At 47.3% G+C, this 72,089-nt stretch overlaps 1 protein-coding gene and 1 long non-coding RNA gene across 2 annotated transcripts; both read left to right on the forward strand.

Moving 5' to 3' along the window:
• Positions 1-8,584: 8,584 nt before the first annotated feature.
• LOC122934831 lies at positions 8,585-21,174 on the forward strand. Its single transcript, XR_006388684.1, has 3 exons — positions 8,585-8,619; positions 20,784-20,917; positions 21,030-21,174. It is a non-coding gene; the product is annotated as an uncharacterized LOC122934831 (long non-coding RNA).
• Positions 21,175-21,286: 112 nt separating this feature from the next.
• LOC122934764 (gastrula zinc finger protein XlCGF57.1-like) lies at positions 21,287-36,421 on the forward strand. The gene is made up of 4 exons (XM_044290456.1): positions 21,287-21,404; positions 21,513-21,610; positions 28,864-28,921; positions 33,947-36,421. The coding sequence occupies exons 1-4, from the start codon at positions 21,320-21,322 to the stop codon at positions 35,560-35,562; spliced, it is 1,857 nt and encodes a 618-aa protein (XP_044146391.1). The 5' UTR covers positions 21,287-21,319; the 3' UTR covers positions 35,563-36,421.
• Positions 36,422-72,089: the final 35,668 nt, after the last annotated feature.

Consider the following 72,089-nt stretch of genomic DNA (forward strand, 5'->3'; position numbering starts at 1 on the left):
TGTTGGTTTCATCAAACCAGACAATTTAGTTTTTCACAGTCTGAGACTCCTTTAGTTTTTTTTTTTTGCAAACTCCAGGCGGGTATTCATGTGTCTTTTACTGCGGAGAGGCTGCTTTGTGGCCACTCTGCCATAAAGCCCAGATTGGTGCAGGCTGCAGTGATGGTTGACATTCTGGATGTTTCTCCCATCTGCCCACAGGATTATTATTTTTTATAGCAGATATGGATAAATGTTTCAACTCACCACATTCCTGGTTATACATGTGCATCTCAATAAATTAGAATATCATTAAAAAGTTAGGCTACTTTCACACTTGCGTTCAGAGCGGATCCGTCTGCATTATAGTTTAGAAAAAATTTTAAGTGTGAAAGTTGCTCAGACGGATCCGTCCAGACTTTACATTGAAAGTCAATGGGGGACGGATCCGTTTAAAATTGAGCCATATTGTGTCAACTTCAAACGGATGCAACCCCATTGACTTACATTGTAAGTCTGGACGGTTCCGTTTGCCTCCGCACGGCCAGGCGGACACCCAAACGCTGCAAGCTGCGTTTGGGTGTCGGCCTGCTGAGCGGAGCGGAAGCCAAACGGTGCCAGACTGATGCATTCTGAGCGGATCCGCATCCACTCAGAATGCATTAGGGCAGTACGGATGCGTTCGGGGCCGCTTGTGAGAGCCTTCAAACGGAACTCACAAGAGAAGCCCCGAACGCTAGTGTGAAAGTAGCCCTAATGTTTAAGTTATTTCACTAATTTACTTCTAAAAGTGATATATCCTATAGGTTCATTACACACACAGTGATCTATTTCAAGCATTTAGTTATTTTCATGTTGATGGCTATGGCTTACAGCTAATAAAACCCCCAAAATTAGCATCTCAGAAAATTTGAATTTGAATATTATATAAAACCAAATACAAAATATATATATTTTAATACAGAAATGTTGACCTACTGAAAGGTATGTACAGTATATGCACTCTGTACTTGGTCGGGGCTCCTTTTGCATGAATTACTACATCACTGCGGCATGGCATGGAGGAGATCAGCCTGTGGCACAGCTGAGATGTTATGGAAGTGCAGGTTACTTTGATAGTGGCTTTCAGCTCATCTGCATTGTTGGGTCTGGTGTCTCTAATCTTCCTCTTGACAATACTCCATAGATTCTCTATGAGGTTTAGGTCAGGTGAGTTTACTGGCCAATCAAGCACAGTGATACCATGGCTACACTGACTTTGGACTTAATATAACATAGCCGACCTACACCAGCAGATGACATGGCTGCCCAAACCATCACTGACTGTGGAGACTTCACACTGGGCCTCTAGCAACTTTGATTGTGGCCTCTCCACACTTCTTCCAGACTCTGGGACCTTGATTTCCAACTGAAATGCAAAATGTACTTGCATCTGAAAACAGGACTTTGGACCATTGAGCAGCAGTCCAGTCCTTTTTCTCCTTAGCTAAGGTAAGACGCTTCTGACGTCGTCTCTGGTTCATGAGTGGTTTGACCCAAGGAATGTGACAGTTGTAGCCCATGTCCTAGACATGTGTGTGTGTGATGGCTCTTGAAGCACTGACTCTAGCCGCAGTCCACTCCTTGTGAATCTCCCCCAAATTCTTGAATGGCCTTTTCTTGACATTTCTTTCAAGGCTGTAGTTATTGCTGTTGCTTGTGCACCTTTTTCTACCCCACTTTTCCTTCCACTCAATTTTCCATTAATATGCTTGGATACAGCACTCTGTGAACAGACAGCTTCTTAAGCAATGGCCTTTTGTGGATTGTCCTCCTTGGGGAGGGTGACAATGACTCTAGAAGTCAGCAGTCTTCCCCAAGAACGTGTTGTCTACTGAACCAGACCGAGGTACCAAGCTTGGGAAACCTTTGAAGGTGTTTTGTATTGATTAGATAATTAGAGTGTGACTCCATTAATCTACAATATTTAACTTTTTCACAATATTCTAATTTTCTGAGACACTGACTTTTGGGTTTTCATTAGCTGTAAGCCTTAATCATCAGCATTAAAAGAAATAAACGCTTGAAAAAGATCACAGTGTGTAATAAATCTATAATATGAGTTTCACTTTTCCAATTGAATTACTGAAATAAATTAACTTTTCCACAATCTTCCCTTTCCATCAGAGCGATCCTTCAGACCTCACTGTCAGCCCCAGTTCATACACTTGTGCATATTAAAATTACCATCCACAGCAACAAAAGTGGTGAATAAAACAGACCAATAGAGCATCTGTTTTTATGGAGATGAGTGTTGGAAGTATGTTGTGCACCAGAAGGAGCTCAGCCAGAGTAACCATTGGATTCTTGGTCACCTCTGTTACCAATGCCCTCCTTCCCTATTACTTAGTTTTGTGGGGCGACCAGATCTAGGAAGAGTCCTGCTTGTTCCAAACTCTTTCCATTTCAGAATTATTGAGGCCACTGTGTTCTTAGGAGGTTTCAGATCTGTTTCCACACACAATCCTCTCCCTGAACTCTACAGGCAGTTCTTTCCTCCTCATGGCTTGGTATTTGTTCTGATATGCATTGTCAGCTGTGAGACCTTATACAGACAGGACGGTGTCTTTCAAAATAATTTCCAGTCCGCTGCATTTACCACAAAAGCTTGGCCTAATTTACATGATAATTAAAATAAACTCTTTGGACAATGTAGGACCCATTGATTTGGACTTGATGCTATAGTAGAACCTGAGATGAGCTGCCTATGCGTAAAGTCTCCTAATATGTCTGTTTTGTTGCAATTATCACCACTGAGGTCACAATACTTTGTGCTGGAAGTGATTTGTCTGTGGCTTCTTGAAATGTAGATACAATAAAAGAAACAGAATGGCTCCAAGTTTTCAGTTTTTGCAAGAGTTCTCTTTGATTCATAGAGCGGAAGATGAGTTGACCCTACTGTCAGTGCATTATTTTGTAATATGGGATCTAAGAGTGTTTTCTCATATAGTTACATAGAAAAAAGTCAGATGTCCAAGTTCTGCAAAGGATACAAGAAAGGGAAGTGGGAATCGAAATTCTGCACATTTACAGGAGCATTAATATTATTTTGTTCTGAGAATTAATCTAAAGGCAGATTTACACATGTCGCCCGACCAGGCAATTATCGTGCTGTGACTGTTCCATCCTGATAACTGCCTACTTGATTACATGCAGCAATATCCTCCACTGTTTGGGGATGAGTGGTGGCTACTGCTATCGCTCATCCTCGTACAGATTCATCGTTTCTGGGGAGCAGATCACTGTTTACAGCGTACTATCATTTTCCATGATAAAAATGTATTTTGTGCGTTCATCAGGTGATCTGCAGAACTTTTACACGGGCCAATTATTGGGCATGAGCATTCGTTCTAACATTCATTGTCATGCCCTAAAAGGTCTCTAGGTCCTCCACAGGTAATTATAGACCAGTAAGCTTAACTTCTGTTGTGGGAAAAAAGTTTGAAGGACTCTGAAGGGACTATATACATGACTGTTTATAATATCATAAGTGATAACCAGCATGGGTTTACCAAGGACGGAAGCTCTCAGACTAAGCTGGTTTGTTTTTATGAGGAGGTGAGTAGAAGCCTGGAAAGAGGGGCGGCTGCGGATGAAGTGTTTCTGGATTTTGCAAACGCATTTTATAGATGTTTAATGGGTAAAATAAGTTCTATAGCAGGGGTAGGCATCCTCCGGCACTCCAGCTGTTGTGAAACTACAACTCCCAGCATGCATACTTGCTCTGATCTTCTAATAACCCTCATGAAAATGAATGGAGCCTGTTAGGAACTGTAGTTTCACAATAACTGGAGTGCCGGAGGTTACTGATCCCTGGTCTATAGGCTTGGAAAGTATAGTTTGTAATTGGATTGAAAACTGGCTGAAGGACCAAGTCCAGAGAGTTGTGGTGAATGGTTCCTATTCTCAATGGTCTGGGGTTATAAGTGGTGACCCCAAGGTTCAGTGCTGGGTCCTCTGTTTTTTAATTTATTTATTAATGATATCGAGGACAGGATTAATAGCACCATTTCTATTTTTGCAGATGACACTAAGCTATGTAGAACTGTGCAGTCTATGGAAGATGTCCATAAAATACAAGCTGACTGGGACACTTTGAGTGATTGGGCATCAACTGGCAAATGAGGGTCAATGTGGATAAATGTAAAGTTCTGCATCTAGATAGTAATAATCTCCGTGCTTCATGTCCTAAGGGAGGTAACACTGGGGGAGTCACTAGTAGAGAATTTGTACCGGTCATCTAACAACCTACTAAGACGTCATAAACACTTAAAGCCACATTCTTATCAGTAAGATAAGAACTGACCTATAAAGTGTTTATAAGGTCAGAGAGCAGAGATAAGGAGCTCCTCAGCTCCCTCCCTGATGGAGAAGAGAGAAAATTCTGATTCTGCTAATAGAGCATCTCAGCTCTCCACAGAGAAAATTACTCCATATTTTTAATAAAGACTAAGGCCCCTTTCACACAGGCGAGTTTTCTGCGCGGGTGCAATGCGTGAGGTGAACGCATTGCACCCGAACTGAATCCGCACCCATTCACTTCAAAGGGGCTGTGCAGATGAGCGGTAATTTTCACACATCACTCGTGTGTTGCGTGAAAAATCACAGCATGTTCTATATTCTGCGTTTTTCACGCAATACAGGCCCCATAGAAATAAATGGGGTTGTGTGAAAATCGCAAGCAAGTGCGGCTACGGTGCGATTTTCACGCATGGTTGCTAGGAGATGATAGGGATGAGCAACCCCGGACCCTATTAAAGTAAATTTAATGTATTATTTTCCCTTATAACATGGTTAAAAGGGAAAATAATAGCATTCTTTATACAGAATGCTTACTAAAATGTCGATTGAGGAGTTAAAAAAGAAAAAAAATTAACTCACCTTATCCATTTGATCGCGCAGCCGGCATCCTCTTCTTTCTTCTTCTTTCAGGACCTGCAAATGGACCTTTTGATGACGTAATCACGCTCACCACGTGGTAAGCGTAGTGACGTCAGCGCAGGTCCTGCTGAATGAAGAATGAAGGAAAACTCAGTGAAGAAGTCCGGTTTCGGGTCCGAGTACCACATTCAGTTTTTCATCACCCGCGTGCAAAAAGCAATGCACCCGAGTGATAAAAACGGAACAACGCAATCGCAGTCAAAACTGACTGTAATTGCATGCACACTTGTGCGGGTTTCCCGCAATGCACCCGGGACGCATCTGGAGCAAATCCGGGACGCCCATCTGAAAGAAGCCTAATTAAAAAAATTATTTTTAGCTCATAATGAGTACAATGCACTAATGAAATTGCCCCCAAAGCTTTAAGAATAAGACCCCTTATTAGAGTGGAATATTGGTGGTGGAGCAGTTTATTTTACACCTGTGATACTGAACACCAAAGAATTCTTAAGCGGTCTGTGTGAGAGAGGGGGAACCATGGGGCGCAGTCTGTGTGAGAGAGGGAAACCATGGGGAGCGGTCTGTGTGAGGGGGAAACCATAGGGTGAGGTCTGTGTGAGAGAGGGAGAACAGCGGGGAGCGGTCTGTGTGAGGGGGGAACCATGTGTTGAGGTCTATGTGAGAGAGGGGGAACCATGGGGAGCGGTCTGTGTGAGAGAGGGGGAACCATGGGGAGAGGACTCTGTAAAAAAGAGGGGGAACCATGGGGACAGATCTGTGTGAGAGGAGGAACCATGGGGCGCAGTCTGTGTGAGAGAGGGAAACCATGGGGAGCGGTCTGTGTGAGGGGGAAACCATAGGGTGAGGTCTGTGTGAGAGAGGGAGAACAGCGGGGAGCGGTCTGTGTGAGGGGGGAACCATGTGTTGAGGTCTATGTGAGAGAGGGGGAACCATGGGGAGCGGTCTGTGTGAGAGAGGGGGAACCATGGGGAGAGGACTCTGTAAAAAAGAGGGGGAACCATGGGGACAGATCTGTGTGAGAGGAGGAACCATGGGGAGCAGTCTGTGTGAGAGAGAGGGAACTATGGGGAGCGGTCTGTGTGAGAGAGGGGAACCATGGCGAGCGGTCTGTGTGAGAGAGGGGGAACCATGGGGAGCAGTCTGTGTGAGAGAGGGGGAACCATGGGGAGCAGTCTGTGTGAGAGAGGGGGAACCATGGGGAGCAGTCTGTGTGAGAGAGGGAGAACCGTGGGGAGCAGTCTGTGTGAGAGAGGGGGAACCGTGGGGAGCTGTCTGTGTGAGAGAGGGGGAACCGTGGGGAGCTGTCTGTGTGAGAGAGGGGGAACCGTGGGGAGCGGTCTGTGTGAGAGAGAGGGGGGAACCATGGGGACTGGTCTGTGAGAGAGAGGGGGGAACCATGAGGAACGGTCTGTGTGAGAGAGAGGAACCATGGGGAGCGGTCTGTGTGAGAGAGGGGGAACCATGGGGAGAGGACTCTGTAAAAAAGAGGGGGAACCATGGGGACAGATCTGTGTGAGAGGAGGAACCATGGGGAGCAGTCTGTGTGAGAGAGAGGGAACTATGGGGAGCGGTCTGTGTGAGAGAGGGGAACCATGGGGAGCGGTCTGTGTGAGAGAGGGGGAACCATGGGGAGCAGTCTGTGTGAGAGAGGGGGAACCATGGGGAGCAGTCTGTGTGAGAGAGGGGGAACCATGGGGAGCAGTCTGTGTGAGAGAGGGGGAACCATGGGGAGCAGTCTGTGTGAGAGAGGGAGAACCGTGGGGAGCAGTCTGTGTGAGAGAGGGGGAACCGTGGGGAGCAGTCTGTGTGAGAGAGGGGGAACCGTGGGGAGCTGTCTGTGTGAGAGAGGGGGAACCGTGGGGAGCTGTCTGTGTGAGAGAGAGGGGGGAACCGTGGGGAGCGGTCTGTGAGAGAGAGAGGGGGGAACCATGGGGACTGGTCTGTGAGAGAGAGGGGGGAACCATGAGGAACGGTCTGTGTGAGAGAGAGGAACCATGGGGAGCGGTCTGTGTGAGAGAGGAGGAACCATGGGGAGCGGTCTGTGTGAGAGAGAGGAACCATGGGGAGCGGTGTGTGTGTGAGAGAGGAGGAACCATGGGGAGCGGTCTGTGTGAGAGAGAGGAACCATGGGGAGCGGTGTGTGTGTGAGAGAGGAGGAACCATGGGGAGCGGTCTGTGTGAGAGAGAGGAGGAACCATGGGGAGCGGTCTGTGTGAGAGAGAGGAGGAACCATGGGGAGCGGTCTGTGTGAGAGAGGGGGAAGCATGGGGAGCGGTGTGTGTGTGAGAGAGGAGGAACCATGGGGAGCGGTCTGTGTGAGGGGTGGGGGGACCATGGGGAGCGGTCTGTGTGAGAGAGAGAGAGAGGGGAACCATGGGGAGCGGTCTGTGTGAGAGAGGGTGGAACCATGTGGAGCGGTCTGTGTGAGAGAGGGGGAACCATGGGGAGCGGTCTGTGTGGGAGAGGGGGAACCATGGGGAGCGGTCTGTGTGGGAGAGGGGGAACCATGGGGAGCAGTCTGTGTGAGAGAGGGGGAACCATGGGGAGCGGTCTGTGTGAGAGAGGGGGAACCATGGGGAGCGGTCTGTGTGAGAGAGGGGGAACCATGGGGAGCGGTCTGTGTGAGAAAGGGTGGAACCATGTGGAGCGGTCTGTGTAAGAGAGGGTGGAACCATGGGGAGCGGTCTGTGTGGGAGAGGGGGAACCATGGGGAGCGGTCTGTGTGGGAGAGGGGGAACCATGGGGAGCGGTCTGTGTGAGGGGTGGGGGGACCATGGGGAGCGGTCTGTGTGAGAGAGAGGGAACCATGGGGAGCGGTCTGTGTGAGAGAGAGAGGGGAACCATGGGGAGCGGTCTGTGTGAGAGAGGGTGGAACCATGTGGAGCGGTCTGTGTGAGAGAGGGGGAACCATGGGGAGCGGTCTGTGTGGGAGAGGGGGAACCATGGGGAGCAGTCTGTGTGAGAGAGGGGGAACCATGGGGAGCGGTCTGTGTGAGAGAGGGGGAACCATGTGGAGCCGTCTGTGTGAGAGAGGATGAACCATGGGGAGCGGTCTGTGTGAGAGAGAGAGGGGAACCATGGGGAGCGGTCTGTGTGAGAGAGAGAGGGGAACCATGGGGAGCGGTCTGTGTGAGAGAGGGTGGAACCATGTGGAGCGGTCTGTGTGAGAGAGGGGGAACCATGGGGAGCGGTCTGTGTGAGAGAGGGGGTACCATGGGGAGCGGTCTGTGTGAGAGAGAGGGGGAACCATGGGGAGCGGTCTGTGTGAGGGGTGGGGGGACCAATGGTAGTAGTTTTACCCATTTCCTTCTGGTCTCTGCTGTATGATAGAAGATACTAGACTAATTTACACCCCCCCCAGAAAAAAAAATTTTTAAAAAAAATTCACCACCACTAATCTCAGATTCACACGTGACCTAAACCTCTCATGAACCCATGCATTCTAGGCATTACCTATCTGCAGACATTATACTTTAATGACTACAGGACCTTTGATGATGTCATGGTCATGTGATCAGTCACAAAAGGGGAGGAGTAAAGCAGTAAAGGCTTTTCACTCTTTATCAATTCCTGTCATGTGACCAGTATGACATCATCCAAGGTCCTACAGCCACTAAACATTACCTCCATCTCATGTTCCTGATCACATGACTGTGACGTCATTGCAGGTCCTGCAGCCCCAGGAGGTGAGATCTGCAGGTCAGTTATTGGTCTTGGTTCTGGGTTTATTAGAATGGAGCGGTTCTACAGGTGATATATAGTGTTGACCGAGCACCCGAGTATAATGGAAGCCGATGGGAGAACCCGAGCATTAAACCAGGCGCCTGCTGCTCTGAAGAGGGGAGGGTGTCTGGGTAATAGGAAAAGGTCAGAAATTGATGGAAACACCACTGAAATGGTTCGGGAACAGCATGGGGAGGATGTCTGGATGCATCTTTGACTCCCAGGTCGCTGCTGGGAACGATGTTGTCCGAGTAGTACGCCACTTTTACAGACTGACAATAATACGCAGAAAACCGAAGAAAAAAAATCGATTTTAAAGGAAAAATTGTTAGGAAACATTCCTTACTGTATATTTACTTGTATATAAAGTGCAAGTGCTGCAAAAAATTACAAGGAAGAGGCACTCTGATACAACCTGTATATCACATAAAGGAGGGCCTCATTCACATTGTGGTACAGTTGTTCAGGTAGTGGGACTCCTACACTCATAAAGCCTATGCACTAAGGGAAAGGGCTGCCAAAAATTACAAGGAACCGACACTCCAATACACCCTTTATTACACATAAAGGAGGGCATCATACACAGCCTTGAAAAATTATTATTGATGGCCTGCTGGTGACCCTCAAAAACATTAGGAGCAAGGGCCTGCTGATCTGACCATCTGAAACATGGGCGAGGGCCTGCTGATCTGACCATCTGAAACATGGGCGAGGGCCTGCTGATCTGACCATCTGAAACATGGGCGAGGGCCTGCTGATCTGACCATCTAAAACCTTAGGGGCGAGGACCTGCTGCCGCTTTGGTGACTCTAGATAACTTGGGGACGATCGCACATTCCCGTGACGGCGACGATCCATTCGGATGTCTGCCCTATCAACTTTTGATGTTGTTTTTGTACCAAACAATGTAGACCATGGGTAACGGGAGAATCCTGGTTCGATTTCGGAGAGGGAGCCTGAGAAACAGCTACGGCTACCACATCCAAGCAAGGCAGAATGCGTATAAATTACCTATTAGGTATAATTAGGTGCGGGCCTGCAGATGAGCTGACCCTGTAAAAGATTTACGGTGCAGTCCTGTAGGTGAGCTGACCCTGTAAAAGATTTTAGGTGCGGGCCTGCAGGTGAGCTGACCCTGTAAAAGATTGCAGGTGAAAGCTTGCTGGTCAGTTGACCCTGTAAAAATTACAGTATTTTTCGCCCCATAAGAGGGGGACAATAAGAAAAAAAAAATGTTTCATGACACCTCAGGCCAATCCACCAATCAGACCCCCAATGTTAATAAGACCCAAATAAGACCTCAGATCAGACCCCCAATCAGACCTCAGCTCATACCCCAATGTAAATGAACCCCAATCAGACCTCAGATAAGAGCCCCGTGCCTCATATCAGGTCCCATTAGGCTCTGTTCAGCCCCCCGTAGCCTCATATATGCCCCCAGTAGTCTCTCTCAAGCCGCCAGTAGCTTCATATATGCCCCCAGTAGTCTGCATTCAGCCCCCAGTAGCCTCATATATGCCCCCAGTAGCCTCATATATGACCCCAGCAGCCTCATATATGACCCCAGCAGCGTCCATCAGCCTCATATGAAATAAAATTAAAAAAAGCTCCCCTTTCCTGCTCCGGACGCCGCCGCTCCTCACCCCCCGCGCTCACGTTGTGCGCAGCCCTGCACAGCTGACAGCTGAGGACCATGAAGCGGTGAGTACAGAGCCTTCACCAATTCCCGGTCCTCCTGTATTAATAAAGCTCTTCCAAAATGGTAGTGCTTTATTAGTATTCGCCCCATAAGACGCAGGGGCATTTTCCCTCCACCTTTGGGGGAAATAAAAATGCATCTTATGGGGCGAAACATACGGTATATGCGAGTGCCTTTTAGGTGAGCTGACCCTGTAAAACATTATATGCGGAGGCATGCAGGTGAGCTGACCCTCTAAAATTTTTAATGTAGGGGGCTTCAGGTGAGCTGACCCTGTAAAAGATTTGAGGTGCGGGCCTGCTGGTGAGCTGACCCTGTAAAAGATTTTATGTGTAAGCCTGTAGGTGAGCTGACCCTCTAAAAAATTAAATGTGAGGGCCTTCAGGTGAGCTGACCCTGTAAAAGATTTTATGTGTGGGCCTGCAGGTGAGCTGACCCTATACATTTTTTTATGTGAGGGCCTTCAGGTGAGCTAACCCTGTAAAAGATTTGAGGTGTGGGCCTGCATGTGAGCTGACCCTGTAAAAGATTTTATGTGCAGGCCTGCAGGTGAGCTGACCCTGTAAAAGATTGTACGTGAAGGCCTGCTGGTGAGCTGACCCTCTAAAAAATTATATGCGAGGGCATTATATGTGACGAATAAGCATGTTGATATGATGGAAGAGGAGGAGGATGAGAAAAGCTAGATTTAACCATATACCCTTGTTTGTGGTTGAAGGGGTGCATGGGAATACAGTGTATTCAGTACATTATAAACAACACATGTAAAGTGCCTTTATGTTCAGCCGCTTTTCTCTGGTGGAGTAGAGAAGTCATGGTCAATCCAGGCCTTGTTCATTTTTTATAATAGTCAACCTGTCAGCATTTTCAGTTGACAGGCGGATACGCTTATCTGTTATAATGCCACCAGCAGCACTAAATACCCGCTCAGACAAAACGCTGGCGGAAGGGCAGGCCAGCACCTCCACCCAGTAGTTGTAAGGCACTGAGGGATAATTGAGGACGCTGACACAGTCTGCTACGTACACCTTCACCATCTTTCAAAAATTTTCTCTCCTTGTGACACTAGGCCGCGCATCAGGGTTAGGGTGCTGGCGGGGTGTCATTAAACTGTCCCAGGCTTTGGAGAGTGTTGCCCTGCCTCTGTTGGAACTGCTGTGTGTTCCCCTCGTCTCCCCTCCTCGGTTGGCCAAGGAACTACGGACTCTGCCACCCGCGTTGTCAGATGGGAATTTTTGGAGCAATTTTTCCACAAGGACCTTCTGGTATTGCACCATTTTGCTTGTCCTCCCCACTAGAAGAATGAGAGATGAGAAGTTCTCTTTGTAGCGGGGGTCGAGAAGGGTGAGCAACCAGTAATCCTTGTTGTCTAAAATGCGTATAATACGCGGGTTGTGGGAAAGGCAGCCTAACATGAAGTCAGCCATGTGTGCCAGAGTACCAACAGGCATCAGGAGGATCACTCTCAATCTCCTCATCCTCTTCCTCCTCTTCTGCCCACCCACGCTGAACAGATGGAATTATTCTTCTATGGGTACTATTCTCTGTAGCGGAGGCAAACGTCTCCTGCTCCTCCTCCTCTTCATCGTCCAATTTGCGCTGAGAAGACGAACTGAGGGGAGGTCTGGCTATCAGCCTGTGTAATGTCTTCCTCCATTTCCACATCTTCCACATGCAAAGTGTCATCCTTAATTGTGAGCAGCGACCGTTTGAGTAGACACAGAAGTGGGATGGTGACGCTGATGATAGCGTTATCGACGCTCACTATCTCTGTTGATTCCTCAAAGTTTCCTAAAACCTCTCAGAGGTCAGACATTCATGCCCACTCCTCGCTTGTGAATAGCGAAAGCTGACTGGAAAGGCCGATGACCATGTTGCAGCTGGTAAACCACTACCGCCCTTTGCTGCTCACAAAGCCTGGCCAACATGTGGAACGTGGAGTTCCAGCTCGTGCTCACGTCGCACAACAGCTGGTAAACTGGCAATTTCAAGCACTGCTGCAGCATTGACAGAACGACGGAAGCTGTTGATGACTTGCGGAAATGTGCACACACGTTGCGCACCTTCACTAGTAGCTCAGGCAGATTGGGGTAGGTTTTGAGAAACCGCTGAACCACAAGGTTGAACACGTGGGCTAGGCATGGTATGTGTGTGAGCTTGCTGAGCTCCAAAGCCAACACTAAGTTACGGCCATTATCAGACACAACCATGCGTGGTTCTAGGTTGAGTGGCGAGAGCCACAGCTCAGTTTGGTCTCTTATCCCCTGTCACAGCTCTGTGGTTGTGTGCTGTTTGTCCCCTAAGCATATCAGCTTCAGCACGGCCTGTTGCCGCTTCCCCACTGCAGTGCTACACTGCTTTCAGCTACCAACTGATGACTGACTGGTGCTGCACGCGGATATGGAAGTGGAAGTGAAGGAAGTGGGGGTGGAGCCACTAACGTAGGTGCTGGCGGAAACCCTGATCGACGTAGGGCCCGCAATATTTAGCGTCGGTAGCACCTGTGCCATCCCAGGGTACGACTCGCTCCGGGCCTTTACAATGTTCACCCAGTGTGCCATCAGGGAAATGTAGCGGCCCTGGCCGAATGCACTTGTGTCCGTGGTTAAGTGGACCTTCCCAGTAACTGCATTGGTCAGGGCATGTGTGATATTACGGGACATATGTTGGTGTAAGGCGGGCACGGCATACCGTGAAAATTTTGTGGCGGCTGGGGACTGCATAACGAGGGACGGCCACCTACATCAGACCACGGAAGGCCTCAGTGTCCACAAGCCTAAATGGCAACACTTCCAGGGCCAGTAATTTGGAAAGTTGCGCATTTAGTGCTATGGCCTGTGGGTGGATGGCTGGGTATTTGCACTTGCGTTCAAATGTCTGGGGTAAGGACATTTGTACGCTGCGCTGGGATACGGAAGTAGATGTGGTCACTGATGGTGCTTGCGAAGGTCCAGGTGCAGGGGGGATGCATCCGGGCCTGCGCCTTCGACAGGGGATTGGCCAGCACGTAACACAGGGGAAGAAGAGGCAGTGGTGTGACCCTCAGACACAGATTGTGGACCCAGGCGTTCATCCCACTTATTACGGTGCTTGGATGCCATGTGGCGGATCATGTGGGTGGTGGTGAGGTTGCTAGTGTTCAAACCCGGCTTATTTTCAGTATGGCACAGGTTGCAAACTACTATTCTTTTGTCATCCGCACTTTCCTCAAAAAAGCGCCATATTGCGGAACATCTACCCCTTGGTAAGGGAGATTTCCGCAAGGGGTTGCTCCGTGGAACAGTTGCAGGCCTGTGTGGTGTGGCCCGCCTTCTCCCTTTTGACACCCCACTGCCTCTTCCAGCCTGTTGCGGTGCAGCAGATCCCTCCCCCTCTATACTGCTGTCCTCGCTCGGCTTTCCACCTTCCCAGGTTGGATCAGTGACCTCATCGTCCACCACCTCCTCTTCCACTTCCTCACTCTGATCATCCTCCTGATTTGTTGACCTAACCACAACCTCAGTGATTGACAACTGTGTCTCATCCTCTTCCTCAACCTCTTGAGACAGTAATTGCGGTTGACTGATTGGCAACTGTGTCTCATCATCATCCACCTCATTAAACACTAATTGCCATTCCCCACCATCATGTTCTTGTGACTGTGGATGTTCAAGAGGTTGGGAATCAGGGCACAAGAGCTCATGTCCCTCTTCAAGCGTGCTTGGCGATAGGGCCAAATCAAGTAATGGCGATGAAAAGAGGTCCTCAGAATATCCAAGTGTGGGATCACTTGTTTGGCCAGACTGTAAATGGTGGGAGGAAGGAGGATCAGGGTGAGAATTGTGTTGACCAGACTCATGGCTACTGAGACTGGACTTGGTGGAAGACAGGAGGTGCTTAACCGACTGGAAGCATTATCTGCTGCAATCCAACCGACCACCTGGTCGCACTGGTCTGACTTCAAGAGTGGGGTCCTGCGCCGCCCTGCAAACTGGGACATGAAGCTAGGTATCTTGGATGATTGTTTATCTTGTGCTCTGGCAGCAGGCACTGTTTCTCCGCGCCCAGGGCCACGGCCTCTGCGTGCACCATCAGCATCACGGCCACTTCCCCATCCCTTACTGCTTCTTCATTTTAAATGGTATATATGCTTGAAAGTATGTCACATGTATAGTAGCGTAGGATTTGGAAGTGTATGCGCAAAAAAATTTACAAAGGTATTTGTGATTAGGAAATGTCACAGTTCGCAGTGTCTACAAAAAAGTGTACTGGATGTGACTGATATTTTAGGGATGCACACACTTTAAACAGGAGATGTGGCGCAAATAATTTAACTGTCCGCAGCGAACACAGTCTACGGAAAAAGTGCACTGGATGTCACAGATATTTTAGGGATGTGCACGATTTACACAGGAGATGTGGCGCGGATAATTTAACTGTCCGCAGCGGCCTATTACACTGTATTTTGCACAGGATGCGCTAAAAATATATATTGCTGCTGTCACACACAGTAGTCCTTAAAAGACTTTTGGGTCTCTGAAAAGTTTTTAGTATTACACTCCCTACACTGTCCCTTCCTATGCACAGCTCTCCCTAACACTGAGCAATTTAGCGCAGGTTGCGCTACAAACATATATTGCTGCTGTCACACACAATAGTCCTTGCAAGGAATTTTGGGTCTCTGAAACGTTTTAGTAGAAACATTTTATTCAATTACACTACCTACACTGTCTGTCCCTTCCTATGCTCAGCTCTCCCTGACTTAGAATGAGCCGAACACGCGTCATCGGGTGCTATATAGCACCCGATGACGCGTTCCGGCCAGTCAATCACTGTAATGCCAGTAGACAACATGGCTACTGGCATTACAGTGAGGGCAATACTTACCTGCACGTTTATTGGCTGCTTAGCAGCAGCAAAACGTGCGGGGAGGAGACTCGAGCATTGTGCTCGAGCACATGCGGTAGCCGGCCGAGTACCGCCATGTGCCGAGCATAGCGATGCTCCAGCCAAACTGGTATTCGGCTGAGCATGCTCGCTCAACACTAGTGATATATAGCAGGTCCACCCAGCAGGGGGCAGCACCGGCCATAGAGAGTCTCTGCTCACACAGTCTGGTGGTCAGGAGGGGAGTTCTCCTCAGACATGTCTGCTCTCCCCCTGGAATATTAGGAGACCCCCCAGACCCCTGTAAGAGGGGCTGTTCTCCTGGATTAGAGGGGTCTTCCATCACACAATGTTCTGTGATATCACTAGGATATGGAGGCAGTGTGTGATCGGTGGGGACAACCTCTTTTAGATGAAGGGGCTGCAGCGCTGTGTCCTCTCCTCACTGTCCCTGCACAGCGGAGGCCGGAGCTCTAATGAGCAGGAACTGTGGAGGGGAGGCCGCGCTGAACTGGTGCTGCCCCCGTCAGTCCCATCCTGGTCCCCGGACCACACAGATCACACAGTGATGTCTTCTCCTGGTGATAGAACCTCAGTGTGAGGGGAATGTCCCTAGAAAGGGGATGATATTGTGACCGGGGATTGTCTGCACAGTAGTATGTAGATAAGTGCACACGCGGTGTCAAACAGCTCATGTCGCTTGCTGTCCCACAGTATGTTGTTCCTAGCCGGTACTACTTCTCCAAGAGAGCCGTGCCTTCCCTGCACAACCAAGTATCCGATAAAATCAAGTGTGCACTGCACAACGCCATCTGTGGCAAGGTCCACTTAACCACAGATATGTGGACCAGTAAGCACGGCCAGGGACGCTTTATCTCCCTAACTGCACACTGGGTAAATGTAGTGGCGGCTGGGCCCCAGGCGGAGAGCTGTTTGGCGCACGTCCTTGCACCGCCAAGGATCGCAGGGCAACATTCTTTGCCTCCTGTTGCCACCTCCTCCTACTCGGCTTCCTCCTCCTTATCTTCCACCTGCTCATCCAGTCAGCCACACACCTTCACCACCAACTTCAGCACAGCCCGGGGTAAATGTCAGCAGGCCATTCTGAAACTCATATGTTTGGGGGACAGGCCCCACACCGCACAGGAGTTGTGGCGGGGTATAGAACAACAGACCGACGAGTGGTTGCTGCCGGTGAGCCTCAAGCCCGGCCTGGTGGTGTGCGATAATGGGCGAAATCTCGTTGCAGCTCTGGGACTAGCCGGTTTGACGCACATCCCTTGCCTGGCGCATGGGCTGAATTTGGTGGTGCAGAAGTTCATTCACAACTACCCCCGAAATGTCAGAGCTGCTGCATAAAGTGTGGGCCGTCTGTTCGCGCTTCCGGCATTCACATCCTGCCGCTGCTCGCCTGTCTGCGCTACAGCATAACTTCGCCCTTCCCGCTCACCGCCTCATATGCGACGTGCCCACCAGGTGGAACTCCACCTTGCACATGCTGGACAGACTGTGCGAGCAGCAGCAGGCCATAGTGGAGTTTCAGCTGCAGCACGCACGGGTCAGTCGCACTACGGAACAGCACCACTTCACCACCAATGACTGGGCCTCCATGCGAGACCTGTGTGCCCTGTTGCGCTGTTTCGAGTACTCCACCAACATGGCCAGTGGCGATGACGCCGTTATCAGCGTTACCATACCACTTCTATGTCTCCTTGAGAAAACACTTAGGGCGATGATGGAAGAGGAGGTGGCCCAGGAGGAGGAGGAGGAGGAAGAGGGGTCATTTTTAGCACTTTCAGGCCAGTCTCTTCGAAGTGACTCAGAGGGAGGTTTTTTGCAACAGCAGAGGCCAGGTACAAATGTGGCCAGCCAGGGCCCACTACTGGAGGACGAGGAGGACGAGGATGTGGAGGAGGATGAGGATGAAGCATGGTCACAGCGGGGTGGCACCCAACGCTGCTCTGGCCCATCACTGGTGCGTGGCTAGGGGGAAACGCAGGATGATGACGATACGCCTCCCACAGAGGACAGCTTGTCCTTACCTCTGGGCAGCCTGGCACACATGAGCGACTACATGCTGCAGTGCCTGCGCAACGACAGCAGAGTTGCCCACATTTTAACGTGTGCGGACTACTGGGTTGCCCCCCTGCTGGATCCACGGTACAAAGACAAGGTGCCCACCTTACTTCCTGCACTGGAGTGTGATAGTAAGATGCGCGAGTACAAGTGCGCGTTGGTAGACGCACTACTGAGAGCATTCCCAAATGTCACAGGGGAACAAGTGGAAGCCCAAGGCGAAGGCAGAGGAGAAGCAAGAGGTCGCCAACGCAGCTGTGTCACGGCCAGCTCCTTTCAGGGCAGGGTTAGCATGGCAGAGATGTGGAAAAGTTTTGTCAACACGCCACAGCTAACTGCACCACCACCTGATACGGAACGTGTTAGCAGGAGGCAACATTTCACTAACATGGTGGAACAGTACGTGTGCACACCCCTCCACGTACTGACTGATGGTTCGGCCCCATTCAACTTCTGGGTCTCTAAATTGTCCACAAGGCCAGAGCTAGCCTTTTATGCCTTGGAGGTGCTGGCCTGCCCGGCGGCCAGCGTTTTGTCTGAACGTGTATTCAGCACGGCAGGGGGCGTCATTACAGACAAACGCAGCCGCCTGTCTACAGCCAATGTGGACAAGCTGACGTTCATAAAAATGAACCAGGCATGGATCCCACAGGACCTGTCCATCCCTTGTGCAGATTAGACATTAACTACGTCCCCTTAACCATATATTATTGTACTCCAGGGCACCTCATTCAATCCTATTTTTATTTTCATTTTATCATTATATTGCGGGGCAACCCAAAGTTGAATGAGCCTCTCCTCTGTCTGGGTGCCGGGGCCTAAAAATATCTGACAGTGGCCTGTTCCAGTGTTGGGTGACGTGAAGCCTGATTCTCTGCTATGACATGAAGACTGATTCTCTGCTGACATGAAGCCAGATTCTCTGCTATGGGACCTCTCTCCAATTGATATTGGTTAATTTTTATTTATTTTTATTTTTATTCATTTCCCTATCCACATTTGTTTGCAGGGGATTTAACTACATTTTGCTGCCTTTTGCAGCCCTCTAGCCCTTTCCTGGGCTATTTTACAGCCTTTTTAGTGCCAAAAAGTTCGGGTCCCCATTGACTTTAATGGTGTTCGGGTTCGGGACGAAGTTCGGGTCAAGTTCGGAACCCGAACATTTCCGGGAAGTTCGGCCGAACTTCTCGAACCCGAACATCCAGGTGTTCGCTCAACTCTAGTCACAATGATGTTTCCTTCATTTGGCATAAAAAAGGAGAAGCCTTCAACCCAAAGAACACCATCCCCACTGTCAAATATGGTGGTGGTAACCTAATGCTTTGGGGGTGTTTTTCAGCCAATGGACTAGGGAACCTAATCACAGTAAACGGCACCATGAAAAAAGAGCAATTCATAAGGATTCTCAACAACAACATCAGGCAGTCTACAGAGAAACTTGGCCTTGGGCACCAATGTACATTTCAGCATGACAATGACCCAAAACACACAGCAAAAGTGGAGAAGAAATGGTTAGCAGACAACAACATTAACGTTTTGGAGTGGCCCAGCCAGAGTCCAGACTTGAATCCATTTGAGAATCTGTGGAGGGAGCTAAAGATCATGGTGATGGCAAGAAGACCCTCCAACCTGAAAGATTTGGAGCTCATTGCTAAAGATGAATGGGAAAAAATACCTGTGGAGACCTGCGAAAAGCTGGTCTGCAATTATAGGAAGCGTTTGATTGCTGTAATAGACAATAAAGGTTTGTCTATTGATTATTGAGAAGGGTAGGAATAATTTTGGACCGGAAACTTTTTGCTCAAATGTAAATAAAAGCCGAGAAATGTTTTTTTTTTTTTTTTCCACATTAATGCCTCTTGTAAGTCGTCTTATTATCTTTTGGGAGACACCCATGTCATTTCCCGTCAAAAAATTACTTGCTGGTTGAATAAAAGTAACTTTAAGTCAAAATTTGCCAGGGGTATGAACAATTATGGGCAGCACTGTATATATTAAATAGCAAATCCACAAAACACATATACCGGCCAAATGTGGAACGCACACGGCCAGATCTATGATAGAAATGCGGGGCTGTGGAACGAAAGTACACAGTGTGCTGTCCGCATCCTCTGCGGCCCGATTTAAATTGATGGGTCCCCATCCCATCTGCAAAATTGTGGAACGGATGCGGACCCATAAATATGGTTGTGTGAATGGGCCGTTCACATGAATAAATGGCCGTTAAAATGGTCCTCTTCAAATGTATGGGGGCTGTCGGTCAGTGAAAACTAAAAAAATACGACATGTCCATGTCCCCGGCTACATTTTTTTTGCATTATAGCCGCTGAAGGGACTTATTTTCTGCCCCCACCAATATTAAAAGGCCCTAATAGTGTCCCCAAGTATAAATAATGGCGCCTTAGTGCCCCCAGTATTAGTTTCCCACATAGTACCCCCTCGATATAAATAATGGCCCCTTATATATATATTTGTGTCCAGTTGTGCCCCCAGTATATATTTTGCCCCCCCCCCATCCCCAGTAGTGTTAATAGATCTATAAAAAAAAAACTCACCTACTTGCACGTGAATGATGGCGTCACATCATGTGATGTCACCACACTTAGAGCGTCGGGTCCTAAAGCCTGAGGAGGAGATTGTCCCTGCGAGTGCAAGTGGATGAGGTGAGTATTTTATTTTATTTTATTTTATTGTAACCCCTGAATGCCATTTGGTGTACCTGTTTTTAATGGCTCTCAAACGGGTGCACTCCTTTCTAATCATCTGTTAAAAACAGTCCCATTGATCATCAGTGCGCTCTGTCTGGCCGCAACATGTGCTATCTTTTGTTGTCCGCTGTTCACTGGTCGTCAAAAAATAGCCCTGTGATTAGCCTCATTGAACTCAATTGGTTCATAAAATATTGAATGTGGCCTTAAAGACCGTTTACACAGGCAGATAATTACAATAAATGGCCACTTGAGCGATCAGTCAGTCCTTACGATCATTCATGCAGCTGTTCATTTCTACCTCTTTACACAGGACGATGCACTGCCGACTATCATTCATATGAAAGATGCAATGTATAGTGTGCTATCAGTAATCCTTAATGGAGTTGTCTTATCATAGGAATGCAATCCCTACACATAGGACAGAAGATAAGTATCTGATTGGTGGGGGTCTGACCACTGGGATCCCCACCAATCACAAGTATGAGGTGCCAGAATGTATGAACCGGTGGTCACACCATTCAACTCTATGGGACTGACAAAGAGAAGATGAATACAGAGCTCGGCGATCTCCGGCAGTCCCATGGAGTTGATTGGAGCAGAAGCATAAATGTGTGACCACCGCTCTATACACTCTTACACCTTATTCTTGTGATTCGTGAAGATCGTGGATTCGTGGTGATCCGAGCCGTTGAACCTCCACCGATCAGATTTGCTAATTACTCACTTTACTTCAGATAAGATGTTCTTCTAAACACAATTTTGCTCTCAATCCTCAATGTTTCCCTCAGGTTCTCTAGTTTTCTTTTAAAAGACAATGGTCCTTTCCATTGATGATCCACCAAGGATGGAGAAGGACAGAGACCTCATGGCTGCGAGGATATTAGACCTCACCCTGGAGATCATCTCCTTGATAACTGGAGAGGTGAGAGTCTCACATGACATCACTCTTATCTCTAGTAATAAAACAGGGAAATGACTGGAAAGGTGAAGGATTCTTAGAATCTCTGTAGTGATCGGCATCTCTCCATACACAGGATTACAAGGTAGTAAAGAAGTCGTCTGGTGAGTGTGTGACACCCCGTGTGTCAGGAGGATGGAGCAGGACCCAGAGCCCCATCACCGAGCCTCCACCTCATTCCCTGATACATGAGCAGAAGATCGTAGAACTTACCACCAGGATCACTGAGCTGCTGAGCGGAGAGGTGAGCGCTGCTGGGAATGCTGGGACATTATACAATAACGCCAAGGGAGGGGTCTGGTAATGACTGTGTCCTTGTGTTGTCAGGTTCCTATAAGGTGTCAGGATGTCGCTGTCTATTTCTCCATGGAGGAGTGGGAGTATTTAGAAGGACAAAAGGATCTATACAAGGACGTCATGATGGAGAATCACCAGTCCCTCACATTACCGCGTAAGAGGAGACCTTCCATGACTGTAGAGGAGAGAACAGTTTTGAGGGTCAGATTCCTGATCATCACATATAGACAATGTATTCAGTCGCTGTGTGTATTTTCTATAGATGGATCCAGTCAAAGAAATCCACCAGAGAGATGTCCCAGTCCTCTGTATTCCCAGGACTGTCCAGAGGAGAAACCAAATATCCCACTGGATCATCAGGTAGATGAAGCTGAGGTTTCTACAAATCCTCTATAGACTGATGTAATGGAGCTTTCTACTGACCTCCCCCAGCAGCAGTGGAGTATACTGTACTCTCCATCTACTGACCTCCCCCAGCAGCAGTGGAGTATACTGTACTCTCCGTCTACTGACCTCCCCCAGCAGCAGTGGAGTATACTGTACGCTCCATCTACTGACCTCCCCCAGCAGCAGTGGAGTATACTGTACTCTCCATCTACTGACCTCCCCCAGCAGCATTGGAGTATACTGTACGCTCCGTCTACTGACCTCCCCCAGCAGCAGTGGAGTATACTGTACTCTCCATCTACTGACCTCCCCCAGCAGCAGTGGAGTATACTGTACTCTCCGTCTACTGACCCCCCCCAGCAGCAGTGGAGTATACTGTACTCTCCATCTACTGACCTCCCCCAGCAGCAGTGGAGTATACTGTACGCTCCGTCTACTGACCTCCCCCAGCAGCAGTGGAGTATACTGTACGCTCCGTCTACTGACCTCCCCCAGCAGCAGTGGAGTATACTGTACGCTCCGTCTACTGACCTCCCCCAGCAGCAGTGGAGTATACTGTACGCTCCGTCTACTGACCTCCTCCAGCAGCAGTGGAGTATACTGTACTCTCCATCTACTGACCTCCCCCAGCAGCAGTGGAGTATACTGTACGCTCCGTCTACTGACCTCCCCCAGCAGCAGTGGAGTATACTGTACGCTCCGTCTACTGACCTCCCCCAGCAGCAGTGGAGTATACTGTACGCTCTGTCTACTGACCTCCCCCAGCAGCAGTGGAGTATACTGTACGCTCCGTCTACTGACCTCCCCCAGCAGCAGTGGAGAATACTGTACTCTCCGTCTACTGACCTCCCCCAGCAGCAGTGGAGTATACTGTACGCTCCGTCTACTGACCTCCCCCAGCAGCAGTGGAGTATACTGTACTCTCCGTCTACTGACCTCCCCCAGCAGCAGTGGAGTATACTGTACTCTCCATCTACTGACCTCCCCCAGCAGCAGTGGAGTATACTGTACGCTCCATATACTGACCTCCCCCAGCAGCAGTGGAGTATACTGTACTCTTCATCTACTGACCTCCCCCAGCAGCTGTGGAGTATACTGTACGCTCCATCTACTGACCTCCCCCAGCAGCAGTGGAGTATACTGTACGCTCCGTCTACTGACCTCCCCCAGCAGCAGTGGAGTATACTGTACGCTCCGTCTACTGACCTCCCCCAGCAGCAGTGGAGTATACTGTACTCTGCATCTACTGACCTCCCCCAGCAGCAGTGGAGTATACTGTACGCTCCGTCTACTGACCTCCCCCAGCAGCAGTGGAGTATACTGTACTCTGCATCTACTGACCTCCCCCAGCAGCAGTGGAGTATACTGTACGCTCCATCTACTGACCTCCCCCAGCAGCAGTGGAGTATACTGTACGCTCCATCTACTGACCTCCCCCAGCAGCAGTGGAGTATACTGTACTCTCCGTCTACTGACCTCCCCAGCAGCAGTGGAGTATACTGTACTCTCCGTCTACTGACTCCCCCAGCAGCAGTGGAGTATACTGTACGCTCCGTCTACTGACCTCCCCCAGCAGCAGTGGAGTATACTGTACTCTCCATCTACTGACCTCCCCCAGCAGCAGTGGAGTATACTGTACTCTCCGTCTACTGACCTCCCCCAGCAGCAGTGGAGTATACTGTACGCTCCATCTACTGACCTCCCCCAGCAGCAGTGGAGTATACTGTACGCTCCGTCTACTGACCTCCCCCAGCAGCAGTGGAGTATACTGTACTCTCCATCTACTGACCTCCCCCAGCAGCAGTGGAGTATACTGTACGCTCCATCTACTGACCTCCCCCAGCAGCAGTGGAGTATACTGTACTCTCCGTCTACTGACCTCCCCCAGCAGCAGTGGAGTATACTGTACTCTCCGTCTACTGACCTCCCCCAGCAGCAGTGGAGTATACTGTACTCTCCATCTACTGACCTCCCCCAGCAGCAGTGGAGTATACTGTACTCTCCATCTACTGACCTCCTCCAGCAGCAGTGGAGTATACTGTACGCTCCGTCTACTGACCTCCCCCAGCAGCAGTGGAGTATACTGTACTCTCCATCTACTGACCTCCCCCAGCAGCAGTGGAGTATACTGTACTCTCCGTCTACTGACCTCCCCCAGCAGCAGTGGAGTATACTGTACTCTCCGTCTACTGACCTCCCCCAGCAGCAGTGGAGTATACTGTACGCTCCGTCTACTGACCTCCCCCAGCAGCAGTGGAGTATACTGTACCCTCCATCTACTGACCTCCCCCAGCAGCAGTGGAGTATACTGTACTCTCCATCTACTGACCTCCCCCAGCAGCAGTGGAGTATACTGTACTCTCCGTCTACTGACCTCCCCCAGCAGCAGTGGAGTATACTGTACTCTCCGTCTACTGACCCCCCCAGCAGCAGTGGAGTATACTGTACGCTCCATTACATCTTGTTATTGGTGGCTGAAAATGGTTTCTGGTTTTATAAAAGATTGTGATAAAAGGAATCTGTCACATTGTTAGAATATAGCGCTATATATTAGTTTTTTAGAATATTCGTCATTTTTTTCATCTGAACACATGATTCCTCCCTGCTTATTGCTTGTGGGCCAATGAGTCATTGGCCCACAAGCGACTTAAGCAGTGAGGAATCATGACTTCAGATGGAAAGAAATGACGAATATTCTTAAAAACAATATATAGCGCTATATTCTATAGTGCTATTTATTCGTTTTTGACCCACGCCTGTATTGATCGCTTAATATGCGCATAATACGGGATCATTACCTTGCTGATATTCGAGTACAAAAAGAAGACTGTAGAATATAACGAATATTCGACGAATATTCTACAAAATATTTGCGAAATATCACTAATTCAAATATGACCCCTGCTGCTCATCACTACCAAAGAGGAGTAAGTGCAGCGCTTGGCTATCTCCAGTTTTAAAGGGATTACCTTACCTGAGACATTGGTGGTACATATTAGTTCACAAAAACCCTATTGTGAGGGAGCAGCGTTGGGAATTACCATTGTAGCTTAGGCTGTATTGCAACAGCTAGTTTACGCTTTTTCCTCCCCCACATTGATTGTTAAAATTTCACCTTTATTTTTATTTGTACTTACGGTAATAAAACCTACTATATCAACGAGAACCTATAGTTAAAACTTTCAGGGTGAGTTCTAATCTCACTGCAATTCAGTAATATCTGGAATAGCGTCTGTGGCGGCTGCGCACTCACACTGACGCCTCTATTCTAATATCCTATGAGGTGTATTCCTTCTCATAGCGCTCACTTCCTGGACTAAAACTGTAACTTAGAATCTGCCCCCCCGACATGTTTCACCGAGTACCGGCGTCTTCAGGGGCTGGGCAGTCTATGATTCCAAGTGACGAGGACTTGATCTTTGATAGAAGAGAATAATCTAATAATAAAACCTTCTGATAAAGGAGGACACGTAGTCCTCCTAGATCAGATAGATTATGTCACTATGGTGAAATCACTACTAGAGGATGAAAAAACATACAGACTCCTCAAGGAAAATCCTACTGTTAAGTTTACAGAGAAACTAAAAAAGGTCCTAATGGAAGCTAAAGATGCCAACCTTATCACTAAAGAGCAATACAAGGTACTGTTTAATCCACGTCCAACTGTTGCCACTTTCTATGCTATCCCCAAAGTCCACAAAAAGATCCAACCAATCCCAGGCAGACCCATTGTCTCAGGGAATCAAAGCCTATGTGAAAAGATCAGTGACTATGTCAATCAGGTTATCTCTCCCTATGTGTCGACCTTGCCATCTTATATTAGGGACACTAAAGATGCTGTCGTCAGGCTCCAGGATATCCATGTCAGTTCCCGGACATATATAGCGAGCCTAGACTGTGGAGGCTCTTTACACAAGTATCAGACACGACTTAGGGCTTCAAGCAGTTGAATACTATCTAAGCACTAGGGGTACACAATATCAATGTCACAATCAGTGTGTCTTAGCCACTGCTTGATTTTTTGTTAAAACACAATTATTTTTTTTTTGATGGTAAATATTATTTACAGATCACCGATACCGCGATGGGGACGATTTGTGCACCTAATTTTGCAAACCTATTTCTTGGGTGGTGGGAAGACCGAATTGTCTTCACAGAAACACAATACAAATACACAGAGCACATTTTATTTTGGGGATCGTTATATTGACGACGTTTTAATTCTTTGGGAAGGCACAGAACAGGAATTTATTGCGTTTACTCACATATTAAATAATAATGAACTGGGCCTCAAATTTACAGCAGAAATTCATAAAGAAAACATAAATTTTCTGGACCTGACAATTACCCTGGGGCCTGACGGCAGTGTACAGACAGAAGTCTATAGGAAGCCCACCTCGACCAACAACTTCCTTCATTGGGAAAGCTTCCACCCACCGGCCCTGAAGAGAGGGATTCCGGTGGGACAGTATCTGCGAGCTAAAAGGACCTGCTCAGGAAGCTTTCGAGAAAGAAAGTGCCCTCCTCTTTCGGAGGTTGCTGGCTAGGGGGTAGCCGAAAAAAAGCCTTTTTAAGGCATATAACAGAGCAAAGAAGACAGATAGGAGTGCTCTGCTAAGTAGCAGAAAGAAGCAGGAAGAAAAATTGACCATACGCTGTATTGGCACTTTGATGTCCAACACGAACGAGTATATAGAATTTTTGAGCGATACTGGCATATCCTGAAAACAGATGAAGATTTAAGAGAAGTAATCCCCCCCAATCCAGCAATAACGTATAGACGAGGGAAAAACCTGAAAGACATGTTGGTACATAGCCATTTCCAGCAAGAGAAGACACCAGTCACCACTTGGTTGAGTACTAAGGGATCGTATCCCTGTGGAGAATGTATCTACTGCAGGTACATGACACCCCTAAAGGAATTTACCAATCCAGTAGATGGTAAACATTACCAGATAAGAGAGTATATTAATTGCAAGCCCCAGAGGAGTGGTATACGCAATAAAGTGTTACTGCCCTAAAATTTATGTCGGTAAGACCACCCAAGAGTTGAGAAGGAGACTTTCCGGACATTTTAGTAAAATTAATACAGGGGCAGATACATCACTCTCTAGACATATGATAGAACAACATCAAGGCGATGTGACCAAACTTAAAGTCTGGGGGATTCAGAAGATCAAAAAAGGACCCAGACAAGGAGACTTTGATAGAAGACTCCTACAAGAAGAAACCTGCTGGATCTATCACCTGCAAAGCCTAGGCCCTAAAGGCCTTAATGAGGGGTTTACCTACTCTTCATTTATTTAAAAGATCCTAAATGCCCAATACACATATGACAGACAATTGAAACAAATGGAAAGATTTAATCTGGTGGAAATGGAATAAGATTACAGATGTATATATCAAAAAAGAAACTAAAAGAGGATTAGAATAATATATAGGATCCAAATAGGTTGTCCTTATAGTGACTTAAGTCCATAACATCATCTCATAAATGGCGAGCCCCTACTAAGAATGACCTAAACCATTAGGAGTAAATTGTCCTCAGCTATATCTATGGTAATGGTGATGGAATTGGTATATCATGTTCCGAGATAAGATTAAGTGTAAGTACAGTAGAAATAAGTAACCATGCTACTGTATCAGACTCAACAGCACATGTATTAGAAGTGGACCCTTTGGGAAGAGAATCTAAGTCCCGATACATGCGCAATAAACAAGTGAAGCCCAATAGACAAAGGGGAGCTGGAAATGCTCCAAGACCTGGTGCATGCACAGTATTGAAAGAAGACCACTTTGCAATATGTATAGAATGAAGAGGAGAACTTCAAGTTCTGGCGCATGCGCGAGATGGAGCGGGAGAGAACGGGAACTAAGCATCACCAGGACCAACCAATAGGGGGGAAGAATAGATAGGCAGGGGAGAATGATGGAGAGAAAGCGATGATTATTGGCCTATGACGAATGACGTCATAAACAGAGGTATATTAAAAGATCAAGTCCTCGTCACTTGGAATCATAGACTGCCCAGCCCCTGAAGACGCCGGTACTCGGCAAAACATGTCGGGGGGTAGATTCTAAGTTACAGTTTTAGTCCAGGAAGTGAGCGCTATGAGAATGAATACACCTAATAGGATATTAGAATAGAGGCATCAGTGTGAGTGCGCAGCCGCCACAGACGCTATTCCAGATATTACTGAATTGCAGTGAGATTAGAGCTCACCCTGAAAGTTTTAACTGTAGGTTCTCATTGATATAGTAGTTTTATTAAGTACAAATAAAAATAAATGTAAAGTTTTAACCAACAATGTGGGGGAGGAAAAAGCGTAAGCTAGCTGTTGCAATACAGCCTAAGCTACAATTGGTGGCACATCACTCTAGAACGAAGCTCCCAAAGTGAAGGAGAACACTCCGCACATGCGCAACCGCCCTGCATTAATTTGTATGGGTGTGCTGAAAATAGACAAGTGGCGCGCTCGGCTATCTTAGGGAGTCCCATAGAAATGAATGTAGAGAGCACTGCGCAAGCGCGGCCACCGCTTCATTCACTTGTATCGAAGTGCCATAAATAGCCAAGCCAGTGTCCGGCTATTTTGGGCGCTACCATATAAATTATAAGCAGGCCGGCCGCACATACATGGTCCACTCCTGTTCACTTTTGGAGCTCCGTTCTAGAGATAGACGTGGGTCACACCTCCTAGACCCACACCTGTCTGACATTGGTGGCATAGCCTAGAGTTATGCCACCAATATCTCAGATGAGAAAACCCCTAATTGTGAAAAAAAAGTCCAAAGATCAACAAAACTGATAAGAGGCCCGAGACCCTCAGTTATGAGGGAATTTTTATTTAGTCTTGGGAGGAGATATCTAAGGGGAGACCTGATAAAACTGTACAAATATATGAATGTAAGAAGGTTCAGTCTCCAGCGCTGATAAAAGGCTTCTTCACTGTAAAAGCTGTGACATTATAGAATAATGTAAGAACCGGAGGTGATGAGCACAGCGCCCCCTCCAGGATAGGATCAGATCAATTCAAACCTTTCTGCTGATGTTTAAAACACTTGTCTGAATGTTGATCCTGTCTGACCGACACTTGAGGAGATCCTTCTCCTTTAGGGCAGATTGGTTCATGTCTTCTAGGGGTTTCTAACCTTCACCTGGATATAAGAGAAACTCGGGTTCCTTTTTCTGTTTTCTTCATGTCTTTAATGTTGGATCTTTGCAGGAAATTTCTGGTGAAATGACAAGTGGCCTCGAAGACCCCGGATCGGTGTCTGTGAAAGGTTAGAGTCCGTTTTTTATATATATAAATCTTGTTGACTGTAAATTCCTTTGTTAATGGCAAAACTGATACAAAGTTCAGAGAAACCTCGTCCTCGTCATCATTGTTATGAGTTATGTTTTAATTATGTCAAGTCCATGTTTAATCTCCCTGGAGAGATGTAGGTGATAATCGCAATGTCCTCTACCAAGGAGATCATCACTCGTCTCCTCGGCATTAATCACAGCTCACATGGAGGTGTTATCAGTTTATTTACTGATTGTATACTTATTTTCTGTACATGGTTATAGAGGCGGCCACATGACAGGGCACAGCGATCCCATGAACCCTGTCAATTAACCCCTCAGGTGTGGCACCTGAGAGGTTAATTAACCTGGTTCGGCGGATCGCATTGCCCCGTCGCTGAGGCTGGGTGCCGGCTGTGTGATACGGCCAGCACCCGCCGCCCACATTTGTATTCAGGGGTTAATTATATACATTGGTGGCGCAGTGGCCACAGCCCTTCCCCTCCTCCTCAGTATTACAATAACTGCCTAGAAACAACTGGACAATGCAAAAAAATATTGTTGCATCACACGATCATAGAGGAGGTCCCGAAAGACGTCATAGATGACATTTTGGAATGCTGCAGGAGTGTTACAGAGGCCAAAGGGCATGACTAAATACTCATAGTGCTTTTCAGGAGTGTTGAATGCCATCCACCACTAGTCACCCGTCAGTATTCAAATCAAATTATAGGCCCCACCGAGTTCCAACTTTGGGAAGATTCTGGATCCATGAATCCTATCAAAAGGCCAAGGGAGCAGAGGCACGGGACATTTATTCTTCACATGTATTCTTGTAATTTTCAATCCCTAATAATCAATGCAGAACCGCAGAGAACCATCCTTTCTCTTCATAAAAAGAAATCCAGCCTCAGCTGGGGAGAAAGATTTCTAATTAAACCTTTCTTTAAGTTTTTTTTTTTATGTAGTCCAACATAGCCTGAGTCTCCGATAACAATAATGGATGGTCTTGGCCACTAGGAGGCATGGTGCCAGACCGGAGCCCAATCAGTCATAGGATCTGTGTGGTGACTACCTTCCGTTTTATCAAAAATATACATGTAGCTGGCATGAAGCATGGCCCAGTAGATTCTTGGGAGCCTGTGGAGCCATGGGTGGTCGCACAGAAGCCAAGCAGCGGAAACGACAATCATCCCCAGTGCAAAATCACGGAAGGAGGATACTAGTAGAAACAGGCAGGACATAGGATCTTCTGTGTGAGCAAGACTCTCACTTGGAGATCAATGGGCACGGTGACATTTCATGGATTCCATAAGTGTCATCCCCTTGATAGATGTGACTACCAAAGGCCTCTCCAACTGCTTGGAAGGGATATAGTATTGGGCTACCAAGGCCTGATGCAGGAGTCCAGGACGGCCTGCAAGGTAAACCAAATTTTACTGCATGTTAAGGACACAGCTTCAGAGAGAACTTGACTTTGCCCAGGGTTGTCCATCCAATCAACCCTAGGCACTGGAGTTTCCCATGAAGAGGGAACAGGTTATTTGCAATAGTCACTGCTGCACCTATGCAGATGATCCTCTTTGGGCAGCTTGACTTTATGCAATTGCTTGGGTTTCGGAGGAGACGAAGAAGGTAGCATGGGCTTTTGAAAAGAAGATACCAGCTGAGGAACTCAGCTTTCACATGCTGACACCTTGAGGCCCTCTTTGAAGCAGAGATCATTTCCATGTAATCTCACATGCTTTTAAGTATTTAAGTATCTCTTTCGCATGCTAATTGATTTATAGACCATTTCCCCGTCAGCACACTTGACACGTACCCTGATCATGTGACCAATATCATATGACCACACATACAGTGCCTCCTAGAACCTCCGACCCGTCCGTGCTGTCAGATACATGCGCACGTAACCACCGCTCACCCCGCCCCCCGAACGTGCGCTCCACCAAGCGTTCCACCGGATGTAATTGCATCGGATCGGCACCTCCCCCTGCAATAATATTTGTTCCCGGCCACGTCCGCATAGCCCGCGCTTCCAACTATAAAGATATTATTTGATTTTTCGATTATTCAACATCTTTTCCTTCTTCCCCATATTAATTCCGCTAACCCCGCCCCCGATCATGCGTTCCACTAAGCGTTCCACCGGAAGGAGCGTTTGGTGGATCGCATCGGATCGCTCCATCCCTTCACTCTAACACCTGTTCTCGGCCACCTCCCCATCATTAACGCTTCACACCCCAACTTGTATCATTGCACTCTACTATTATTTCTTTATTATCCCATTCGATCACTCGACTTCCGCCCTTTGGAACGCAGTCTGCGTTCCACCGACCGGAAGTGACACCACATTACTTCCATTTTAGGTCTTTTTGTGCCAAATTCTTTATTGATTTGTGTATTTATAGACCTGACATGTCAAAAGTACAACTGTAGCATACTTTCTCCTGATGAAGGGGATACCTTGATCCCCGAAACGCGTTGAGCCATATATCATACAATAAAGGTGATTTGATCAGAAGCGCTCTGCCTCGCTGCCATCATTCACTGAGATTCTACACACGATCCTGGCCAGGGGGAAACCGTCACAGGTGTTTTATGCTTATCCTGCTGACAACCCCCTAGTGAAGAAAGTGCCTCATTGGATGTTTCCCATCCATTTTATCTTTTATTTCTTGTTTTTAACCATTTGTTTTTAATCTCCTGCTGATACCGTTAACAGGAAGCGAACTTCCTCTGTTTATCGGTTTCAATCTACTTTGTACTTTTTAAATATACTTAGTATTTTTATTTGTGTATATATATATATATATATATATATATATATACAGTACAGACCAAAAGTTTGGACACACCTTCTCATTCAAAGAGTTTTCTTTATTTTCATGACTATGAAAATTGTAGATTCACACTGAAGGCATCAAAACTATGAATTAACACATGTGGAATTATATACATAACAAAAAAGTGTGAAACAACTGAAAATATGTCATATTCTAGGTTCTTCAAAGTAGCCACCTTTTGCTTTGGTTACTGCTTTGCACACTCTTGGCATTCTCTTGATGCCAAGAGTGGAGATTAGAGAAAGGCCAGGTATCAAAAGGTCAAATCTGGGAAACAGACAGAAGTCAGTACACGGGCAGACAAACGTATAACAGCATACCTAGCGGACTAGACTCTATTGCTCAGGCACTTACCGACAGCGGAAGGTGACTAAAAATCCCCACAATGACCAGCCATTGACTGGTAAAGAATAGGGTATACATGCACTAGCCCTTTAAAAGCTGGAGGTAGCATGCCCGCACTCCACAGTCAGAGTGAGAGAGGCCTAGCCAATAAGCAAGCAATATCGTGCATAAATGGACAAATCTATTCCAGTGGCATGGCCCACCCAGAAGGAGTGGAAAGCGGGAGCATTGTTAAGGGCCATTTTTGCCTGGTCCTAGTTGCCTGAAAGTGACTTGGCTGGATCCATTCGTATCTTCCAATTTAAAGGGATTAGAGATTATTCTGGATTACATTGTTACTACAATAATTGAAAATGAAAGCTCTTCGCACACATTTTTGAACAAACGTGTCCCTCGATCATAAATACATGGTGTGGTTATTGAAAACCCTCAATCTGATGTCAGAGGCAAAATGTCACGGCGGGGAGTAAGGAAAAACCCCAACCGTGCAATGGCTGAAACGCCAGATAGCAGGGAACAGGGAGCAGGTCACCTCCTAATGTAACCCTGAGCTCTTCCTAGATTCCTAGCGCATGAGCCGCCTCAGAAGGTAAGGGGGCTCATGCTCACCAACCTAGGACCCTGCTATCCCTGCTATGCCCTAGGCCTGATGACAGGATAGAGGCCACCCATTCATCCTTGACCACAGATGAATGATGTCTCCAGAGGCCCAGTAGCAGACAGGATGCAAGACCATGGGATAATCAGTACGGCAGGTAAGTTACACAGACATAACAATGCTATCCACACTTACCTGCCGCAGCCGAGATGGAAGAAGGCTCCAGGCTGGGAAACCCACAGTCTTGCCTTCGCTTAAACCCCACTGGGAAAGCAAGCCCCTTCAGGAGCAAACACACCAAAACACAAACCTCCAATCAAGGCCCACACCATAACAACGTACACCAGGTGAGGGAGGGAAAACAGAAACACACCAGAGGGGACACACAGACAAAGCAAGGGAAACAATATAATAAATAAGGGTGGCTCCAACAGACTAAGACATTCAGCCAGGGAGCAGAGCTCCTACACAGGCAGACAACAAAATCAAACTGACTACAGGCTCCAACACACAAACATATAAGGAGGCCTGAGGTCACACCCACCACAACTAGCAGACACACCTTAACCCAGTGCATACCAAAATGGGGAAACACCACATCCATGGAAAAGTGCCATGTTGCCCAAGGCAACCGCACGTGCAGACACAGAGTTACAACCTAGCCAAGGGTCGTGACACAACCATTCATTAACACCTCCTTGTCAACTGAACACCATGATTTCATTCCTATAGGCTTTTTTTAGCTGGCCATATAAATTATACTTTTGTCGGATGAACCTGCCAAGAACCGTGGGTTCGGCTGGCACACTAATGTCTGTGGGGAGTTCCTGACTCTCCCTCGGAAATGTCCCATTTTCGCCCAATCCAAATATTCACCTGGGAGATAAGCCACCTTTAGAACTGTCTGGCAGCAGCTTTCTCCACTCTCCTATGGTGTACACAGACATATTTTGCTGAGCCGAATTTGTATGTGTATGGGGGAAGCGGCTGTCTGCCGAACGAAACTTAGACTTAACCCCTTTAAGTCTTTTATCTGGAAACTATTTAACTCTTTGTTAGGAAATATCTGTCCATGGATGTTTGATATGGGTTTGATTAAGCTGGTTAAAACCTAACTCATAACATGTGTATATATATTTATTTCACATATATGTTCATGCTGCATTTGCCTCCATTCATATCCGTTATATAGATACTACTTTGAGAAAATAAGAAAATATTTATTTTTCCAGGTGAGGATGAGACGAGAGACTCCAATGAACATCTCCTTTTATCTGAAAAAGTAGAAGACAACAATGTCACACAAGCTAATTCAATAAATGCTAATGTGTCCTTAGACCTTCACAGTGGAGATCTACCCACCAATACCATTGGTCACTGGAATCTTTTGTCCAATCAATCACTGAGTCAATCACAGAATCAGTCTAAACAATCTGTGCATGAAATAATTGACAGAGATAAAAGAACACTTTCAGGTTCAGAATGTGAAAAGTATTTTAGTCAAAGAATTCACACGGGAGAGAAACCATTTCCATGTCCAGAATGTGGGAAATGTTTTGCAAAGAAATCACATATTGTGGAACATCTAAGAACTCACACAGGGGAGAAGCCATTTCCATGTTTAGAATGTGGGAAATGTTTTAGTCAGAAATCAAATCTTGTGGAACATTTAAGAATTCACACAGGGGAGAAGCCATTTTTATGTTCAGAATGTGGGAAATGTTTTGCCAAAAGATCTGCTCTTGTTATGCATAAGAGAATTCACAAAGGAGAGAAGCCATATTCATGTCCCGATTGTGGGAAATGTTTTAGTCTGAAATCATGTCTTGTTACTCATCAGAGAACTCATACAGGGGAGAAGCCATTTTCATGTCCTGATTGTGGGAAATGTTTTGGTCAGAAATCAACTCTTGTTACTCATCAAAGAACTCACACCAAGAAGAGGCCATTTTCATGTTCAGAATGTGGGAAATGTTTCAACTATAAACCAGATCTTGTTGAACATCAAAGAACTCACACGGGAGAGAAACCGTTTTCATGTCCTGAATGTGCAAAATGCTTTAGTCAGAAAAGAAATTTAGTGAAACATCGAAGAATCCACACAGGGGAGAAGCCATTTTCATGTTTAGAATGTGGAAAATGTTTTAGACTCAAGTCACTTCTTCTTTACCATCAGAGAACTCACACAGGGGAGATGCCATTTTCATGTCCTGAATGTGGAAAATGTTTTGGCCAGAAATCAAGCTTATTGGAACATCGAAGAATCCACACAGGAGAGACACCATTTTCATGTCCAGAATGTGGGAAGTGTTTTGGCCAGAAATCAAACCTTGTGGAACATCGAAGAATTCACACAGGAGAGAAGCCATTTTCATGTTCAGAATGCGGGAAATGTTTTGGTCGGAAGTCAGTTCTTGTTGAACATCAGAGAATCCACACAGGAGAAACGCCATTTTTATGTCCAGAATGTGGGAAATGTTTTAGCCAGAAAACAAGCCTTGTGGAACATCGAAAAATTCACACAGGGGAGAAGCCATTTTCATGTTCGGAATGCAGGAAAAGTTTTGGTCGGAAGTCGGTTCTTGTTGAACATCAGAGAATTCACACAGGAGAGAAGCCATTTTCATGTCCTGAATGTGGGAAATGTTTTTGCAAGAAATCAGGCCTTTTGGAACATCGAAGAACTCACACAGGAGAGAAGCCGTTTTCATGTTCAGAATGTGGGAAATGTTTTGGTCGGAAATCGGTTCTTGCTGAACATCAGAGAACTCACACAGTGGAGAAACTATATTCATGTGCTAATGTGGGAGATATTTTAGACAGAAATGAAATGTTAGGAAACATCTAAGAGTTTATACAGGAGAGAGGCTATTTTCATGTTCTGAATTTGCTGAATGTTTTACACACAGAGCAGGTTTTGCTAAACATCGAAGAACTCGCACAGGTGCAACGTAAGAACTGTTGCAGGTGTGTGGCTTTATTTTTAGACCTGCTGCCTAAGGATGCCTTCTGTTGTATAAATATACCCCTTGAGGACCTGTGGTATAGCAGAACTGAATAAGCAGATGTTCCCAGAAAACAAGTGGCACGCTTTTACAACACTGATCGTTTAGACACTGCCACTATGCCCGCATGATCAGTACTGTGGCTGTAACACATACAATGCTTTCAGGAAGTTTTCAGATCCTTTATTTATTTTTTATTTTTTTGTTATGCTGTGGCCTTGTGCTAAAATTTCAAAGAAATTAAGTTGTTCCCTGTCATTCTGCACTCCATAACCCATAATGACAAAGTGAAAACAGAATGTTAGAAATCTTTACTAATGTAAGGATGTGGGGCAAGGGACCTTAAAGGGGTTGTCCGAGTTATGAAAAAAAAAAATATATATAGCACTGTAAATCTGATGGACAGCAATATATAACTAAGCTAAGCAAGTTTTAGGTAAGCAAGTTTTAGGTAAAAAAAAAATATATAGATTTCCTAATTTTCCTAGTTCTCTTCTGGCTATTTGTTAACCTGCAATCACAACAATCTCTTCCCCTCCCCCTGTTCTGCAGAGGGAGTGAATACAGAGTGACATGTCTGCTTGCTGAAGTCCCAGCTGTACAATGACACTGCTGATACACACAGGATCTTCTCCCTACCTGTTCTTGTGCAGAACTCCTCTAGTCTGTCAGCTCTGGTGCCCAGCATTTGTCTCCTCACTACCTGCAGCTACTCAGTAAAGCCTTCAGCCCTGAGTCTGTGCTCCTGAAGGTGTTAATCTTTCCTGAAGTATCCAGTGGGACGGAGACACAGGGCAGACAGCAGCAGCTGGCAGTGCAGGGGGGCGTGGCCAGCACAGTGACGTCTCGTGTACAGACACATATCTGATCTCTCAGACTTGTGCACAAATCATTATCAGAGCAGGGAGAGAAGCTGACATCACCCTCAGTGAAATCTGAGAAAGGAGCAACTACAGATGCAGTAAGTGCATGGTAAAGCTGTTACATTTGATTAGTTAGAAACATACAAAGAACAAAAAAATAACTCGGATAACCTCTTTAAATGTATTATTCTGCATGTGTAAATTGTATAATTACTGAAATATCTCACTTTGGTCAGTAGATGGCAGCAAAGGATAACAAGATAAAAAGTCTACATTGGAGCTGCTTATCAGAGTAATATTAATAACCTGTTTTAGTCTGCAAAGTTGATATTTAGCTTACTGGTTTATTGTTAGACAGCGTTACATTTACTGTTGGTTTATTCTCTGTGTACCAATCCGTTTTATATGTTCTCAGCTTCTTGTTCAATACATTGTTCAGTAAATTCAACTGCTGGGAATGAACTGTTGTCTGTGTCTGTGTGTCATCGTTTACCCTTGTACATGTGGGCCCAGCCCTCGGGCTTCTTTCACTAACTTATTGAAAAGGAAAAGATAAAATCTTGCATTGATATACCGTATTTATCGGCGTATAACACGCACTTTTTCCCCCTGAAAATAGGGGGAAAATGATGTATGCGTGTTATACGCCGATATAATGTTAAGAAGCCATGTTTTTACATACCGGAGGTATAACATTAAGACGGCGCAGCGCCTGCCGCAGCTCCCTCCTCATGCGCCGCCTGTCCCAGCTCCCTCTGTCATGCGGCGCCTGCCCCAGCTCACTCTGTCATGCGCCGCCTGCCTGTTCATTCATAAAGTGAGATAAGCAGGCAGGCGGCGCATGAGGAGGGAGCTGGGGCAGGCGGCGCATGAGGAGGGAGCTGGGGCAGGCGGCGCATGAGGAGGGAGCTGGGGCAGGCGGCGCATGAGGAGGGAGCTGGGGCAGGCAGCGCATCAGGAGGGAGCTGAGACAGGCGGCGCATGACCGAGGGAGATGCCGGTCTGCGCCGTCTTAATGTTATACCTCCGGTACTACAGTAAGTACCGTACAGCGCGTCTTCAAGAGATCAGATTGAATGTTTAACAGTTGCGGGGCCCGGTGTATTAGAGTAGAGTCACTGCACCGGGCCCCGCCATGAGTGTCCCCGCCTCCTCTCTCCACACTGATCCATCTGATGGGGGATCTGTAGATGACACTTATGGGGATCTGTGGATGACATAAGTGTCATCCACAGAGCCCCATAAGTGTCATCCTTTTACATTATTTACCTTATAAGTGGTAATAATATTAATAAAAAAAAAGTTCTGAGCTACCCTTTTTTTCCTGAAATTTCCCTCTTAAAATGAAGGTGCGTGTTATACGCCTGTGCGTGTTATACGCCGATAAATACGGTAAGTATTAAGACCCTTTACTCAGGACGTAGTTGAAGCCCGTTTGGCAGCAAATACAGCCTACAGTCTTCTTGAGGATGATACCAAATGGTTTGCACACCAGGATTTGGTGATTTTCTGCTGTTCTTCTCCGCAGATTCTCTCTAACCCAGTCAGGTTGGATGGGGATGTCGGTGGACAGCCATTTTCAGTTCTCTCCAGAGATGTTCCATTAGGTTCAGAGTTCTGGCTGGGCCACTCAAAGACATTTAGAAAGTTGTCCCTAAGCCGCTCCTGTGTTATCTTGGATGTGTGCTTAGGGTAATTGTCTTGTTGGAAGGTGAACCCTCAAACCCAGGCTGAGATCCAGGTCCAAGTTTTTATTAAGAATATCTCTGGACTTTGCTCCATTCAGCTTTACCTCAACCTTAACCGGTCTCCCTGTCCCAGCTGCTGAAAAACACCTCCACAGCATCATGCTGCCATCACCATTCTTTAATGTTGGAATGGTATTGGGCAGAGGATCAGCAGTGCCTGGTTTCCTCCAGACATGACCAGAGAACTTTGTTTTTCACAGTCTGAGACTCCTTTATTTTTTTTTGTTTTTGCAAACTCCAGGCAGGTATTCATGTGTCTTTTACTGAGGAGAGGCTGCTTTGTGGTCATAAAGCCCAGACTGGTGCAGGCTGCAGTGATGGTTGACATTCTGGATGTTTGTCCCATCTGCACACAGGATTTTTTAATTAATAGTAGTGATAAGCAGCATAGGCAATATTCGAATTTACGATATTTTGCGAATATTTGGCCGAATATTCGCCATAAATTTGCAAATTCGAGAATTCGTGATCTCCGGTCATTATTTACTTGATTGCGAAAATCGGCAATGTAATTCGCGATCAACACTAAGGGGTAGGCAACTTTCCTATTGGTTGCTAGGGATGTTGCTAAGTGCCGATATTCACGATCAACACTATTTAATAGCAGATATGGATAAATGTTTCAACTCACCACATTCCAGATTATACATGTGCATCTCAATAAATTAGAATATCATTAAAAAGTAAATTTTTAAATTATTTCACTAATTTAGTTTAAAAAGTGATATATTCTATAGGTTCATTACACACATAGTGATCTATTTAAGGCATTTAGTTATTTTTATGATGATGGCTATGGCTTACAGCATGGGTGTCAAACATGCGGCCCGCGGGCCGCATGCGGCCCGCAATGAATATCTTTGCGGCCCGGCAGTCTAGTATCTCTGAACATGAGCGCGCTGCTATCGGTGCGCTCATGTTCTCTCAGCAGCACGGGGAGAAGGAAGCTGTCCTCCCTCCCCCTGTGCTGCTGCCGCTGCCACCAATGAGAAGAGAGGGGGGGGAGGAGGGGCGGGCGCACTGCGCCACCAATGAGGAGAGAGGGGCGGAGGAGGGGCGGGCGCACTGAGCCACCAATGATAGGACTATTCCCATTTCCCACAGAGCGGCGCCCAGCGATGTCCCAGCACTCACCATTAGTCCTGGGCGCCGCTCCGTTCGCCCGCAGTGCCCCATTACTGTCTCCTCTCCTGCTCCACATGCTGCTCATTACTATCGGAGCGATGGGAGGAAACATCAGCTTCACTAGTGGGCGTTCCTTCTCCCTGCGCTGCGATTGGACAGCGCTACAGCCAGGAAGAAGGAACGCCCACTAGTGAAGCTGATGTCTCCTCCCATCGCTCCGATAGTAATCAGCAGCATGTGGAGCAGGAGAGGAGACAGTAATGGAGCACTGCGGGCGAACGGAGCGGCGCCCAGGACTAATGGTGAGTGCTGAGACATCGCTGGGCGCCGCTCTGTATGGCCTGATAGTGAAAGTCAGTCTTTAAAACAATACAGGAGGCGGGTGCCGGCAGCAGAATCGCATTGCCGGCACCCTGCCCCTGACAGGGAGCTGCGATCAGAGGCAGTTAACCCCTCAGGTGCGGCACCTAAGGGGTTAACTGCTGATCTGCCAGTACCCGCCTCCTGTATAAAGGGGTAATTTATCATTGGTGCTGCAGTGTGCCCCCCCCCCTCAACCCCCCATCCCAATAAAATCATTGGTGGCACAGTGCGCCAGCCCCTCTCAACCCCCCAGTATTAAAATCATTGGTGGCAGTAGCCACAGGGACCTCTCCCCTCCCCCTCATTGGTGGTGCAGTGGCAGCTTCTGATCGGAGCCCCAGCTGTGTAAGCCTGGGGCTCCGATCAGTTACCATGGACGCTACAGAAGCCCTGGTTGCCATGGTAACATCCCTGATGCTGTGTGCACAAGGCACAGAGCAGCAGGGACAGTGTGAAGTCCTATTCACCCTGATAGAGCTGAATAGGACAAGGGATGAAAGATCCTAGGTTCTCGCCCCTAAGGCTACTTTCACACTTGCGTTCAGAGCGGATCCGTCTGAGACGGATCCGCTCATATAATGCAGACGGTGGATCCGTTCAGAACGGATCCGTCTGCATTATATTGTAAAAAAAAAAATATTTTTTTTGATGCGGCCCACATAAACTTACATTTTGTTTTTTTGGCCCATGTTAGCCTTTGAGTTTGACATGCTTGGCTTACAGCTAATAAAAACCCAAAAGTTAGCATCTCAGAAAATTTTAATATTGTTGACCTACTAAAAAGTATGTACAGTATATGCATTCTGTACTTGGTCGGGGCTCCTTTAGCATGAATTACTACATTATTGCGGCATGGCATGGAGGCGATCAGCCTGTGGCACAGCTGAGATGGTATGGAAGTGCAGGTTACTTTGATAGTGGCCTTCAGCTCATCTGCATTGTTGGGTCTGGTGTCTCTAATCTTCCTCTTGACAATACTCCATAGATTCTCTATGAGTGTTAGGTCAGGTGAGTTTGCTGGCCAATCAAGCACAGTGATACCATGGCTACACTGACTTTGGACTTGATATAACATAGCGGACCTACACCAGAAGATGACATGGCTGCCCAAACCATCACTGACTGTGGAGACGTCACACTGGACCTCTAGCAACTTGGATTGTGGCCTCTCCACACTTCTTCCAGACTCTGGGACCTTGATTTCCAAATGAAATGTAAAATGTACTTGCATCTAGAGTTGAGCGAACACCTGGATGTTCGGGTTCGAGAAGTTCGGCCGAACATCCCGGAAATGTTCGGGTTCGGGATCCGAACCCGATCCGAACTTCGTCCCGAACCCGAACCCCATTGAAGTCAATGGGGACCCGAACTTTTCGGCACTAAAAAGGCTGTAAAACAGCCCAGGAAAGAGCTAGAGGGCTGCAAAAGGCAGCAACATGTAGGTAAATCCCCTGCAAACAAATGTGGATAGGGAAATGAATTAAAATAAAAATGTAATAAATAAAAATTAACCAAAATCAATTGGAGAGAGGTTCCATAGCAGAGAATCTGGCTTCCCGTCACCCACCACTGGAACAGTCCATTCTCAGATATTTAGGCCCCGGCACCCAGGCAGAGGAGAGAGGTCCCGTAACAGAGAATCTGTCTTCATGTCAGCAGAGAATTAGTCTGCATGTCATAGCAGAGAATGAGGCTTCACGTCAGCCACCACTGCAACAGTCCATTGGCATATATTTAGGCCCAGCACCCAGGCAGAGGAGGGAGGTCCCGTAACAGAGAATCTGTCTTCATGTCAGCAGAGAATTAGTCTGCATGTCATAGCAGAGAATGAGGCTTCACGTCAGCCACCACTGCAACAGTCCATTGGCATATATTTAGGCCCAGCACACACACAGGCAGAGGAGAGAGGTCCCGTAACAGAGAATCTGGCTTCATGTCAGCAGAGAATCAGTCTGCATGTCATAGCAGAGAATCAGGCTTCACGTCAGCCACCACTGCAACAGTCCATTGTCATAAATTTAGGCCCAGCACCCAGGCAGAGGAGAGAGGTCCCGTAACAGAGAATCTGGCTTCATGTCAGCAGAGAATCAGTCTTCATATCATAGCAGAGAATCAGGCTTCACGTCACCCACCACTGTAAGAGTCAATTTTCATAAATTTAGGCCCAGAACCCAGGCAGAGGAGAAAGGTCCCGTAACAGACAATCTGGCTTCATGTCAGCAGAGAATCAGTCTTCATATCATAGCAGAGAATCAGGCTTCACGTCACCCACCACTGTAAGAGTCAATTTTCATAAATTTAGGCCCAGAACCCAGGCAGAGGAGAAAGGTCCCGTAACAGACAATCTGGCTTCATGTCAGCAGAGAATCAGTCTTCATATCATAGCAGAGAATCAGGCTTCACGTCACCCACCACTGTAAGAGTCAATTTTCATAAATTTAGGCCCAGAACCCAGGCAGAGGAGAAAGGTCCCGTAACAGACAATCTGGCTTCATGTCAGCAGAGAATCAGTCTTCATATCATAGCAGAGAATCAGGCTTCACGTCACCCACCACTGTAAGAGTCAATTTTCATAAATTTAGGCCCAGAACCCAGGTAGAGGAGAAAGGTCCCGTAACAGACAATCTGGCTTCATGACAGCAGAGAATCAGTCTGCATGTCATAGCAGAGAATCAGGCTTCACGTCAGCCACCACTGCAACAGTCCATTGTCATAAATTTAGGCCCAGCACCCAGGCAGAGGAGAGAGGTCCCGTAACAGAGGATCTGGCTTCATGTCAGCAGAGAATCAGTCTGCATGTCATAGCAGAGAATGAGGCTTCACGTCAGCCACCACTGCAACAGTCCATTGGCATATATTTAGGCCCAGCACACACACAGGCAGAGGAGAGAGGTCCCGTAACAGACAATCTGGCTTCATGTCAGCAGAGAATTAGTCTGCATGTCATAGCAGAGAATCAGGCTTCATGTCAGCCACCACTGCAACAGTCCATTGGCATATATTTAGGCCTAGCACACAGGCAGAGGAGAGGTTCATTCAACTTTGGGTAGCATCGCAATATAATGGTAAAATGAAAATAAAAATAGGATTGAATGAGGAAGTGCCCTGGAGTCCAATAATATATGGTTATGGGGAGGTAGTTAATGTCTAATCTGGACAAGGGACGGACAGGTCCTGTGGGATCCATGCCTGGTTCATTTTTATGAACGTCAGCTTGTCCACATTGGCTGTAGACAGGCGGCTGCGTTTGTCTGTAATGACGCCCCCTGCCGTGCTGAATACACGTTCAGACAAAACGCTGGCTGCCGGGCAGGCCAGCACCTCCAAGGCATAAAAGGCTAGCTCTGGCCACGTGGACAATTTAGAGACCCAGAAGTTGAATGGGGCCGAACCATCAGTCAGTACGTGGAGGGGTGTGCACACGTACTGTTCCACCATGTTAGTGAAATGTTGCCTCCTGCTAACACGTTGCGTATCAGGTGGTGGTGCAGTTAGCTGTGGCGTGTTGACAAAAGTTTTCCACATCTCTGCCATGCTAACCCTGCCCTCAGAGGAGCTGGCCGTGACACAGCTGCCTTGGCGACCTCTTGCTCCTCCTCTGCCTTGGCCTTGGGCTTCCACTTGTTCCCCTGTGACATTTGGGAATGCTCTCAGTAGCGCGTCTACCAACGTGCGCTTGTACTCGCGCATCTTCCTATCACGCTCCAGTGCAGGAAGTAAGGTGGGCACATTGTCTTTGTAGCGTGGATCCAGCAGGGTGGCAACCCAGTAGTCCGCACAGGTTAAAATGTGGGCAACTCTGCTGTCGTTGCGCAGGCACTGCAGCATGTAGTCGCTCATGTGTGCCAGGCTGCCCAGGGGTAAGGACAAGCTGTCCTCTGTGGGAGGCGTATCGTCATCGTCCTGCCTTTCCCCCCAGCCACGCACCAGTGATGGACCCGAGCTGCGTTGGGTGCCACCCCGCTGTGACCATGCTTCATCCTCATCCTCCTCCACCTCCTCCTCATCCTCGTCCTCCTCGTCCTCCAGTAGTGGGCCCTGGCTGGCCACATTTGTACCTGGCCTCTGCTGTTGCAAAAAACCTCCCTCTGAGTCACTTCGAAGAGACTGGCCTGAAAGTGCTAAAAATGACCCCTCTTCCTCATCCTCCTCCTCCTCCTCCTGGGCCACCTCCTGTTCCATCATCGCCCTAAGTGTTTTCTCAAGGAGACATAGAAGTGGTATTGTAACGCTGATAACGGTGTCATCGCCACTGGCCATGTTGGTGGAGTACTCGAAACAGCGCAACAGGGCACACAGGTCTCGCATGGAGGCCCAGTCATTGGTGGTGAAGTGGTGCTGTTCTGTAGTGCGACTGACCCGTGCGTGCTGCAGCTGAAACTCCACTATGGCCTGCTGCTGCTCGCACAGTCTGTCCAGCATGTGCAAGGTGGAGTTCCACCTGGTGGGCACGTCGCATATGAGGCGGTGAGCGGGAAGGCCGAAGTTACGCTGTAGCGCAGACAGGCGAGCAGCGGCAGGATGTGAACGCCGGAAGCGCGAACAGACGGCCCGCACTTTATGCAGCAGCTCTGACATGTCGGGGTAGTTGTGAATGAACTTCTGCACCACCAAATTCAGCACATGCGCCAAGCAAGGGATGTGCGTCAAATTGGCTAGTCCCAGAGCTGCAACGAGATTTCGCCCATTATCACACACCACCAGGCCGGGCTTGAGGCTCACCGGCAGCAACCACTCGTCGGTCTGTTGTTCAATACCCCGCCACAACTCCTGTTTTGGGCCTGTCCCCCAAACATATGAGTTTCAGAATGGCCTGCTGACGTTTACCCCGGGCTGTGCTGAAGTTGGTGGTGAAGGTGTGTGGCTGACTGGATGAGCAGGTGGAAGAAGAGGAGGAGGAAGCCGAGAAGGAGGAGGTGGCAACAGGAGGCAAAGAATGTTGCCCTGCGATCCTTGGCGGCGGCAGGACGTGCGCCAAACAGCTCTCCGCCTGGGGCCCAGCTGCCACTACATTTACCCAGTGTGCAGTTAGGGAGATATAGCGTCCCTGGCCGTGCTTACTGGTCCACGTATCTGTGGTTAGGTGGACCTTGCTACAGATGGCGTTGCGCAGTGCACACTTGATTTTATCGGATACTTGGTTGTGCAGGGAAGGCACGGCTCTCTTGGAGAAGTAGTGCCGGCTGGGAACAACATACTGTGGGACAGCAAGCGACATGAGCTGTTTGAAGCTGTCTGTGTCCACCAGCCTAAATGACAGCATTTCATAGGCCAGTAGTTTAGAAATGCTGGCATTCAGGGCCAGGGATCGAGGGTGGCTAGGTGGGAATTTACGCTTTCTATCAAATGTTTGTGAGATGGAGAGCTGAACGCTGGCGTGTGACATGGTTGAGACGCTTGGTGACGGAGGTGGTGGTGGTGGTGTTGGTGGTACATCCCCTGTTTGCTGGGCGGCAGGTGCCAACGTTCCTCCAGAGGCGGAGGAAGAGGCCGAGGCGGCAGCAGCAGAATAGGCCGAGGCGGCAGCAGCAGAAGAGGTAGCAGGGGGAGCCTGAGTGACTTCCTTGGTTTTAAGGTGTTTACTCCACTGCAGTTCATGCTTTGCATGCAGGTGCCTGGTCATGCAGGTTGTGCTCAGGTTCAGAACGTTAATGCCTCGCTTCAGGCTCTGATGGCACAGCGTGCAAACCACTCGGGTCTTGTCGTCAGCACATTGTTTGAAGAAGTGCCATGCCAGGGAACTCCTTGAAGCTGCCTTTGGGGTGCTCGGTCCCAGATGGCGGCGGTCAGTAGCAGGCGGAGTCTCTTGGCGGCGGGTGTTCTGCTTTTGCCCACTGCTCCCTCTTTTGCTACGCTGTTGGCTCGGTCTCACCACTGCCTCTTCCTCCGAACTGTGAAAGTCAGTGGCACGACCTTCATTCCATGTGGGGTCTAGGACCTCATCGTCCCCTGCATCGTCTTCCACCCAGTCTTGATCCCTGACCTCCTGTTCAGTCTGCACACTGCAGAAAGACGCAGCAGTTGGCACCTGTGTTTCGTCATCATCAGAGACATGCTGAGGTGGTATTCCCATGTCCTCATCATCAGGAAACATAAGTGGTTGTGCGTCAGTGCATTCTATGTCTTTCACCGCTGGGGAAGGGCTAGGTGGATGCCCTTGGGAAACCCTGCCAGCGGAGTCTTCAAACAGCATAAGAGACTGCTGCATAACTTGAGGCTGAGACAGTTTCCCTGGTATGCATGGGGGTGATGTGACAGACTGATGGGGTTGGTTTTCAGGCGCCATCTGTGCGCTTTCTGCAGAAGAATGGGTGGGAGATAATGTGAACGTGCTGGATCCACTGTCGGCCACCCAATTGACTAATGCCTGTACCTGCTCAGGCCTTACCATCCTTAGAACGGCATTGGGCCCCACCATATATCGCTGTAAATTCTGGCGGCTACTGGGACCTGAGGTAGTTGGTACACTAGGACGTGTGGATGTGGCAGAACGGCCACGTCCTCTCCCAGCACCAGAGGGTCCACTAACACCACCACGACCATGTCCACGTCCGCGTCCCTTACTAGATGTTTTTCTCATTGTTATGGTTCACCACAACAACAAATATATTATTTGGCCCAATGTATTGTATTCAAATTCAGCGGGATATAAATTTGAGGCCTAGTATTTAGGCGCTGGGTGACCGGTATGGATTTAGTGACAGAATTAGACTTGGAAATGCACAGAAGCGTGTGTGTGAAGTTATTCTGAATGACCCAATGTGCACCTTGAATATTATATACCCTTTTTGGGATAGATTTCAAATAGCTCTGATATAGCAGGAACCACTAAATTATGAAATTGCTAAATTGGGAATTGTACTTCAACCCAGAACAAAAAATGTGCTTTGACGGGCACTAAATAACTTTCCCAGCTACAACAGGACAGCGGTAACGAGAGATTTAGAGGGATTTAAATTTGAGGCCTAGTATTTAGGCGCTGGGTGACAGGTATGGGTTTAGTGACAGAATTAGACTTGGAAATACACAGTAGCGGGTGTGTGTGAAGTTATTCTGAATGACCCAATGTGCACCTTCAATATTATATACCCTTTTTGGGATAGATTTCAAATAGCTCTGATATAGCAGAAACCACTAAATTATGAAATTGCTAAATTGGGAATTGTACTTCAACCCAGAACAAGAAATGTGCTTTGACGGACACTAAATAACTTTCCCAGCTACAACAGGACAGCGGTAACGAGAGATTTAGAGGGATTTAAATTTGAGGCCTAGTATTTAGGCGCTGGGTGACAGGTATGGGTTTAGTGACAGAATTAGACTTGGAAATGCACAGAAGCGTGTGTGTGAAGTTATTCTGAATGACCCTATGTGCACCTTCAATATTATATACCCTTTTAGGGATAGATTTCAAATAGCTCTGATATAGCAGAAACCACTAAATTATGAAATTGCTAAATTGGGAATTGTACTTCAACCCAGAACAAAAAATGTGCTTTGACGGGCACTAAATAACTTTCCCAGCTACAACAGGACAGCGGTAACGAGAGATTTAGAGGGATTTAAATTTGAGGCCTAGTATTTAGGCGCTGGGTGACAGGTATGGGTTTAGTGACAGAATTAGACTTGGAAATACACAGTAGCGGGTGTGTGTGAAGTTATTCTGAATGACCCAATGTGCACCTTCAATATTATATACCCTTTTTGGGATAGATTTCAAATAGCTCTGATATAGCAGGAACCACTAAATTATGAAATTGCTAAATTGGGAATTGTACTTCAACCCAGAACAAAAAATGTGCTTTGACGGACACTAAATAACTTTCCCAGCTACAACAGGACAGCGGTAACGAGAGATTTAGAGGGATTTAAATTTGAGGCCTAGTATTTAGGCGCTGGGTGACAGGTATGGGTTTAGTGACAGAATTAGACTTGGAAATGCACAGAAGCGTGTGTGTGAAGTTATTCTGAATGACCCTATGTGCACCTTCAATATTATATACCCTTTTAGGGATAGATTTCAAATAGCTCTGATATAGCAGAAACCACTAAATTATGAAATTGCTAAATTGGGAATTGTACTTCAACCCAGAACAAAAAATGTGCTTTGACGGACACTAAATATCTTGCCCAGCAACAACAGTACAGCGGTGGGTAACGAGAGATTTAGAGGGATTTAAATTTGAGGCCTAGTATTTAGGCGCTGGGTCACCGGTATGGATTTAGTGACAGAATTAGACTTGGAAATGCACAGAAGCGTGTGTGTGAAGTTATTCTGAATGACCCTATGTGCACCTTCAATATTATATACCCTTTTAGGGATAGATTTCAAATAGCTCTGATATAGCAGAAACCACTAAATTATGAAATTGCTAAATTGGGAATTGTACTTCAACCCAGAACAAAAAATGTGCTTTGACGGACACTAAATATCTTGCCCAGCAACAACAGTACAGCGGTGGGTAACGAGAGATTTAGAGGGATTTAAATTTGAGGCCTAGTATTTAGGCGCTGGGTCACCGGTATGGATTTAGTGACAGAATTAGACTTGGAAATGCACAGAAGCGTGTGTGTGAAGTTATTCTGAATGACCCTATGTGCACCTTCAATATTATATACCCTTTTAGGGATAGATTTCAAATAGCTCTGATATAGCAGAAACCACTAAATTATGAAATTGCTAAATTGGGAATTGTATTTCAACCCAGAACAAGAAATGTGCTTTGACGGACACTAAATATCTTGCCCAGCAACAACAGTACAGCGGTGGGTAACGAGAGATTTAGAGGGATTTAAATTTGAGGCCTAGTATTTAGGCGCTGGGTCACCGGTATGGATTTAGTGACAGAATTAGACTTGGAAATGCACAGAAGCGGGTGTGTGTGAAGTTATTCTGAATGACCCAATGTGCACCTTGAATATTATATACCCTTTTAGGGATAGATTTCAAATAGCTCTGATATAGCAGAAACCACTAAATTATGAAATTGCTAAATTGGGAATTGTACTTCAACCCAGAACAAAAAATGTGCTTTGACGGACACTAAATATCTTGCCCAGCAACAACAGTACAGCGGTGGGTAACGAGAGATTTAGAGGGATTTAAATTTGAGGCCTAGTATTTAGGCGCTGGGTGACAGGTATGGGTTTAGTGACAGAATTAGACTTGGAAATACACAGTAGCGGGTGTGTGTGAAGTTATTCTGAATGACCCAATGTGCACCTTCAATATTATATACCCTTTTAGGGATAGATTCCAAATAGCTCTGATATAGCAGGAACCACTAAATTATGAAATTGCTAAATTGGGAATTGTACTTCAACCCAGAACAAAAAATGTGCTTTGACGGACACTAAATATCTTGCCCAGCAACAACAGTACAGCGGTAACGAGAGATTTAGAGGGATTTAAATTTGAGGCCTAGTATTTAGGCGCTGGGTGACAGGTATGGGTTTAGTGACAGAATTAGACTTGGAAATACACAGTAGCGGGTGTGTGTGAAGTTATTCTGAATGACCCAATGTGCACCTTCAATATTATATACCCTTTTTGGGATAGATTTCAAATAGCTCTGATATAGCAGGAACCACTAAATTATGAAATTGCTAAATTGGGAATTGTATTTCAACCCAGAACAAGAAATGTGCTTGAACGGACACTAAATAACTCGCCCAGCTACAGCACTAGGGACAGATTTAGCTGGATATAAATTTGAGGCCTAGTATTTAGGCGCTGGGTGACCGGTATGGATTTAGTGACAGAATTAGACTGGGATATGGCCAAAAAATAAACAGACTATTGCTGGTTAAATGCACTTGGTGTGACAGCTTCACCCTGATGTAGGCTTTAGCCAAAAAACAACCACACCATTGAGGGTTAAATGCACTTGGTGACAGGCGCAGCTTGCCCCTGATTTTGTATATGGCCAAAAAATGAACAGACTATTGCTGGTTAAATGCACTTGGTGTGACAGCTTCACCCTGATGTAGGCTTTAGCCAAAAAACAACCACACCATTGAGGGTTAAATGCACTTGGTGACAGGCGCAGCTTGCCCCTGATTTTGTATATGGCCAAAAAATGAACAGACTATTGCTGGTTAAATGCACTTGGTGTCACAGCTTCACCCTGATGTAGGCTTTAGCCAAAAAACAACCACACCATTGAGGGTTAAATGCACTTGGTGACAGGCGCAGCTTGCCCCTGATTTTGTATATGGCCAAAAAATGAACAGACTATTGCTGGTTAAATGCACTTGGTGTGACAGCTTCACCCTGATGTAGGCTTTAGCCAAAAAACAACCACACCATTGAGGGTTAAATGCACTTGGTCGCAGCTTGTGCTGGCGCACCACAAGACACAAAATGGCCGCCGATCACCCCAGAAAAATGAGACTGACAAACGGTCTGTGCAGCCTAAAAACAGTGAGCAATTGAGGATCAGCAGCTCAATGATCCACAGCTGCAGATCGATCAGTTAATCAAGTCCTTTGGAGGAGTTAATCTGCCTAATCTCGCCCTACTGTCGCAGCCGCAACCTCTCCCTACGCTAATCAGAGCAGAGTGACGGGCGGCGCTATGTGACTCCAGCTTAAATAGAGGCTGGGTCACATGGTGCTCTGGCCAATCACAGCCATGCCAATAGTAGGCATGGCTGTGATGGCCTCTTGGGGCAAGTAGTATGACGCTTGTTGATTGGCTGCTTTGCAGCCTTTCAAAAAGCGCCAAGAAAGCGTCACAAAAGCGCCAAGAAAGCGACGAACACCGAACCCGAACCCGGACTTTTACGAAAATGTCCGGGTTCGGGTCCGTGTCACGGACACCCCAAAATTCGGTACGAACCCGAACTATACAGTTCGAGTTCGCTCATCCCTACAAGTTGCATCTGAAAACAGGACTTTGGACCATTGAGCAGCAGTCCAGTCCTTTTTCTCCTTAGCTAAGGTAAGACGCTTCTGATGTCGTCATGAGTTCATGAGTGGTTTGACACAAAAAATTAGACAGTTGTAGCCCATGTCCTAGACATGTCTGTGTGTGTGTGATGGCTCTTGAAGCACTGACTCTAGCCACAGTCCACTCCTTGTGAATTTCCCCCAAATTCTTGAATGGCCTTTTCTTGACATTCCTTTCAAGGCTGTAGTTATCGCTGTTGCTTGTGCTCCTTTTTCTACCACACTTTTCCTTCCACTCAATTTTCTATTACTATGCTTGGATACAGCACTCTGTGAACAGCCAGCTTCTTTAGCAATTGCCTTTTGTGGATTGCCCTCCTTGTGGAGGGTGACGATGACTCCAGAAGTTAGCGGTCTTTCCCATGAGTGTGTTGCCTACTGAACCAGACTGAGGTACCAAGCTTGGAAAACCTTTGAAGGTGTTTTGTGTTGATTAGCTGATTAAAGTGTGACTCCATGAATCTACAATATTAAATTTTTTCACAATAAAGGGGTTATTAACTACTGTAAAGGGGGAACTAGCTGGCTCCAGGACACCACCGGCTTCTCCATAAGTTCTTCCTTCTCCTCCCCCCTCCCCGCCTCTGTAAGAGTGGCTTCTCCTGGATTAGAGGGGTTTTCCATCACACAATGTTCTGTGATATCACTAGGATATGGAGTCAGTGTGTGATCGGTGGGGACAACTTCTTCTAGATGAAGGGGCTGCAGCGCTGTGTCCTCTCCTCACTTTCCCTGCACAGCGGAGGCCGGAGCTCTAATGAGCAAGGACTGTGGAGGGGAGGCCGCACTGAACCGGTGCGGCCTCTGTCAGTCCCATCCTGGTCCCTGGACCCCACAGATCACACAGTGATGTCTTTTCCTGGTTATGGAACCCTCAATGTCCTTAAAAAGGGGATGAGATCGGTGACTCGGTGATGACGGCCGTGACCAGGGATTGTCTGCACAGCAGTATGTAGATAACTGCACACGAAGTGTCTGTACATGTGAATACACGCCTGTGTACTGTGGTAAGGTGAACAGAAAAGTGTATGGGAAAGTCCTAGAAGGGGTGTATATTCCACCCAGCTTCCTCAACTGGGTAAGGTAAATAAAATCATAGAAGGTTAAAATGGTCTCAGCAATGTGTAGGTTGCTGAGACAGTTTTGTTAAGTTTTTGGGTTGGATTTTATTGGACTGGGAAAAGGTAGGATTGGTAGAGGGACCTCCCCAGTCCACCCCATTCCGGGACAGGTTTTCCCCTAGCCTGAGGGATTCCCAGCTTAAGCCAGCTGGGATCATCAAGGGGAAATAAAGCACAGTCCAGGCTGTCAGTCTGGGGAGAGTGAGTTAGGAACTTCACTGTATTAGCCAGAAGTTTGGTTTATGTTTTGTGGTGTTGGACCTTCACCTTACCCAGCGAATTATAACTGGGGTTGCCTGTATTGCCAGAGTGTGATAAATAAAGCAACATTTGGACTTTAACCCTGTGGTCTGCAAGAGAATCTGTCATCGCCGCCCTACCTGAGAGTGTAACCCCATACAGTACATACAGAGAGACAGACGCCACTCCCATCACTGACCTGCAGCAGTAATCAGAGGAGAGGCGGCGGACAGGACTTCTCCTCACTCATCACCCACAGTGATAGAGATGTTATCCTTCTGTGTGCAATATCTCTCTCTGTATGTATATAAATACAACTCTTGGATGAATTAAGAGACCACCCCATTTTTTTCATAAATCAGCATCTTCACTTGTATGGTGATCATCCTTATAAAGAATTTTTTTTTAGTTATATATATATATATATATAAAATACAGGTGAAAGGACAAGTTCTGAGTAAGAAAAAGAAGAGTTTAGTTCTACTTTTACTGGCAGAAGGATACAGTGGGCATCAAGTGCCTTCCATCTCTAAAATGTCAAAGACAGCAGTTCATAAAAACAAGGTGAAACAGGAAACATTGGGGGCAACAAAGCTAGAGACTAACAGAGGGTGGAAATGACACTACTGACCATGATGACCACCTCATTTCAATCTCACTGAACAACCTTAGGATGATGTCAAGTAACCTACAAATAGAATGGCAAGTGGGAGCTGGGGTGAAATGTACAGGGAGGGTGGTTCGAAAAAGGCTTCGAGAGGAAGTAATGAAGTTGTACAAAGCTCAATCAAAGCCCACCATCAATGAGAAGCAAAGAAGAGCCAGGCCGAAGTTTACAAAAGACCATAAGGATTGGACTGTAGGGAATTGGTGTAAGGTCATCTTCTATGATGTGTCCAATTTTCAGCTTTGCCCAACACCAGGTCTTGTAATGGATAGATGGAAACCTGGAGAGGCCTACAACTACATTGTCTTGCATCCACTGTGAAATTTGTTGCAGGATCGGTGATAATGTGGGAGTGTTTCAGCAAGGCTGGAATCTGGCAGGTTTGTCTTTGTGAAGGACATGGGAATCAGCCATGAAGAATGTTGTCCTGGAAGAATATTTGCTTCTTTCTGCTCTTATTATGTTCCTCAACTCTGATGACATTGCCCCATGTCACACAGCCAGGTCAATAAAGGTGTTAATGAAGGACTGCCAGATCAAGACCCTGTCATGGCCAGCCCAATCTTCAGACCTGAACAGCATTCAAAAGCTTTAGAATGTGATCAAAAGGAAGATAAAGGGTCATAAGTAGGGATGAGCGGTCCGCAGGATGTCCGGGTTCAGACGTTCCCCTGACAGGTGGCAGAAGGTCGGTGAGACTGGTAACACGTTGTTTGATCTGACAGGTTTTCCTTGTGGAGCAATAGGCGTCTGTGTTGTTTCTGGTAATGACCACACCCCTTACCTCCAGCTGTTGCTAATGTGGTCATTATAGGGGTTGTCCGGGTTCAGAGCTGAACCTGGACATACCCATATTTTCACCCAGGCAGCCCCCCTGATGTTAGCATCGGAGCATCTCAAACTCCGATGCACTCCCTTGCTCTGCGTTAGATGGCGCAGGGCAAGGGCTTTTTTGTTTACAATAACACACTGCCGAACGGAAGCTTCCACCCGGCAGTGTGTTCGGTGACGTCACCGACTCTGATGGGCGTGCTTTAGTGCTGCCCTAGCCATAAGTTCCGGTGACGTGGCTGGGCTTCCTGGCAGCCCCAAGGAGAGACCGGTTTGTCATCGGAACTCCTGAAAATGCCTTTGCCCTGGGCGATTTAGCGCAGGGCAAAGGAGAGCATCAGAGCATGAACTGCTCCAATGCTCAAGTCAGGGGGGCTACCTGGGTAAAAATGGAGGTATGTCCAGGTTCAGCTCTGAACCCTGGACAACCCCTTTTACTTTCCTTATTTATAGTTGCTTCTCCCACTATGCTGTGCGGTTTAAAACTTCAGTTTCAGTTGTGGATTGCTGGTGTGTGGATCTCGGCAGAGTTCCTGGTCCTTTGAAGTTACGTCTTTCCTTTTCCTTTTGTAATTTGTTTGGGTTCTGTGTGTTGCATTTTTCCATTTTTTGTAGTAGGCCTGAGGGAGACTCCTGTTCGATCTTCCTTTTGGAGGAACAGGTAGTCTCATCCCTGCCATTAATACCAGGGTCCTATAGGGCCAGATAGGACTCTAGGTATTCCTGTGTATGAACTCACCTACCTCTGGGGTCTGTTCATACTGGTAGTCAGGATTCTGGTTAGGGCTTTACTAGGAGGTGTCCATCTTCCTTCCCTAGTTCTCGGGCCTGATTTCCTGTTGCCCCCTTCCCTCTTATGCTTGGTGTGGTGTTTCCCTCCAACACCAAAGCGTGACATTTGGGTTCCATACTTGACCCCAAACAACAAACCCCATTTAAGTCAATGGGTACCCAAACTTTGAGGCACTAAAATGGCTCTTAAAAATTAAAGGGGTTGTCCGGGTTCAGAGCTGAACCCGGACATACCCTTATTTTCACCCCGGCAGCCCTCCTGAGCCTGGCATCGGAGCATCTCATGCTCCGATGCGCTCCCGTGCCCTGCGCTAGATCGCGCAGGGCACAGGCTCTTGTGTTTACAATAACACACTGCCGGGCGGTAACTTCCGCCCAGCAGTGTGTTCGGTGACGTCACCGGCTCTGAGGGGCGGGCTTTAGCTCTGCCCTAGCCGTTTTACTGGCTAGGGCAGAGCCAAATCCCGCCCATCAGTGCCGGTGACGTCACCGGGGTTCCTGTCAGCCCCATAGAGAGCCCCGGTACGTCACCGGAACTCTGAAAAATGCCTTTGCCCTGCGCGATTTAGCGCAGGGCAAAGGAGAGCATCGGAGCATGAACTGCTCCGATGCTCATGTCAGGGGGGCTGCCGGGGTGAAAATGGAGGGATGTCCAGGTTCAGCTCTGAACCTGGACAACCCCTTTAAGGAAGGGCTAGAGGACTGCAAAAGGCTTCAAAGTGTGTGTAAAAGCAGTACAATTGCCCTGCAAACAAAAGTGGATAGTGAAATGACTTAAAATGACATAAAATACATAAAAATAAAAAAATGTAATTTTGGAGGAAGGTCAAAAAGGCGGAACTCCAAATGGAGTAGGAAGTTGAGGAGGGTGTGGACATGGCTGTGTAGGTGGAAGAGGCGGAGAGGAAGCCAATACTCTTTCTGTTTGTTTTTCCATGTCTGTCAATTCTGTGTCAGGTTACTAAGGGCCACGGCGTGACAGTTTGGTGCTTGTATGTCCTGGGTTAAAACTGGGTAAAAAAATTGTCTCAGTTATGTCTCATACGTCCCCTGGGGACTATATATTAAAATAATTTTTCTCCTACTACAGTAAGACAGATGGCAAAGGGATGTTCTAAAATCTAAAAAAAATTGCTAGTGTCACAGACACACTCCACAGAGGAATTTCCTCTTCTACAACAGTTAAGACAGATGAAGGGGGTATTCCTTCAAAATGGGTCGTCTTATTAGTATTCTTAGATTTTTAGTTTTTTTTCTGGGGGGGGGGGGGGGGGAGAACTGTCGACCACCAAACATTGGGAGATGGCAAAGAGAATGCACAAACTTTGCTGGAGTACAACAATGGCTAGGTGCTTCCGGTATACTGCTCTACTCTGCCGATATAAGACATAACAAGCCTGGAGACGGAGGTTCCAGTGGAGGAGAAGGTCACCAACATGTTTTTTGTTTTTTACATTATTTTTTTCTTTTCTTTTAATTTATTTATTTATTGGTTTGTGGAGGCCCCAAAACATTGGGAAATGACAAAGGGGAACACACAAGCAGCGCTTTAGTTTAACAATGGCTGGGTGCGGCCAGTATACCTCTCTACTCTGGCCAAGATACGGACAAGGTCCTGTGGGATCCATGCCTGGTTCATTTTAATGCGTAAAGGGCAAGCTCAGGCCATGTGCCCATTTTGGAGACCCAGAAGTTAAATGGGTCAGACCCATCATTTAGTACTTGCAGACGTGTACACGCGTACTGCTGGACCATGTTGCTAAAACGCTGCCTTCTGCCAAGACAGTCCGTATCAGATAGTGGTGCTGTATATTGTGGTGCGCAGACAAAGCTTTTCCACATTTTGGCCATGCTAACCGTCTCTTCTGAGGTGCTGAGAGTGCCCCTGCTCCTTCCTCCGTCGTCTATGCCTTGTGCTTCCATTGAGCCTCCGCTGTCAGGTGGGAACGCCATTCGTAGCGTCTCTATCAGCGTTCACTTGTACTCGCATATCTTCAGCTCACGCTCCAGTGACGGAAGTAAAGACGGCACGTTGTCCTTGTAGTGGGGATCCAGCAGGGTGGCCACCCAGTAATCAGCATCGGTTAGAATGTGGGCAACTCGGCGGTCGTTGCGCAGGCACTGCAGCATGTGTGCCAGGCTGCCCAGAGGCAACGACAAGCTGTCCTCTGTAGGAGGTGTATAGTCTGTGTCATCTGTATCCCTCAGCCACGTTCCAATGATGCCCATGAGCTGATTTGGGTGCCACCATGCTGTGAACGGATAACCTCCTTTTCATTCTGCTCAACTTCCAAAACTGTCCCCCGGCTGGACAGTTGGGTACCTGGCCGCTGTTGGTGCAGGAACCCATCTTTGGAGCCACCTGTGGATTACTGGCCTGATAACCGTGGGAATGATCCCTGTTCCTCCTCCTCTTCCTCCTGTGCCACATCCTCATCCATCAGTGCCTGAAGCATTTTTTCAAGGAGAAATAGAAGTGGGATAGTAAGTCTGATGACTGCGTCATCACCGCTGGCCATGTTGGTGGAGTACTCGAAACACCGCAACTCTGCACACAAGCCCCTCATGGAGGCCCATTAGCTGGTGGTGAGATGTTGCTGTTCTGCAGAGCGACTCACTAGTGCGTGCTGCAGCTGAAACTCCACTATCACCTGCTGCTGCTCGCACAGTCTCTCCAGCATGTGCAAGGTGGAGTTCCACCTTGTGTGTATGTTGCATATGAGGCAGTGAGTGGGAAGGCCGAAGTTATGCTGCAGTGCAGATAGGTGAGCAGCAGCAGAGTGCCGAAAGTGCGCACAGACGGCCCACACTTTCAAGCAGCTCTGACGTATCGGGGTAATTCTTGAGGAACCTCTGCACCACCCAGTTCAGCACATGCAGCGCGGACATGGGATGTGCATCAAACCAACTAGCCCCAGAGCTGCTACGAGATCTCTCCCGTTTTCGCACACCACCAGGCCTGCCTTGAGGCTTAGCAGCAGCAACCACTCATGACTGTTCTTCCATGCCCGCCCACAGCTCCTGCACAGTGTGGGGTCCTACCGCCACCAAGGATTGCTGGACGTTTCTCGGTGTCTCCTCCTCCTCTACTGCCTCCTTATCACGTCAGCGCAACACCTGCAACACCAACTTCAGCACAGCCAGGGGAAAATGACAGCAGGCTGTTCTGAAACTCATTTGTTTTGGGGAAAGACCCCACACCGTGCAGGAGCTGTGGGCGGGCATGGAAGAACAGACATGAGTGGTTGGTGCTGCTGAGCCTCAAGCCAGGCCTGGTGGTGTGCGACAACGGGAGAGATCTTGTAGCAGCTCTGGGGCTAGTCGGTTTGATGCACATCCCCTGTCCCCGTTGCATGTGCTGAACTTGGTGGTGCAGAGGTTCCTCAAGAATTACCCCGATATGTCAGAGCTGCTAGAAAGTGAGGGCCATCTGTGCGCTCTTTCGGCACCCTGATGCTGCTCGCCTGTCTGCACTGCAGCGTAACTTCGGCCTTCCCACTCACCGTCTCAGATGCGATGTACCCATAAGGTGGAACTCCACCTTGCACATGCTGGAGAGACTGTGCGAGCAGCAGCAGGCGATAGTGGAGTTTCAGCTGCAGCACGCATGAGTGAGCCGCTCTGCGGCCTCCATTGGGGACTTGTGTGCAGAGTTGCGCTGTTTCGAGTACTCTACCAACATGGCCAGTGGTGATGACGCCGTCATCACCCTTACTATCCCACTTCTATGTCTCCTTGATGGATGAGGATTTGGCACAGGAGGAAGAGGAGGAGGAACAGGGATCATTCCCACAGTTATCAGGCCAGTCATCCACAGGTAGCTCTGAGGATGGGTTACTGCACCAACAGCGGCCAGGTACCCAACTGTCCAGCCAGGGGACAGTTTTGGAAGTTGAGAAGGATAAGAAGAAGGATCTCCGTTCGCAGCAAGGTGGCACCCAAATCAGCTCATGGCATCATTCGAGCATGGCTGAGGGATACAGATGACACAGACAATACACCTCCCACAGAGGACAGCTTGTCGTTGCCTCTGGGCAGCCTGGCACACATGAGCGACTACATGCTGCAATGCCTGCGCAACGACCGCCGAGTTGCCCACATTCTAACCAGTGCTGATTACTAGGTGGCCACCCTGCTGGATCCCCGCTACAAGGACAACATGCCATCTTTACTTCCATCACTAGAGCGTGAACTGAAGATGCGCGAGTACAAGCGAACGCTGGTAGAGGCGCTACTATTGGCATTCCTACCTGACAGCGGGGGCTAAGTGGAAGCACGAGGCGACGGAGGAGGAAGTCGCCAACGCAGCAGGGACACACTCAGCACTAGTGTTGATAACGAATATTCGAATTGCAAATTTGTATCGCGAATTTAGATACTTCAAAAATTTGCCAATATTTAGAATATAGTGATATATATTCGTAATTTCGAATACTTGAGATTTTTTTTATTGGGAATTTTCGGAATGCGAATTTCTATCGCAAATTTTTTTAATTGCTGAGTAAAAACATGATTCCTCCCTGCTTCTTGCTTGTGGGCCAATGACTCATTAGTCCACAAGCAAGAAGCAGGGAGGAATCATGAGTTTAAATGGGAAAAATGATGAATATTCTAAAAAACAAATATATATAGCACTATATCGAATATATTAGTTTTTTCGAATATTCATAATATTCTAAAACAAGAATATATAGCAATATAGCGAATATTCTAAATAAACAAATATAGAGCAATTTAGCTAATATAGTGCTATAATCTTCTTTGTCTAATAGTTATTTTTTTCTCATCTGAAGTTCAGATTGGAAAAAAATTACAACTATTAAAAAAAAAAAGATTATAGCACTATATAAGGCTACTTTGACACTTGCGGCGGGGCGGATCCGACAGGCTGTTCACCGTGTCGGATCCGTCCTGCGGCTATTTCGCCGTTCCGCCGCTCCGTCCCCATTGACTATAATGGGGACGGGGGCGGAGCTCCGGCGCAGCACGGCGGTGCACGGCAAAAGCCGCCGGACTAAAAAGCCTGACATGCAGTAATTTTAGTCCGGCGGCTTTTCGCTGTGCACCGCCGTGCTGCACCGGAGCTCCGCCCCCGTCCCCATTATAGTCAATGGGGATGGACCGGCGGTCCGGCGGCACGGCGAAATAGCCGCAGGACGGATCCGACATGGTCAACAGCCTGTCGGATCCGTCCTGCCGCAAGTGTGAAAGTACCCTTAGCTAAATTGCTCTACATTCTTTTTTTTTTTTTGAAATTTTCGCTGTATTCCTATATATTCTTGTTTTAGAATATTATGAATATTTTAAAAAAACTAATATATTCGATATAGTGCTATGACACAAGCAAGAAGCAGGGAGGAATCATGTTTTTACTCGGCACTTGAAAAATTTGCTATAAAAATTTGCATTTCGAGAATTCGCATATTACACGATCATTACCTTGTTGATTTTTCGAGTAAAAAAATCGTAGAATATAACGAATATTCGAATTCAAGAATATTCAATGAATATTCTACAAAATATTCACAAAATATTCACAAAATATCGCAAATTCAAATATCACCCCTGCCGCTCATCACTACTCAGCACCTCAGAAGAGTTGGTTAGCATGGCCAAAATGTGGAAAAACTTTGTCTGCACGCCACAATATACAACACCACCATCTGATACGGACTGTCTTAGCAGGAGGCAGCGTTTCAGCAACATGGTGGAACAGTACGTGTGCACACGTGTCACGGCCATGCCCATGACCGTGACTCCTTGACCGCATGCGGTTGCCTGCGGTTTTCTATGGGTGAGGGCCGCTGGTGTGTAGCCTCACTTGTGGTTGCCGCAGGCAACTAGCGTGGTATTTTGCAGCAGAGCAGCCTGAGCGTCGCTAGGCAGCTTGCTGCCCTGGCATGCGGTCTCACCTGACTCCCTTTTTGTTAGGTGTGTGTGTTGTGTGCACGGTGTATTATGTTTTGTGTGCACTTCCCCTTATATGTGTGTTTTCCCTTCTGTGTGCTGGAAGGGTTAACTTCCTTCCCAGTGAGTGTGATGTCACTGGGTGTGGTTGACCGGTGGGTGTGGCCTTTTGGCCTATATAGCCTGAGTCTCTTGCAGGCTTCAGTAGATTGCTTCAGCCCTGCTAGCTGGAGCAGCATCCTGTGTATTTGATCTGCCTGTGAGAGCCACCACTGTGGTCACAAGTTTATGTTCAGTTTGTCTTTGTCTGTGTGATGTTCGGGTTATGCTTTCTTGTATATTTCTGTGCTGCCATGTATCTGGGTTCCGGTGTGTGGATGTATTTGTGGACTTCAGATTTCCTGCACACTGGTCCAGTCAGCAGGGCTGTGGCAGGTGGCTGGAACTAGTGCAGCACCTGCCATATACATTGGTTTGCATTTGTGTTCCCCTTTTCTCTACAGCTTGGCCTTTGGGACTCCGGATCCTCCCTGTCTTGGAGGAGTGGGTTGTCCTACTCTGTCACCTAGGTCAGGGCCGACTTGAGGGCTTGTAGGGACTTTAGGTTCCGGCGTATGAGCCCTCCTACCATCAAGGTCGGCTCATACTGACAGGAGACAGGGTCAGCGTTAGGGACGCAATAGGAGGTGACCTGCTCCCTAGTGCTGTGGTCCTGGCCAAGCAGCGACCGGACATCCTCTAACAACACACGGCTGAGGATTTTCCCCATCCTCAGCCGTGACAGTATGACCACAGCGGCATCTCATGTGGCGATTCCCTCGAAAGAGGGTAAAGCATGCACCGCCGTCTGCGGATGGGGTGCATGCGCGCTCTTCGGAGGGAGAGCGTTCTGGGGGTTTCGCCTCTGACAGCGCGGTGAGTGGCGTTTCCCCGCCTTCCCTTCACCGTTGCCTCGTTTGGCGTCCCCCTGATTTTATTCCACGTGGTGTTTATTTGGTGCACGTGGTGTTTATTTGGTGTGTGCTTTTGCACACCTTCGGAAGAGGGTGCAGCATGCAGTGCCATACCTTTGTGGCCTGCATGCGCGTTCTCCGGAGGGAGAACGTCCCGGGGGGATCACCGTTAACGGCACGGTTGGTGGCTTATTCCCCGCCACCTTACCTTCCGTGTCCGTGTTGGTGATCCCTCGTCCCTCTCCATGTTCCCATCTCTGGTCGTTTGCTGGCAGCACTCCGTAAGTGGTCCGGCTGCGTGCTGGTTAGGAGTGTCTGCTGGCAGCGACTGGAGTGGGGACGTTAGTGGAGAGTCCCCTCGTCCACTCTCTGTGGTTCCATTCCCTTGTCGCTGGTGCGGGCTGCAGGCCTCGTCGGACTGGCTAGTGTGGGCTGGGAGAGGATGCAGCTGACAGTGACCTCCTGGGAACCATGTCCTGAGAGTGGACGTCCCCTTCTCCCATCCCCTATGTGAGTTCCTCACCACTTTTGTTTGTTTTTTTTTTTGGTGGGGGGGCTTTGAGGGGTGGGAGTGTCACGGCCATGCCCATGACCGTGACTCCTTGACCGCATGCGGTTGCCTGCGGTTTTCTATGGGTATTCAACCATGGGTGAGGGCCGCTGGTGTGTAGCCTCACTTGTGGTTGCCGCAGGCAACTAGCGTGGTATTTTGCAGCAGAGCAGCCTGAGCGTCGCTAGGCAGCTTGCTGCCCTGGCATGCGGTCTCACCTGACTCCCTTTTTGTTAGGTGTGTGTGTTGTGTGCACGGTGTATTATGTTTTGTGTGCACTTCCCCTTATATGTGTGTTTTCCCTTCTGTGTGCTGGAAGGGTTAACTTCCTTCCCAGTGAGTGTGATGTCACTGGGTGTGGTTGACCGGTGGGTGTGGCCTTTTGGCCTATATAGCCTGAGTCTCTTGCAGGCGTCAGTAGGTTGCTTCAGCCCTGCTAGCTGGAGCAGCCTCCTGTGTATTTGATCTGCCTGTGAGAGCCACCACTGTGGTCATAAGTTTATGTTCAGTTTGTCTTTGTCTGTGTGATGTTCGGTTTATGCTTTCTTGTATATTTCTGTGCTGCCATGTATCTGGGTTCCGGTGTGTGGATGTATTTGTGGACTTCAGATTTCCTGCACACTGGTCCAGTCAGCAGGGCTGTGGCAGGTGGCTGGAACTAGTGCAGCACCTGCCATATACATTGGTTTGCATTTGTGTTCCCCTTTTCTCTACAGCTTGGCCTTTGGGACTCCGGATCCTCCCTGTCTTGGAGGAGTGGGTTGTCCTACTCTGTCACCTAGGTCAGGGCCGACTTGAGGGCTTGTAGGGACTTTAGGTTCCGGCGTATGAGCCCTCCTACCATCAAGGTCGGCTCATACTGACAGGAGACAGGGTCAGCGTTAGGGACGCAATAGGAGGTGACCTGCTCCTTAGTGCTGTGGTCCTGGCCAAGCAGCGACCGGACATCCTCTGACATCACACGGCTGAGGATTTCCCCCATCCTCAGCCGTGACAACACGTCTGCAAGTACTGAATGATGGGTCTGCCCCATTTAACTTCTGGGTCTCCAAATTGGGCACATGGCCTGAGCTTGCCCTTTACGCCTAGAGGTGCTGGCCTGCTCTGCAGCAAGTGTATTGTCTGAACGTGTGCTAAGCACGGCGGGAGGTGGCATGGTGATCATGGACAGGCGCATCCGCCTGTCCACAGCCAACATGGACAAGCTCACGTTCATTAAAATTAACCAGGCATGGATTGTGGCAGGCGCAGCGCTATGAAGTGCCTTTTGCGCTGTGGCATTAGAAGAATTTTGCTATTTTGGACTTTTTTGTGTAACCAGACTGTCTAGTTGTAACGGTCACGTCCACACACACACACACACACACACACACACACACACACAGGGAGGAGCATAGTGACCACTGCGCTCCACCCTCACCCCTGGCCCTGCCTACTTGCCATACAAGTCCTGATGACAGGGGCAACTGGACGGCAGTCCCTAACTTAGGATACGTGTGGGAAGGACAAACAAGACAAATAACGGATAGTGAACGGACCGGGACAAAACCAAGAGAGCAACGCAGTACAGAGGGATAAGCAAAGAATGGTCAGGAGAAGCCGGGGTCAAATACCAGGAGAGTAGAGAAGCACAACAGGAGTCCGCAAAGAATAGTCAGGTGGAAGCCAAGGTCAAAATACCAGGAGAGATTCACAGTACAGGAGGAGCAGGCAAAGGATTGTATGCATGTAACAAACAAATCGCCAGGAAACCTAAATTAACAGGCAACCTGTGGCCAGCAGGCTGCCTGTTTAATACTAGTTAGCTGGGATCATGTGACGTGGCCAGCATTACATGACCCGCACCAGGAAGTACAGCTGAGCACCGAGTGCCCAGCTCGGTGCTCAGACCTCGCCTGGTTGCTGGGGGAACTGGGGCCGCCGGCCACGCGGAGAAGACATGCGCGGCCGGTCCATCCCGCCCCCCTATGACCAAGGAGACGAGGACGCTGTGTGCGTCCTCGCTCCTGAACAGAAGCGGGACGCCGGTGGCGCTGAGGAGAGCGAGCGCCCCGGCGTCTCGTGACACTAGTACTCTGTAATTCCTCTAGCGCTGTTCTATGGAAACTGTAGGTTTAAAGAGCACACTAAATGCTTGAAATAACTTCTTTATTAACTTTTCTTCATATACTGTATAACACTGCCGCCTCTGCAGCAGATAGTTCATGTACATAACATGTGTTGAAAAGATATCACAAAATGGCGGTATGCATAAGATGGTGGTTAAAGTATTCAATCTTGTCATTCAACATAAAATGGTGGCTATATTTCTCTCTTCAGTATCTGTACTCTAACTTTAAGTTATTTAAGCACTTTATGATCTCTCTGAGAGGTATATCTGAGGTTAACAAATAGTTCACTTGCTTTACTATATACAATTGCTTATGATCTGGTGTCACCGCCAGATATCTGAGAAGCTCTGACAGACGTTTATTAGTACCTCTTGCTTGAGGTTCTTTTGTTTTGGTTTCGTTCTGTCATCTCGTTTCCCTCTCTCAGCTGTCGTCTAGTTGCACTGATTGCATCCCTTTATATCCCCTCCCATACTGCATCACTTTGCGGTTTATACAACTTCCTGGATTGTGCTCACTGCTAGATGCTGCAACTGCTGGGTCCTCAGTAAGTCTGTTCCTTTATTTGCGTTTTCCTGTTGGCTTGATCCTAGGTGACCCTGAGTCCCTCCGTATTAAGTGTAGGGAGCCGGTGGTCGTGTCCCCTCACTATTATAGGGTTTTCAGGCGTCACACAGTCTAGGTACGAGGGCATGCAATTGTCTATCATAAAGATCTTTGCATGGGCTGAGCAGTCAGGGAGAGCTCTAGGGCTTTTATAGGGCTCACCCTTATGTTCCTTAGTTTGGGATCAAGTCAGTCGGATCTTTATTTGTATCTTCTAGTTTTCTGCAACAACATCCGTGACATTATAGACCGCCAAAACCGTCTTAAGCATGGATCCGGTTTCACTCTTGACTGAACGCATGCAGGGTCTTTCACTGGAGGTAGCAGATCTCCGTAAAACTGTATCTCAGTTTCAGGTGACTGGTTCAAATTGCGTTCATGGAGTTTGTTCTGAGCCTAAGATCTCGCGTCTTGATACGTTCTCCGGGGGTAGTGAGAATTTTGTTAGTTTTAAAGAGGCTTGCAAACTCCATTTTCGTCTACTTTCCCATTCCTCTGGTGATGAGGAGCAGAGGGTGGGGATCATCATCTTGCTGCTCAGGGATAATGCGCAGTCTTGGGCCTTTTCACTGCCGGTGGGGGCACGGCCCCTCCGATCGGTGGATGATTTTTTTGCAGCCCTGGGTCAGATATATGATAACCTGGATCGTATTGCTCTGGCTGAATCTAAACTGCGCCTTTTATGCCAGTCAGGTAAACAGTCTGCTGATATATACTGTTCAGAATTTCGGAGATGGGCAGCTGATACTGGTTGGAATGATGCTGCACTCCGAAGTCAATTTTGCTATGGTCTTTCGGAGGGATTAAAAGATGCATTTGCTTTTCATGAGAGACCTGCCTCCTTGCAGTCTGCCATGTCTCAGGCTGTTCGTATTGACAGGCGTCTTAGAGAGAGAAGCGAGATCACTCCTTCCTGTCATACTCAGTCCAGGGACAGTGCGGCGGTCTCATTCAGTGCGCAGGGGTCTCAGTCTCTCTCAATCCCCACTGAGCAGGAAACCATGCAGATGGGTTTGCTTGCCTCTGATAGTAGAAGATTCAGCTCTCAGGGCAGGGTTTGTTTCTGTTGTGGAGGTATAAATCATTTGGCAAATGTTTGCCCCTCTAGAAGATTTAGGGAGAATTTTGAGGGTAATAAAGAAACTAAAAGAAAAAAATCCTCTAAAAGCTTTCCATCTGTTACCATTGGCAAGGTTGATGCGGAAATTGAAGCTTTTCTGTTTGCTTGTAGTTCCGGTTTTGTCCAACCTGCCAGGGTGGCGCTAGAGAGCAAGAACATTTTTTGAGAGATTTTTGTATATAGTGGAGCAGCTGTCAATCTCATTGATAATCAGTTTGCTATAACACATGGTTTCCAGGTATGCACTTTGGGAAAAGATATACCTGTTTTTGCTATCGATTCCGCTCCACTTTCTCAAAAATCGTTAAAGGGCATAGTTCACAATATCCGTTTGACTGTGGGTGATGCTCATGTTGAGGATGTCTCTTGTTTCGTCCTAAGTGGATTACCTACGCCTCTAGTGTTGGGGCAACCTTGGCTCACCAAACATAATCCCACCATTGATTGGCAAGCAATTGGCATTGCCTCTTGGCGTCTCTTTCAGAGGTTTCTACCAAGACTCTACCATCTTTTCTCTCAGAATTTTCGGATGTGTTTTCAGAGAGTGGTGTCCAGGAGCTTCCCCCTCACCGGGAGTACGATTGCCCTATTAATCTCATCCCAGGCACCAAGCTGCCTAAATCTCGTTTATACAATCTCTCCCAACCTGAAAGGGTCGCTATGCGTACGTATATCTCTGAGAGCCTGAGAAAGGGACACATATGACCCTCGAAGTCACCTGTTGCCGCTGGTTTTTTCTTTGTTAAGAAAAAAGATGGTTCTTTAAGATCATGTCTGGATTTCAGGGAGCTGAACACTATCACAATTCGTGACCCTTATCCGCTTCCTCTGATCCCGGACCTGTTTAACCAGATTGTTGGGGCAAAAGTTTTTTCTAAGTTAGATTTGAGAGGGGCATACAACCTGGTCAGGGTCAAGGAAGGGGATGAATGGAAGACGGCCTTCAATACTCCTGAGGGCCATTTGGAGAATTTGGTTATGCCCTTTGGTTTGATGAATGCTCCAGCCGTCTTCCAACATTTTGTGAACAGCATTTTTTATCATGTAATGGGGAAATTTGTACTAGTGTATCTAGATGACATTTTGATTTTTTCTCCTTATTTCAGAACTCATAGGGACCACCTATGTCAGGTCTTGCTCATTCTGCGGGAGAATAAATTGTACGCTAAACTGGAAAAATGTGTGTTTGCGGTTCCAGAAATTCAATTTCTGGGTTTTCTTCTCTCCGCTTCTGGTTTTTGCATTGGACCCTGAGAAGGTCCACGCGGTGCTTGATTGGGAGCTTCCTGAGAATCAGAAGGCGCTGATGCGCTTTTTGGGTTTTGCCAATTATTACAGGAAGTTCATTTTGAATTATTCCTCTGTTGTTAAGCCACTCACTAATATGACTAGAAAGTGGGTGGATTTTTCCTCCTGGTCGGTAGATGCGCGTAAGGCCTTTTCTAGTATCAAAGAGAGTTTTGCTTCCGCTCCCACCTTGGTACAACCTGATGTCTCTCTACCTTTCATTGTTGAGGTGGACGCTTCTGAGGTTGGTGTGGGTGCGGTCTTGTCTCAGGGTCCATCTCCTGCCAAATGGCGACCGTGTGCCTTTTTCTCAAAGAAACTCTCCTCCGCAGAGAGAAATTACAATGTGGGAGATAGGGAGTTGTTGGCCATCAAATTAGCTTTGGAGAAATGGCGCCATTGGCTAGAGGGAGCCAGACACCCTATTACCGTGTTTACCGACCATAAGAATCTGGCCTACTTGGAGTCAGCCAAGCGTCTTAACCCGAGACAGGCCAGATGGTCTTTATTCTTTTCCAGGTTTAATTTTGTTGTCTCGTTCCGCCCTGGGGTTAAAAATATGAAGGCCGATGCCCTGTCACGTTGTTTTTCGGGAGGGGGGAACTTTGAAGACCCGGGTCCCATTTTGGCTGAACGGGTGGTCGTCTCTGCTCTTTACCCTGATTTAGAGGCAGAGGATCAGGCTGCCCAGGCAGAGGCTCCTGATCTTTGTCCTCCTGGGAGGTTGTTTGTGCCTCTCGCTTTACGACACAAGGTTTTTAAGGAGCATCACAATACTGTCCTTGCTGGGCACCCGGGGAGCAGAGCCACTGTGGATCTCATTGCTCGGAGATTCTGGTGGCCGGCTCTTCGTAAGACGGTTGAGGGTTTTGTGGCAGCCTTCGAGACCTGCGCTCGTGCCAAGGTCCCTCATTAACGGCCATCGGGTCCTCTCCTCCCGTTACCCATTCCTTCCCGTCCTTGGACACATCTGTCCATGGACTTCATTACGGACCTGCCTTGTTCCTCGGGGAAGATTGTGATTTTGGTAGTGGAAGACCGTTTTAGCAAAATGGTGCATTTTATTCCTTTTCCTGGGTTACCCAATGCTAAAACGCTGGCGCAGGCATTTGTTGATCACATTGTCAAACTGCATGGCATTCATTCAGACATAGTCTCGGATAGGGGCACGCAGTTTGTTTCCAGATTCTGGAAGGCCTTCTGTTCTCGCTTGGGGGTTCGGTTATCGTTCTCTTCTGCTTTTCACCCGTAGTCGAATGGCCAGACAGAGCGAGTCAATCAGAATCTGGAGACATATCTGCGCTGTTTTGTGACTGAGAATCAGGAGGATTGGTGTTCCTTTTTGTCCCTTGCGGAGTTTACTTTAAATAACCGTCGCCAGGAGTCCTCGGATAAGTCACTATTCTTTGGTGCATATGGGTTTCATCCGCAGTTTGGGACATTCTCTGGAGACGGGTCTTCTGGTTTACTTGATGAGGAGAGATTTTCCTCGTCTTTGTCATTTATTTGGCAAAAGATTCAGGGTAATCTGAGGAGGATGAGTGAGAGATATAAGCGTGTGGCGGATAAGAGACGTGTGCCTGGTCCGGACCTGAATGTGGGTGATCTGGTGTGGTTGTCTACTAAGAATATCAAATTGAAGGTTCTCTCCTGGAAGTTGGGTCCTAAGTTTATTGGGCCTTACAAGATTCTGTCTGTCATCAATCCCATTGCCTTTCGTCTTGATCTTCCTCAGACTTGGAAGATCCATAATGTTTTTCACAAGTCATTGTTAAAACCTTATGTCCAACCCACTGTACCCTCCTCTTTGCCTCCTCCTCCGATTGTGGTTGATGGTAATCTTGAATTTCAGGTCTCTAGGTTTGTGGATTCTCGCATTATCCGCGGTTCTCTCCAGTACCTCATTCATTGGGAGGGTTATGGTCCTGAGAAGAGGATGTGAGTCCCAGTGGCGGACATTAAGGCCACTCGTCTCATCAGGGCTTTCCATAGGTCCCATCCTGAGAAGGTGGGCTCTGATTTTCCGGAGTCCACTCGTAGAAGGAGGGGTACTGTCACCGCTAGATATCTGAGAAGCTCTGACAGACGTTCTTCAGTACCTATTGCTTGAGGTTCTTTTGTTTTTTTGTTTTGTCATCTCGTTTCCCTCTCAGCTGTCGTCTAGTTGCACTGATTGCATTCCTTTATATCCCCTCCCATACTGCATCACTTTGCGGTTTATACAGCTTCCTGGATTGTGCTCACTGCTAGATGCTGCAACTGCTGGGTCCTCAGTAAGTCTGTTCCTTTATTTGTGTTTTCCTGTTGGCTTGATCCTAGATGACCCTTACTCCCTCTGTATTAAGTGTAGGGAGCCGGTGGCCGTGTCCCCTCACTATTATAGGGTTTTCAGGTGTCACACAGTCTAGGTACGAGGGCATGCAATTGTCTATCATAAAGATCTTTGCATGGGCTGAGCAGTCAGGGAGAGCTCTAGGGCTTTTATAGGGCTCACCCTTATGTTCCTTAGTTTGGGATCAAGTCAGTCGGATCTTTATTTGTATCTTCTAGTTTTCTGCAACACCATCCGTGACATCTGGTATGAGCAGTTCACATTTGTATGCAATTTGTTTGGATTGTATGATTGTATGCAATTTGGTTGCAATTTGTATGGTTGAAATTTGGTTTGGTGGAACTGTAAGTAAACACATACATAACTAGTTCACTATACAGTTCTAAACACAATACTAACAATAGGAACATATATAACTGTTCTAAATACCTATTTTGGCCTCTTGTTCCCATAAAACTCAGCTCTTACTGGAACTGTGTCTGTTCAGCTCCTCTCTCTGGTGAATAATGATTCCAGCTAAGGGATTTCCTACACAAGTTGTGTGTGAGGCTCGCTGTAATTGATCAAAACTCCTGGGCAGTGTGAGGCTGGCTGTGATTGGCCTTACCTTCGGCTCAGTAACAACAGTTTAACTCTATGCTTTCTGTTGTGTCTGCTGTGTCATTGAGCTTACCTTACATCCGTATAATGAATTCTTAAAGGCATATTATTTTTTCTGCTTCTGTGAACACAATATATACTGTTACATGACATCCAAACATGAAGTCACAGTAAATAACTCTGCTTTTGCATAAACATAGGAACTGTATTCAGCAATCCATTCCGCTATAAAGAAATGGTGGTGATGGGCTTACACGATCTGCCGGTAAATCTGCCATTCTTTGCTCTTCGGTAGGTCTACGTGCCTTTCTGCAGACTACACATTTACTTATATACTTTGCTTCCTTTTACTATCCAGTAACCACCTTCTCTCAAACAGCTTTGGGTAAAGCTTCTTCCTCGATTCAAGGATTTGTTGTGGTAATGATCAATAATCAATTTTCCCAAAGGAACTCTGGACTGGTCAACCAGTTAGAATTTTTCAGTTCTGTTACATTCAGGCCTCTTGAAGCATGATCTGCTGGGTTATGCTTTGTTGCGATGTGATACCAATGTTCTGGATTTGTTATTTCCTGAATTTTCTCAACTCTGTTGGTGACAAAGATATGGTATCTTTGAACTTCGTTGTTTATGTATCCTAGGACAACTTGTGAGTCTGTCCAAAAATATTTTTCATCTATTTTCAATTCCAATTCTTCTCTCAGAAACTTGCTTACTGATGCTGAAACAACAGCTGCTGTCAGTTCAAGTCTTGGTATTGTCTGAATACTGGTAGGTGCAACTCTAGCCTTTCCCATAACCAGGGCAGAGTGTATATTTTCTTCTCCTATCACTCTTATGTAGGAGCACTGACCATAACCATATCTACTGGCATCTGAAAACTGATGAAGTTCTATTTTCTTGTATTTTCCGAAATCATGAGGTACAAAACATCTGGGTATCTGAACTTCTTTCAAATTTTGCAAATCTCTTTTCCAACTCTCCCACCTTGGCCTCAAATTTTCAGGTATGGGCTCATCCCATCCCAACTTCTGTCTGCATAATTCTTGTAGTATTTATTTTGCTCTGAGGATTACTGGGGCCAAGAATCCTAATGGATCATATATAGAAGCCACTGCGGAAAGAATGGTACGTCTAGTTGCAACTTTCTCTTTAATAGATACTTCAAAGAATAACTTGTCATTCTCTACATTCCGTCCCAAGCCAAGTACGTTCTGAACTGGAAGATGATCATAATTAGTATCTACATTCTTCATTGTTGATGCACGTTCAGAGTCACTGATGGATTCCAGTACCTCTCTGTTGTTTGAGATGAATTTATGAAGGCGCAGGTTTCCTCTTGCACATAACTATGACTGCTTTTTTCACTAGTTTGATTGCAGATTCTGTGGACTCTGGACTTATAAGACCATCATCTACATAAAAGTTCTTCTTCAGAAAATTTGCTGCTGATGGGCAATCCTTTTCATTCTGATTGGCCAGGTACTTCATACCATAATTGGAGCGCATCAAAAGAATAGTTTCAGTACTATACATGCATATAAAATATGAGTGTAGATAACAGTCACGGAGCTCACATTACAGACCCTTGTGAATTCGACCAGCAGGCAAAAGGTGATCATTGAATTTTCCCCTACTTACAGAATAGATGTTCCCATGCCACAAAGTCTCAACAGTGACCAAAGTCTAAATAATATAAACATTTCCCATGAGAAATATATTCTCATAAACCCCTCTTTAGTTTATTTTTTTAAATCTCTGTTTCCTTCGGTACATATGCTCCTTCCTTGTCAGGGAGGATACTCTTTCTCTCCAGTCGGTCCTGGAACCTCCTAGGGCAAGAGGACTTATGAGGTACCTTTCATCACCCCATTCCCAAACCACTGACCTCCAGAGGGCACATGTCACCTTTTTCAGGGCGTTTTAATTTCTGCTCCAATTTCCTGCTTATATGGTTGATGCACCTTCGCCTTAGTTACCTAATCTACACATTTTTGTAATTTACAGAAGCATTTCTAAATCAATAAAGCAGCATAAATATACTTCTACTGCTACAATCAATAACTATAAGAGTGTATGCAATATTCTCATTAACCAGCCACTAATACCACAGCTACCAGAGATATCTAGGCATGGTGTATTATCAGCCTGTCTATTTTATCAATGTAAAGTATGGTGTGGGATAACATTGGGATTTGCCTTGC

Source organism: Bufo gargarizans, chromosome 4 (assembly GCF_014858855.1).
Source record: "Bufo gargarizans isolate SCDJY-AF-19 chromosome 4, ASM1485885v1, whole genome shotgun sequence".
NCBI lineage: Eukaryota > Metazoa > Chordata > Amphibia > Anura > Bufonidae > Bufo > Bufo gargarizans.

What these genes read in the sequence shown, in the direction of transcription:
- LOC122934764 (XM_044290456.1), top strand. Translation starts at nt 21,320, where the DNA reads ATGGAGGAGTGGGAGTATTTAGAAGGACAAAAGGATCTATACAAGGAC. An exon ending in ATATCCCACTGGATCATCAG is followed by an intron (nt 21,611 to 28,863) that starts GTAGATGAAGCT and finishes GGATCTTTGCAG; the next exon opens with GAAATTTCTGGTGAAATGAC. An exon ending in CGGATCGGTGTCTGTGAAAG is followed by an intron (nt 28,922 to 33,946) that starts GTTAGAGTCCGT and finishes TTATTTTTCCAG; the next exon opens with GTGAGGATGAGACGAGAGAC.